Genomic DNA, 72,089 nt, shown 5'->3' with positions numbered 1-72,089 from the left:
ATTAAACATTTAAGAAGGGGGGAGTAAGCATGAAACGACAGCTTCCTCTCAGTTCAGAAAGTTACCTGTCCATCTTGTCTTGTTTCTCTTTGCATCTGTATTTGTTCTCCATAGATACATGCTGGTGCCCACCCCCCCCCCCCCCCCCCCGCCTGCAAATTCTTTCCTGTTGCAGTTTCTGGGCTAACCCTGACATATGTGGAAGTAGATCAGCATCCTCAATCTCTCATCCTCCCCTTCCTGGTCTGGTCTGTTGTGGCTAAGACCTAATGCCCACCGAGAGTCAGAATCCAATGTGCCAGCCCAGGTTGCTGGCTTACCCCACTGCTTTTTAAGATGGCTTCACCAACCATGAGATCTGGGACTAATCTCCCCACAGGCTAATTCTGAGATCTTTCTCGCCCTCCAAGTCAAAACTCCCCCTTTTTCCTTTTGTTGCTTTAATTACAAGGCTTAAGTTATACTCCAGCCCTTCTTTCTAATTTCTAGTTAACTTCTTTAAGCTGAGTAGCTTCCAGCCAAGTACTGCCTCGTGCTCTAGGACTCTATGTTCTTCCTTGGCAGACATGCGCCCTTCTGGTGCACTGTCTAATCCAGCAGCCCAGATTGCATCATGGGGAGTATGGACTCATGGACAGCAACTTCTTAAGTTTCAAGGGCTGATTCCACCATCATCCCTTGCTATAGTGTTTCATCCCACCAGCATCAAAGGTGCTAGATCTATGCCTTGAGAATTTTAGGACACTTCAGATACCCATAATCAGCTAACTGCTTCCTCTAGTCACTATTCCTGTACTGTTATGCACTTGTGTTTTGAATTGACCCCATCCATGGCTTTACTCTAAAACTGAATAATTGACCTACTTTTAAGATATGTGCGGCAAATGGCTATGTACGAAATACACAATTTTGAGGTGGAAGTAGCCCACACCACAGTTCAGCAAAACATTCCCTTTACCGAGCATCCACGCACAGTCCTAGGATGCACACCTGATAGAAGAGACAATCATATAGCCAAAAAATATACAAAATCTGTATTTCCCAGGCCATAGCTGCTTAAAGTATAAATAAGAGCATCTTACCAAACTGTTTCTCTGGCTTCATCACTATCTGCTCTATAGGAATCTAATCCACACTCAGATACACCCCCTGTGGTTCAGGGTGTCCCTTTTAATTTTCTTATTTATTACAATAGCATGTACTGTTTTCCTCCTCCTCTGATACAGCTCACTGTGATGCTACGCCAGTCAATAATGATTCAAAAAGAATGAGCCCTGTTATCGATGTCTGCTGGCACCCGCTGATGCTGATGCCAACATAAGTTTTAGATGTTTGTTCCGAGAAGCCAATGACAGAGGTTAAAAGCATCTGTGTTGATGTTAAAGATGCCACAGCTTGCTATGTGTTTGCTCTAGCAGTTCTTTTATGGCTGCCCATTGATCCTTTATTTTTCTTTTGGAAACACCGTCTCTCTTCTGCACAGAAATGCTGTCCCTCCAGAACTAAACATGAGTTCTGAAAGGTTACATTACTCTTAAAAGCATGCGCATCTCCCCATGTCCCCAGCCCCATCTACGTGATTGGCTTGGTGCTGGGTACCTAACTCAAATTAACCTTATTCTTGGATTTTATAACATGATATTAGATTAAGCAAATGTCAGCTTTTCCCAAGAAACAGGTGATGAGTCCCTGAAGATTTCAACAGCAGAGTGCTTGCCATGTGGAAGACAAATTTGCAGTAGAGGGGAATGTTGTCATAGAAAAAGAGGAAGACAGAAGAACTCTAGAGAGATTTCTGGCCTCATTGAGACTTCCTTGGGAAGTATTGTACCCAATGACTAGCTTTACTTCTGTCTTTCTTACAGTTACAGGATAACCCTGAGCTTCTTGCTATGTAGACACACTAATATCTGAACTACGGGCTTTATCCCCTGAATTTATTATTAGCAGTATTATTGAAGAATTGATATCAGTCCTGTTAAATACTGGGCTCTCGTTTTCCAGCTTCTTTTTTTTCCCTAAATGTTCTCACTCAGGTATTTTATTTTACTTTATTTATATGTTTTTTAGGTTTTTATTCTAATTCCAGTTAATTACCATACGATGTTATATTAGTTTCAGGTATACATTATAGTGATTCAACACTTTCATTCATACATCACCTGGTGCTCATCACAACAAGTACACTCCTTAATCCCCCTTTCTATTTAACCCATCCCCTCAACTCACTCCCCTCTGGTAACTATCAGTTTATTCTCTGAAATTAAGAGTCTGTTTCTTGGTTTCTCTCTCTCTCTCTCTCTCTCTCTCTCTCTCTCTCTCTCCTTTCCCTTTGCTTGTTTGTTTTGTTTCTTAAATTCCATATGTGAATGAAGTCATATGGTATTTGTCTTTTTCTCACTCACTTATTTCACTTAGCATAATACTCTCGAGCTCCAGCCACATCATTGCAAATGGCAAGATTTCATTCTTTTTCGTGGCTGAATAATATTCCATCACACACACACACACATACACACACACACGCCACTTCTTTTTTATCCATTCATCAGTTGATAGACATTTGGGCTGCTTCCATATCTTGGCTACTATAAATAATGCTGCTATAAACATAGGAGTGCATATATCCGTTTAAATTAGAATCCTTGTATTCTTTGAGTTAGTACCCAGTGGTGTGATTTCTGGATCATAAGGTAGTTGTCTTTTTAACTTTTTGAGGAACCTTAACTTACACAGTAGCTGCACCAGTTTGCATTCCCACCAAGAGTGCACAAGCATTCCCTTCTCTCCATATCCTTGCCAACCTCTGTTGTTTCTTATGTTGATTTTAGCCATTCTGATAGGTATGAGGTGATATGTCATTGAAGTTTAGTTTGCATTTCTCTGATGATCAGTGATGATGAGTGTCTTTTCATGTGTCTGCTGGCCATGGATGTCTTCTTTGGAAAAATGTCTGTTCATGTCTTCTGCCTATGTTTTGATTGGATTATTTGTTTTTTGGTGTTGAGTTTTATAAGTTCTATATATATTTTAGATACTAACCCTTTATCAGATATGTCATTTGCAAGTATCTTCTCCTATTCTGTAGGTTGCCTTTTAATTTATTGTTTCCTTCACTGTGTTAAAGCTTTTTATTTTGATGTATCTGAAGTTTACTTTTTTGTGTGTCCCTTGCCTAAGGAGACATATCTAGAAAGAAGTTTCTATGGCTGATGTCAAAGAAGTTACTGCCTGTGTTCTCCTCTAGGAGTTATATGCTTTCAGGTCTCACATTTAGGTCTTTAATTCATTTGAATTTATATTTGTGTATGGTATAAGAAAGTGACCCAGGTTTTATTTTCTTTTGCATGTTGCTGTCCAGTTTTCCCAACACTATTTGTTGGAAGACCTTTTCCCATTGGATATTCTTTCCTGCTTTGTCAAAGATTAATTGACTGTATAGTTGTGGATTCATTTCTGCATTTTCTATTCTGTTCTATTGATCTGTGTTTCTATTTTTGTGCCAGTACCATACTGTTTGGAACACTACTGTTTTGTAATATAACTGTAAGTCCAGAATTGTGATGCCTCCAGCTTTACTTTTTCGTTTCAAGATTGCTTTGGTTATTTGGGGCCTTTTATACATCCATACAAATTTAGGATTGTTTATCAATTTTGTTGATTTTTTTTTTCAAGGAGCAGCTCCTGGTTTCATTGACCTATTGTTTTTAGTTTCTATATCATTTATTTCTGCTCTAATCTTTATTTTTCCTTCCTTCTTTTAGGTTTGTTTATTGTTCTCTAACCTCTCCTTCAGGCGCAAGGTGAGATTTTTTTATTTTCACTCAGGTATTTTAATCCTTTCACTCTAGGTTTCAGTTATAAATCTATACGAGCTATGACATATTCAGAATCATGTACTCTGTTTTCTATCATCCAAAACAGGTCCAATGACTCAGACAAAATTTCTGTGCCGTCATTCTCTCTTATCTCCCAGGAGTCTTTTCAACTTCTATTAAAAATTCCTAGAATCCCTGTCCTGTCAATAAAAGCTAGATTACCTGGTATGTAATATAGAACTACATGGAGAAGAGCAGAATCAGGTAGGGCATCCTAGAAGAGGTGGTAGTGAAGAAGAGTCATGAAGAATGGATTTAATTCTATGCTTACAGATAAAATCTGTGATTTCCTACTTGAAAAAAAATGTTAAGAATGTATGCACTCTTTCAGTGCACCCCAAAATCGCTTCCTAGAAGCACAAAAAAATATATTTCAAACCTGGCTAGCTAGACAAAATTCAATAAAACTTGCATCGTTTCATTCACTTTGAGGTTTGTCCTAGTTTTGCAATAAATAAGTTAAGCATTGCCAGGGAAAATAATAACAAAATAAAAACTCTCAATTGTCTGATTTCTGCTAAACCTGTGGGTTTTATCAGCATTATAGATTTCCTGTAACATTCTCCTCATATACTGTTTCCCTGCGTCTTTATTTCATTTACTAGAGCAGAAAGTGGAATATAGATCTGCCTGTAGCTCCAGGAATGGATGGACAAGTGAAAATAATCTGTCATTGTGTCTTTCTGTGAATGAAACATTGACACCAAACAGGCAAAACCCTGGAAAGAAATATGAAAATTGGGTCAGAGTACAACATGCATTGCAAAAGATACATCGAGTGCCTTTTCAGGAAACTAAGCAAGAAATGGAAATAAGGGGAATTATATTTTTCCAGCCGAGTGCAGACAATTGTCATTAGTCATCTCTTCAAAGTCTTTGCCTTCTTACTTGATGTCACCCAATATTCTAAATGTTTTGTATTGTTTTTTTCCTAAGGGAAGTCTTAAAAACATGTTAGTGAAATAAAACGGATAGATATTGATGCATATGTCACTTCCATGGTGAAAACAAAACAAAACTAGAAACAAAACCCTAATAGGATTCCCTTGCTCATGTAGGGACCAGTTTCTGCCTCCTCAGATTGGTGTGAACAGCGAGTGCTCTCAGGGCAGGACCCTGGCTTCCTTCTCAGTCTTTCCCTGCTTTCAACCCCAGTGCACCTTTTAGATTCCCAAGATTTTGTACACTCTGTTTCTTATCCCCATAATGCTTTTCCCCACTTTCCCTCCTACGAAATTCTGGAACATCCGCCAAGCCACTCTTGTGTTGCTGCTTCTCTGCCCTCCTACCGTCTCTCCCCAGCAGGTAGAGTGTAACACCCGTTCTGTCCATGTTCTCGCTGCAGGTTGATCACACACCTGCTGCAGAATTTATCAAATTGCCTGTGGGCATCTCTCAAACATTAGCCTTTAGGCTCTTTCAAGGCAGAAGGGAGGTCCTCAGTTTGATCAATTCAAAGTATTTCTAACCCCTATTTCAACATGTGGAATATCGTCAAATCCTCCAGTTTGTTGGAATCAACTTGTATGTATGTATGTATGTATGTATGTGCAAAAAGGTGGTTTAATTAAAGCAAGGGGACAGAACCCATGGGCAGAAAGAGTTGCTTGTTCTTGTTAGTTTAAACTGGCTTAAACTGTACCCTACACAAAAAGGGATAACATCTCCTTCAATGGATTTGGGGGAGAGGGAGAGACCGTGTCTGTCTTTTTAGCACCTCCTGTTCTGATTTTCTTCTTCCATTGAATTCTCTCTTTTCTTCCTTTCTCCTTCTGTGCATGCTGTCCAGTTGCAACACTACACCCTACAGACACCGTCCTTAAAAATACACTTTTTCTAGAGTTGCCTGGGTGGTTCAGTCAGTTAAGTGTCTGCTGTTGGCTCAGGTCATGATCTTGGGTTTCTGGAATTGAGCCCGAGTCAGGCTCCCTGCTCAGCAGGAAGCCTGCTTCTTCCTCTGCCACTCTCCCTGCTTGTATACTTTCTCTCTCTGTGTCAAATAAACAAATAAAATCATATATATATACACACACACACACACACATATATATATGTATATACACACATATATATTCTAATTCTTAAGAGTCTCTGGACCATTCCTACTATCTGCACACAAATTCCTCATCCCTTCCTGTTTGGTCCAGGCTCCTGCCTGAATGTTGGGTGTCCTTTCTTCCTTGATTTCATTATTTCTCCTCCCTAGTTTAAGCACACTGCACTTCAGCAAAGTTTATTCATATGGCTCTTTGGCTTCCTCCCGGCTATACCCTTAAAACTATCATGCTACTATCACAATTGCCATCCAGGTATTTTAGCAAACAAACGTTTCTGTCTAGTTATTCTAAAATCAGCTTCCATGTAGGTATCTTACTCCAACAACACATGTAATGAGTATTTGGTTATTAGACCCTGTGCTAGACTCAAGGAATGCAATAGTGAATAAAACACGGTACAGCTCTAAATGATTTGATAGCCTAGAAGAGTCCTGTTCATTTTTGATAGCTGAAGTATTTACACACAGCAGGAACATAGTTAAAGGCCCTATAGGATTAGGAAAAGAAATGGACTCTTCTTTTTAGGTGGTTAAAATTAATATGGATTTTATCTGGCATCATGTGAGATATGATCAAAGGCAGAATAGTGTGGTTAATGAACTTTACAAGTCCCTTCCTAACCTCTAATTCACCAATTCCTTTATTTACCTCTCTTCCTAGACACAAATTCAACCTCATGAATATACAGTAGCATTGAAATTAGGGATATTTTCATTGATACAATGGAACTGTGGAAAAGATAATATTCTTGAAACACACTTTACATATCTTATTAAACAATTAACTGAAATCATTTTAAAAGTTACTTTCTCTTAAGGGATTAAGAAGCATAGATAAAACTGCCTTATAAAAAGGATGTGAAAGATGGCCATATAAAAGCTTAAGCTGATACTTATATTATTTAATAAGAGTGTAAATCATTCCTTGAAAGGCTTTATGTTTTTGAAAAGAGACTTTACTGAAAATGAATTAAGTATTAAATGAACTAAATTGATTTAAGAAATTTAATGATTTCTAGTGTAGTTATATTTTTGAGAAAAGATATGGAGCTTTCCATTCTATGTATTTCATTAACAGTTTCATTATCACTGCCATCATACTAATTGGCTTTTTAGTACCTAGCACCCTTTGTAATAGTTTGGGATTCTTTTTGAAAACTGCAGGTATGCCTTTGTCCTTGCCGTATTGTTCATCCAAGGGATATGGCATCAAAGTTTCCTGACTCTCCTTTATCCAAAATGTTATCACAGGACACAAGTACTAAAAAATTAATAAGGCTAATGAAGCTTAAATCTCAGGTCCCCTTAATTAAAGGTACCCCTGGAGGGGCCCTAATATTGGGTTCATATAGTCACATATTTTTTGTAAAGTTTGCAAAGTAGGATATTCTAACCTACTTATACCTACAGATAAGTATTCTAATCCAAGTACCATTTCTCTCCATTCCAACCTTTCTGGAATAACCAGAAAATTTTTGTGTTTGACTAAAAGGAATTTGAATCAGAGATATAGTTAGTTTGGGGGTTTTAGTATATATGTAATTCAGAGCCACTGAATTACATGTAACTATATTATATGTAACTATATCATATAGATATTTGGAACTACTTCTGCTTAAAGTTAGGATATTACTAGCTTTATGGTATAAAAATGGATTCCAGAAATATTATCTCTGTCCGCTGTGCCAACTTACCTTGTTTGTGTCATGAAGAATTAGAATGATACCACAGTACAAATATAACCTATGATAGTCAGTGCCAGAAGTACATGGGAGTGGAGAAGAAAAGATGGATTTAAACGTGTGGAGCATCTGTGAAGTTGAGAGGTAATTGCTGTTTTTTTTGGTTTTGTTTTTCTCTGTGTCTATGTGTGTGTAGGTTGTGTTAGGTAATTCTTCATAGATGATGTGTAATCTGCCTTAGGCAAACTGAGTGTGTATGATGTACTCACTTCTGTGTTTGGTTTAGGCATGCATCCAGTGGGCAACAAGGGCAGGTGGCATCAAATTGATTGACTTTTCATTCCAGATTACAGTGACTGGTCACTGAAAATTTGTTTTAGGAATAACCTTTTAATTGGAATGAGTCCCTCTCAGTCTTAAAATGAGATCATCTCAGAAGAGACGATCAAGGACTTACTAGCACCATAAATAAATTTTAAGTTTGGATCATCAGTTTTGCTGTCTGACTTGGAGTGAGAAGTTGAGATCTGGGAACATATATTTGAAGTATAATAAAGAAATTCAGAAGAAAATGCCCTGGATTACAGACTCAGTAACATGGAGCACAGGGGCCTTCCGGCAGCTGCCAAATCACATGTTGCCTGATAGAGAGGCAAATACCTTTTCACACTTAAGGTTATCTCTAGAAAGATATGATTTTCCAGAACCTTCTAGTGAGTCATAATATAAAGTCTATGAATAGGAGACATTCCAATAAGAAAAATATGTGACCAGTAAATCTCATTTTGTTTACTGCATTGCTTTATGTTCTGTTGACAGTGCAGTATTTTGCTTGGTGCATGTCCTTCTAGGAAGAGAAAAAATCGAGTTCAATCATTAGACTATAAATTCAACATTAATAGAAAAATGAATTATTCATCCATATTTATAGCCTGTGTATAAGTATCTGGCCTTTGCCATCATAGCTGTTTTTCTTATGTGAATTAATAATAGATAAAAGCCTACTTACTTTCAAATGCCAGAACCCTTTTGCTTGGTTTTTTAGTTAAACCTAATTTAAAAAAAAAAAAAGGAATTAATAAGGTTGGTGTATCGTATATCACTTCTGATATCCTCAGGCTATAAGATCACAAAAATTTTATCTTTAGTGGCATTTGGCTGCAACATTATTAACTTCTGTAAGGGAGATAACAATTAACTTCAGTGCAGTATCTTCCTCCTGACTAAAGGTGGTCACTGAACATAGGATTTATAGGAATATACATATATAGGGATATAAATACTCTGAAAGTTACTGGTAAAAATGAAAATCAACAATTTTAGGATTATTTTTAATACTTTATAGTTGAGAGTTTTGTGTAGTGAAATAACTCATGATTGATTCATCCTTAAGAATTCAATTCATAGTTACTTTTAAAGAATAAAATAGTTGCATAATTCTTCATCCAGTTAATTGCATCTACCTCCTTATCTACCTAATGGACAAGGTATAATGGTGTAAAGAATTTGTGCTTTGGATCTACGTTAGACCCTCTTTAAATCTTGGCTCTCTCACTATTTAAATATATTGTTATGATCAAGCAATGTTGTCTCTAAAACAATTTTTATCAACTGAAAAATGTGGATTTTAGTAGATAACCTGGGAAGGATTTATGCAGATTATGTTTAACAATTAGATGTGCTGACTATTTAATTCTCAACTCAGGTTCCCTCTTTTTGCAAGAGCGTATTCTGTTCTTCCCATTTCTACTTTTGCCAAATGGGGATACCTAGCCTCCTCTCAATCCCCTTCTAAAATTGCTCTTACTTTGTGAGAGCAATTTATATTTATAAATATATAAATTTATATTTATATTATAGTTTATATTAAAGGAACTTCATAAAAAATCTGTTATGGTCATCACAGCATGTACTGATCAGTTGTGAGAACACTTTTCATCAAATTACCCATATGCCTTCTATGAGGACCCGTAAGAGAAATTCATTTTTGGTTTTTCTTCTAAAAAATACATTCATCCTAAGGGTTGTTATCTTATGTGCACTATGAGTTACAGGATTAATAGTGATTTATTAGTTTAGAGCAAAATTAATGTCCATCTTTAGCAAATGTGTGTAAATTTATGGGATATATCATGAGTACTAATTTCATTTTCAAATCTATTACATTTCTGAGACTTACAGTCTCATCTCTTACTTAAGTATATTTTTTAAAGATTTTTGTTTATCTTAGAGAGAGTGAGCACTCACACACAAACAGGGGAGGGGCAGAGAGAGAGAATCCCAAGCAGACCCCATGCTCACATGAGCCCAGTGCAAGGGCTCTGCCCCAGGACCCTAAGATCATGACTTCAACCAAAACCAAGAATCAGATGGTTAACCAGCTGAGCCACCCAGGCATCCCAAATATTTTTATTTTGCGTTATTTACTTAATCTTAGCCTTTCTAAATCCTCTTCATAAGAAATTAAAATATAAAAATAATTTAATAAATATGACCTTGTCTAGTTCAGAGTTGCTGTCAAGATTATGAAACAATGTATCTCATGGCCCTGTGTTTTATTACTTGTCAAGAGTTAAACAAATGCTTAGTAATATATACTCCGGTAGTCTTTTGTATTTTTGTGTGCATCCTGACTCATTCTTGAACTTTTTACATGTGCTTTTGCTCAGATTTTTCACTAAGACTTGTCTGATGTAGATTCAGTGACATTTTATCATCTCTCGGAAATTTATATTTGTGCATATTTATAAATAAGATGGAACAATTCAAAATGGCAAACGTTTAGACAATGTGACTGAATTGTAGGCAACTGACTGGCCAACCAGACTAATTCAAAGTATGCCGTGCTAAAACGACAAAAACAAAGAGCATACTTTAAATGTTGTTATGAAGAAAGTGCATTCCCCCAGCTTCTAGAATCTCCATCTTTTTTTTATCTTACATCTAGCTTAATGCACACATGTTATGTTGCCTCCTGACCCCGATGGGCTTTTTACCATGGTAATCTATATTTTATCACTAGCCCTGGAATAATGCAAAATATAAAGAAAATCACTTTAAAGGAAGGGGAGTCATATTTTTTTTCTTTCCTTATGGGAACAAATCTGTTTTCCTTCTGGCCTCTTCTCCCTTTATGGTCTCTATGAAGACAGCAAGGTACATGCCATCTTGGGACAAAGAGGTTATGATATATAGTGTAGAGAAGTAGGAAGACAGCTCTGTTGACGTGGGTAAGGGGAGCAAAAAGGAGTAGCACAGCAAGGGGAATAGAGTCACATCCGGGGTTCCTTTCAGGGTACAGAATGGAAATTTCAAGGGTGGGGAGCAATGAGTCTCTAAGAGAAGCTCATATATGAAATGAGATCGTAGCACATAATGATGAAGTAAAGTGGCTAGGAAAATTAACTGGAGACAACTTTCAAAGAATTCATCAATGAAGCCATCTGGCCCCTTCTTTGCTAGCTACTTGAAATAGAACTTTAGGTCATGGTTGAGTAAACTTTTTGGTAAAGAGCCAAAGAGTAAATAGTTTAAGCTTTGCAGATTGAGGATATTCTATAGATAGACATTTTTATAGGTATGCATATTGAAGATATTCTATATAAACATATCTGACTATTAAAATATAGCCATTTAAAAATCTAAAGGCATTTCTGTTTGATGGGCTATAAAAAAATATCCCTACCAGTATTTGGCCCACTGGCTCTTATTTATCAAACTCTGCCTTATATCACTTGTTTTATATCTTCCTTCTTTTCTAAAACAAGCTATTAAAGCTAAAATTTTCTTCAAAGCATTGCTTCAGCTGAATCTTACAAATAGTTATATTTTCATTGTCATTCAAAAAACTACCTTTTCAATTTCTCCTTTTACCGTAGTTTTCTTGAAGTTTTTCAATTTCCAAACGTTTAGAAAAGGGTTGTTCTGGATATAACATTGTCCCTGATTTTAAGTCCACTATGGCCACAGTTAAACTCTCCCACGTTTCAGTATTTTATAACTTATTGAGATTGTTTTGATGGCTTAGCATATGTCCCATCTTATTGGATGTATACTGTGCCCTTCTAAAAAATGTACATTTGGCAAATTGTTAGATGTAGTTTTCTATGAATGTCAATTTGGTCAAGATGGTTAAAGATATTCTATGTCTTTACTAATATTTTGTCTGGATATTCTATCAGTTACTGAACAAGTAGTATTAATATCACAAAATATGCTTATGCATTTATCTGTTTTTCTCTTTATATCTGTCAGATTTTACTTTATGTGTTTTGAGCCTCTACTTTTAGAGGCAGACATGTTTTTTGAAATATTTTTCTGCAGAATTAATCCATTTGTTATTTTGAAATTCCTCTCAATCTCTGGTAATAGATTTTGTCTTCATCATCTGATACTATCCTTACTATTTATTTGGTATTCTTTTAGCATCCTTTGAATTCAACCTCTGTGAGTCTTTATAGTTAGTGTATCACTTCTAAACAGCATATATTTAGGTCTTGCTGAGATTTTTTTTTCCTTTTCCCACTCATATATGCATATTATACTACTTGGTCAATTTACATTTATATAATTATATATGAGTAGATTTATGTAATTGTAAATATGATATGTTTATCCCACTTTACTAATTGTTTTCTATTTATAATTTCTGTTCCTTGTTCCTCTGTTACTCCTTCTGAACTTCCTTTATGTTAACTGAATTTTTTTAAAGATTTTATTTATTTATTCACGAGAACAGAGAAAGAGGCAGAGATAGATAGAGAGAAAAACAGGCTCCCTGCTGGGAGCCTGATGTGGGACTTGATCTCAGCACTCCAGGATCATGCCCTGGGCCAAAGGCAGATGCTCAACCACTGAGTCACCCAGGCATCTCTGAATTTTTTTTTTATAATTCTCTTTTAAATTATCTTTAGATTCTTTGCTATACCTCTTGGTATTAATTTTTAGAGGTTCCTTTCTATAATGTCTCCCAAATTAGAGTAATTTGAGTTAGGATAATTAGAGTTCACATGCCTCTTCATGTAAAATGTGAGAACCTTGAAATTACCCACCTTGTGCTGTGGTTTCCATGTGTATTACATCTACATATGTTACTAATCACACAGTATGTTACAATGTTGTTTTAACTAATCATTTATATTTTAAATAAATAGATAGAAAAACTATTTCTGATACTATTCCTTCCTAAAGAGCAAATTTCTATGTGGTAACATCTCCATATGGTCTGAATAAACTTTTTTTTTAAAGATTTTATTTATTTATTCATGAGAGACAGAGAGAGAGAGAGAGAGAGGCAGAGACACAGGCAGAGGGAGAAGCAGGCTCCACGCAGGGAGCCCGATGGGGGACTTGATCCCAGGGCTCCAGGATCATACCCCTGGCTGAAGGCAGCGCTAAACCGCTGAGCCACCCAGGGATTCCTGAAAAAACTCTTTTTTAAAGATTTTTTTAAATTTATTTGAAAGAGACAGAGAGAGAGAGAGCTCTTGAGCAGGGGAAGGGGCAGAGAGAGAAAGGGAGAGAGAATCTCAAGCAGACTCCTCATTAAGGACAGAGCCTGAAATGGGGCTTGATCTCATTACCCTGAGATCATGACCTGAACAGAAATCAGGAGTCAGATGCTTAACTGACTGAGCCACCCAGATACCTTCTTAATATTTCTTATAATGTAGGTCTGCTGGTGACATATTCTATTAGTTTTAATTTATCTAAAAATATCTTTTTTTAATCTAATATCTTTATTTTACCTTCATTCTTTTTTTTTTATTTTACCTTCATTCTTGAAAGGTATTTCATAGGATATAAAATTCTGTCTTCTGAACACTATTGTTTCTAGCAAGAAATTAGAAATCCTATTTACTGTACCTCCCAATATAGAAAATCTGCTCTCTAAATTTTGTGGTTATATTTGCTTTTCTGTGGTTTGTCTTTGATTTTCTTAGGTGTCACTTTCTTTGTTTTTATACTACTTATGGATTAATGACTATATTCAGGTGGTTGAACAGGTCAGCCCAGTACTGGCTGTACAATCATCTGGGGTGTTTTAAAAATATCTGATATTTGGGAATAATTGATTATGGCCCACTCTTGTATTGAATCTGAATCTATCTTCAAATCTTCTCAATACAGAGTTCCAGGAAGCAGTTATCATTCTCTCAGACTTAAAACTTTAGATGAAAATATTTGTCATGTATGCTGCAAACCATGGCCTTTCAGAGTTGCTTTCTATAAAGAAAACCAGTGGCTTCATAATGTGCTCCATAACACATTTGCTCAGAGTCACTCGGTTAATGGGCAGCAGAGATGATTATAGCTTTGATCAGGGATCCTCTGATTTGAAAGCCTGACCATTCCCTCTTAACTTCAGTGACTCCTATAGAGAAAAGTAACAGTTGTTAATCTAAAGTCTGAAGACAGATTTGAACTCAGCCCTAGAGAAGAAAATTTAGAAACCACAATATATGGTCTTAGATAATCTCTAACAATTGGTTTTAAAATATTTGAGATCTAGTTCCTTTGTTTAACATCACATGAAAATACTTCACTCTTTTGATCACTGGAGCTAATTTTCAAAACATTTTAAAGATTTATTTTCAGCTTTAACCTCAATCCTTTGTTTCATACTTGAATATTTTCTATTCGTCTCCAAAATGATATTTTTCTCCTAAGGACATTTATTGCTTCTAACACAATGCAGAGTTCAGGAGAGGGAGAAAGAAATCTCTATACTGTGTTTTATTACACCCAAGTGCTTCCCCAAGCTGCAAAATTATCCACTTACCAGAGCACAGGGATGGCTGATGACAAAAAGTTCAAGACCATGAACATGGGTATGTTTCATATGGGAGATAAATCCCTATGCTAGAGGTTGAACCTTTTTAAATCATTAAAATCAATAACTCACTCTACTTGTAGTGAATCTGGGCTTAACAAGCACATTTCTAAATGTCGGTATTTCTTCTCTGCTAATAATTGGGAAGAGTAAAAAAGCATGACTTTCTTACCAAACACCTATCACAAAATAATTACCACTCTTACTTAAATATTTAAAAATTGTGTGTATATTTGTGTGTGTGCGCACATGTGTGTATAAATGGGTTTGACCAAAATATTCTATTCAGTGCTTCCATGAAAAATCACTATAGAGGCCCTACAGTAATTTGGCAAGAAAAATATAAAATAACTGGAATTTTTTAAAAAACATAAATATATGATATATACTTAATGAACATTTTAAACAGTTTTGCCCCAGTATTTCAGCCAAATTAAAATGAATTGTCCAATTGTATTATCAAAGACTTAAAAGACTAAAGGAAATTTCTTCTACAAAAGGATATTACTTATTTTTTGGCATAATCTATTTGTCTCCAAAATGGTTTCCAATTTGCAATACCATATGGTATTGTGTTTTTTATGTGATTTTGTACATGAAATTGAAATTTTAAAAACTCATTTCAGTTTTAATAATTTTATCTTTAATTCTAGACTTGCTGCTCATCAAATATATGTTAATAAAATATACTTATTACTTGGGACACAGTGGTCTATCTCCCTGATGATTTATCTGAATAAGTTTTCTGAATCCGTAAGTATTAATTATCCAAGCAAAGAGCTGATATCTCTGGGTAAATATGTCCATCAATTTCACATATTTATACTTTCTTACAAAAATATTCACTGTAGACATTGGTTAGCCTAAGAAAAATAAAATAGTTGAATTTTCCTATTTGTGTATGCCACAAGGTCAGTTTCATCTACCAACATCTCTTCAGAAATTTAATACTGCTTAGTTCAGAAGAAAAAATCTAAAACAACTTTTAATTGCTGTTGCCTTAAGGCAACCACCAAGTTAATCTTGGAGAGTGAAAAGAAATTCCAATTTAATTTATTACGAAGTCTATATACATTTGTTAGAAAAGTACAGGCTAGACCAGTGTTTCTGACTGTTTACTTGGAAATGCATTTAGAAATTGCCTAATAGGTAGAAATATATTAACTTCGACCAAATGAGTTTTATCAACTCAGTATTAACAAGTATAGTCAAAAATGGATGTTGGATTCATCTAATCTGCAAAACCACTGTGAAGGGCAGTGCTACCCATGAAAACATCAAGGAATTATGTGGGTAAGATGGTGAGGTACTCTATTCTCTTCTGCTTTTCTAACTAATGGGATTTGCTATTTTAGTGCAGAAGAAAACCTCTGGGCCTTTTGGTATTTGACTGAACTTTAAATACTGAATCTATCCTGGCATTGCTGAGCCAGTCTGTTCAATCTGCATTCTCAAAGCCATGTCTACATTGGAACAATGAAAAAGTAGAATCCGTGATTAAGAAATGCAGAAGGTTTGCTACTGCCCTTATCCATCACTCTTAGCAATGTTAAATTTAAACTTCTGGATTTGTAATGTACCTAATTACACAGAGACTATCTTTTAGTTTGTGATATTTATAAAAAGCTCTTCTAAACAGATCAATTATTTTAACCCAATTACCAAAGTAAGTGATTAAATTACTTCAGATACAGAGCTACTTCCAAATTTTCAAAACCATATACTTACGCACCTAAGTGTTGGCAATCATTAATCAACTTGTCTCAAATATTTATTTCTCCTGCTTTGACTGAGGTTCAAACACAGTTGAGTATAGGATTACTTTCAGGAAATACAGTAATACTGATATTCCTATGTAGCTGTTATTATTATAGCCAAATTTTTAATAAAATGATTAAATCGGTTTAAAACATTTCCACAGTAACTAATAAATCATCATTAGAGGTGATGGTATCTAATGCAAAAAAAAAAAAGTTATAGCTAAATCAGTGCATTTGTACTCTACTCATTTCAGTATAGATTACTTCTTGAAAAGAATATGCTAATATGTAGCAAAACCAAAGGTTTTCATGGCTTTTGCTATGGTAATTCCACATTTGGAAATTTGTCCTAAGGGAATAATTCAACAGAAGAAAGAAGGTATATGCCTAAAGAATATTCAGTGCAGCATTTTCTATAATAGAATAAATGCTGAACAATAGGGAAAGGCTTGTTAAATGATGGTACATTCATATAATGGGATATTACACAGCTATGAAAAATGATGATTATGAAGATAAAGGGGAGACAAGTATTTGTAATACAATTTCAAGTGGCAAAAAAAAACCCCATAGATTGTAATTTATACTCGACTTCAACTGTGTAAAATAAGCTATTTGCAAATAACACACGAAAGTAATACACAAAGAATGAAAAATACCTGCTATATTAGGATAGAAAGAGTCATGGGTAATTGCTTTTCATTTTTTTCCATTGCATTTTATTAGTAGTAACAATGGTGAGCATGACAATGAAAATAAAAACACCTATAATATATCCAAGGTGAAAAACCACATCACAGTCAGAAAAGCTGAACACTTTTAAAAGGTTTTGGAAATAGACTATTTTTTAAAGCAGTTATAGGTCACAGCAAAATTGAACAGAAAGTAGAGAGTTCTCATATACCCTCTGCCCAAACACATGCACAGCCTCCCCTATTGTCACCACCCCCCACCAACATGGTACATTGGTTATAATCTGTGACCTTGCTTTGACATCATTTTCACCCAAAGTCCATAGTATATGTTAGAGTTTAATCTTGTACATTTTATGAGGGTTTTTTTTATTGCCTCATGGGGAATTCTGTATAATTTATAGGTTTTGGCAAATATTTAATGAAATGTTTCCACCATTATAATACTATACAGAATAGGTTCACTGTCCCCAAATCCTTACTGCTCTGCTTCTTCAGCCCTCTGTGCTCCCGAGCTCTGGCAGCCTTTAATATTTTTTTCTTTCTTTTCTTTTCCATTTTTAGGTTTACCAGTTTATTAAAAAGATTAAAACTCATGAATAGGCAAATGGAAGAGATGCTTAGGACAACTAAAAAAAAAAAAAAGCCATAGGGATGCCTGGGTGGCTCAGCGGTTGAGTGACTGCCTTTGGCCCAGGGCATGATCCCAAGGTCCCAGGATCGAGTCCCACATGGGGCTCCCTGCATGGAGCCTGCTTCTCCCTCTGCCTATGTTTCTGCTGCTCTCTCTGTATCTCTCATGAATAAATAAATGAAATCTTTTAAAAATTTTTTAAAAATTAAAAAACATAATTTTTAAAAAATGTCTCCATGGTTTTGTGTTTTTTTTTCCAGAATCTCATATAGTTTAAATCATATTGTACATACCTATTCCAGATTGGCTTTTTTCAGTCAGTAATATACATTTAAGATTCCTCCATCCTTTTTCAAGGCTTGAGACCTCATTTCTTTTCAGCACTGAGTAATATTCCACTTCCTGGATGTAGCAGTTTATCCATTTACCTACTGAAGAGCATCTTGGTTGCTTCTAAATTTCAGCAGTTTTGAATAAAGCTGCTGTAAACAACCATGTCCAAGTTTTTGCATGGGCATAAGTTTTCAACTCCTCTAAATACCAAGGAATGTGATTACTGAATCACATAGTAAGAGTGAGTTTCTTTTTCACACACACACACACACAAAAAGTATGTTTCTTTTTGCAAGAAACCACCCAAATGTCTTCTAAAATGGCTGTATCGAGGTGCATGGGTGGCTCAGTCAGTTAAGTGTCTGCTTTTAGCTCAGGTCATGATCCCAGGGTCCTAGGATCGAGCCCCATGTCAGGCTACCTGCTCAGTGGGGAGCCTGCGTCTCCCTTTCCCTCTGACCGCCCCCCCACTTATGCTCTCTCTCTCTCTCTCTCACTCTCTCATAAGTAAACAAGATATTTAATAGTTAATTAATGTAATGGCTGTGTAATTTTGCATTACAACTAGCAATTAAGAGTTCCTGCTGCTCCATATCATATCAACATTTGATGTTGTTAGTGTTCTGGACTTTGGCCATTCTAAGAGGTGTGTAGTATCTCATTATTTTCATTGGTATTTCCCTGAAGGCGTACTATATGGAATATTTGTTTATATACTTTTTTACCATCTGTATATCTTCTTTGGGGAAGTGATTGTTAATGTCTTCAGCTCATATTTTTAATTGTGTTGTTCATATTCTTGTTGATTTTAAGAGTTTTTGTGTATTTGGGATAGCAGTCCTTTATCAGGTGCCCCTTTTGTAAATATTTTCTCTTATTCTCTAGCACTTCTCTTGATAGTCTCTCACCAGAAATGTTTAACTTTAATGAAGTTCAGTTTATCAATTTTTTCTTTCATGGGTCATGCCTTTGTTGTATCTAAAAATTTACTGCTAAGCACAAGGTCACCTACATTTTTTCCTATTTTATTTTATAGGTGTTTTAAGTCTACTACACATTCTGAATTAACTTTTGTAAAGAATGTAAGGTCTGTTTCTGGATTCATTATTTGCAATTAGGTGTCCAGTTTTCCCAGCACCATTTGTTGTTGAAAAGACTATCTTTGCTCCGTTGCTTTTTCTCCTTTATCAGAGATCAGTTTACTATATTTGTATGAGTTTCTTTTTTTAAGATTTCATTTATTTATTCATGAGAGATGGTGAGAGGCAGAGGAATAGGCAGAGGGATAAGCAGGCTTCCTCCAAAGAGCCTGATGCAGGACTCAATCCCAGGACCCCAGGACCCTGGGACCACAACCTCAGCCAAAGTCAGAGATGCTCAGCCACTGAGCAACCTAGGTGCCCCATGTGTGTTCACTTCTGAGCTCTCTCTCTCTCTTTTTTTTTTTTCCATTGATCTGTTCTTTCACTAATACCACATTCTTTTGATTACTGTACCTTTTTGGTATATCTTAAAAGTGGGTAATGTCAGTCTTCCAACTTTCTTCTTCCCCTTCAATATTGTGTTGGCTATTCTGGGTTTTTTGCCTCTCCATATAAACTTTAGAATCAGTTTATCAGTGTCCACAAAATAACTTGCAAGGATTTGATTGGGATTGCACTGAATCTGTAGGTTAATTTAGGAAAAACTGACATCTTGACAATATTGAGTCTTCCTATTCATAAACATTAAATATCCATTTTTTTAGTTTTTTTTTCTTTTTTTTTTAGTTTTTGATTTATTTCATCAGTGCTTTATAGTTTTTCTCATATAGATATTGGGCATATTTATTAGATTTATACTTAAATTGTTTAATTTTTTGGAGTGCTAATGTCAGTGGTAATGTCAATTGTAGTGGTTTGTAATTTCAAATTCCATTTGTTCATTGCTAATATATAGCTAAAGCAAATGACTTTCATATGTTAACCTTATAAAAATCTTGCTATCATTGCTTATTATTCCAGGAGGATTTTGTCCTTTTGCTGATTTTTTTGGAATTTTCTGTATTGACAATGATGACATCCTTCCTGATCTTTTACCTTTTATTTCCTCCTCTTGTCTTATTGGATTTTCTAGGACTTCCAGTACAATGTTGAAGAGCAGTGTTGAGAGAGGACATCCTTGTTTTGTTCCTGATTTGATTGTGAAATATTCAAGTTTCTCATGAGTAAGTACAGTGTTAGTTACAGGTTTTTTTGAAGATATTCTTTATCAAGTTGAGGAAGCCCCCTGTATTCCTGGTTTACTGAGAGTTTTAAATCATGACTTGGTGTTGGAACTTTATGCAGATAAAATTTCTTTATCTGCATCTATTGATATGATGATGTGATTTTTCTTCTTGATTGATGGATCACATAAATTGATTTCTGAATATTGAAATTGCTCTCAATACCCTGGATAAATCCTACTGAGTAGTGGTGTATAATTCTTTTTATACTTTGATGGATTTGGTTTGCTAATATTTTACTGAGAATTTTTGCATCTATTTCTCATGATAGATTGGTCTGCAGTTTTCTTTTCTTATAATGTATTTGTTTGGTTTCAAAACATTATTAGGGTAATGCTGGCCTCCTGGAATGAGTTAGGAAATATTCCTTCTGCTTTTGTCTTATGAAAGAGTTTATAGAAAATTGGCCTAATTTCTTTCTTAAATGTTTATTAGAATTCACCAGTGAACCCATTTGGGCCTGATGCTTTCTGTTTTATAAGGATAATAATTATTGATTCAATTTCTTTTATAGACATAGGCCTATTCAGATTGTGTATTTCTTCTTATGTGAATTCTGGTAGATTGTGTCTTTCAAGGAACTGGTTGATTTAATCTAGATTACCGAATATGTAGGCCTAGAGTTATTTATAGTTTTCCCATTTTTAAAATGGGTTGTTCATTTTCTTATTGTGGAGTTTAAGAGCTCTTTGTATATTTTGGATAACAGTCCTATACTTTAAAGATTTTGAGCCAGACGGGAACATGCCTTTGCTAAAACTTTGCTCTGCAGATTAACCTCTGAAAGAATACATTCACTGTGATTATCTGGTAATATAGTCACATGCAGAAAAGGGACAGTTAGAAGACCTGGGTTACATTATCAGTTCTAATCTAAATTAGTTGGTGAGTGTCATAAGTCATTTAACATCTAAATCAATCGCACACATATGTAAGTTTAATAATTGATAATAATAAGCACTCTACCCCACAGATTTTATACAAGTTATAGTCTAGTAGAGAAGTTAATGGGATTCGTTTTTCAGCAAATATGTGAGCACTGCTTTCCAAGTATTTCCCAGTTTGCCATGTTGAGATGACACATTCAGATGGTAGCAATGGTTGCATGCCTATCAAGGATAACATTCTGACAGATGTTAGAAGCTTGACTTTTCTCAATCTTAGATTAACTTTGGACTAGTTAACATATCCGAATCTCAGTTTCTGACTTTGAAAAATAATGCTAGGCAAGTGGGAAGCACAATATTGGTTTTTAGTCAATGATAGATACTACTACCAATAATAATAATAATACAAGAATAGTCATTCCAGGCAGCAATAACAGCTGTTTCTTTCATTTTTATTTTAAGATTTTATGTGTTTATTTGAGAGAGTGAGAGAGAGGGACCAACAAGAGAGTACATGAGTGGTGGGGAGGAGCGGAGGAGAGGGAGAAACAGACTCCCTGCTAAGCAGAGAGCCTTACGTGGGATTTGATCCCAGGACCCTGGGATCACGACCTGAGCCAAAAGCAGACACTTTAACTGAGTCACCTAGGCACCCCAATAACGGGTGCTAATAATATGTTTAATATGTATAATGCACTGTAATAAGCAATTTGCATCCATTACCTCTCTAACTAAGTCTTGCCAAAAAACCCCACAATGTTAAGAGGGCTATATTTATTATTCCTATTATACAGAGAAGCAAAATGAGTCTTTGAGAACACACTGTTAAATAAAAAATTTGATTAAACTAGTTTTATCTCCCAAATATAATTGATAGCATTTCAAAGTGGTTTCTTCAAAACGTCTGCATTTTCACATAAATACCATTTTTCAGTGTTAATTAAGACTCTAAACATTACCATTAATTATTTAATGTCCTTAATGCTAGATATTTAAGGTTTCTGAAAGTTTTCGACTGTGGAAGTAATGTTGCAATGGCCATCTCTAAGCATAAAGTTTTATTTTTTACTCTACTAAACATTACCATTAATTATTTAATGTCCTTAATGCTAGATATTTAAGGTTTCTGAAAGTTTTCAACTGTGGAAGTAATGTTGCAATGGCCATCTCTAAGCATAAAGTTTTATTTTTTACTCTACTTCAGATGATGCCCTTAGGATAATTTGAGAAAAGGTATATTTTTCATTTTTTAAGATTCTTGATTAAAATGGGCAGTTTGTTGTCCCAAAAGTTTGTGCCAAAATACAACATTTAATATACATATACATATGAGAATAATACATATAAATGTGTATAAATATAGATACATAATTTTAAATCAGTTCAATATATTTGTAATATTTATTTTTTGAAAAGAGATTTGAAGAAGCAAGCCAATCTGGTATATATGAATGAGAATTTCAGAAATCACTGCTAACATCACCCTACAGAAAATAAGCTTTCAATTCTACCAGGATAAAAATCACTGAAGCAAATAAAATTTCTCCATTCATAGATTACGGCAGTAAATTGGTCCAAAAGGGTAAACAAAAAACATCAAAGCTAATGGAAGAGACAGATGCTAGATAAGAAGATGAGTGTGCTGAACTGAAGACTAGCGTTTGTTAGGCTTTAAGGAACAGATGACTGGAAAATATAAGATCCTTCTGCAGGGTTGTCAGAGTGAAACGACTTATAAATGATCAATTTTCTCTTTTGTAAAGTTAGAAACAATGGATTACTTTAACTGACAGCCAAAGAAAAGAAAGGTTACTGAGAAGAAAGAGAGCAGATTGCTAATGGAAAATGACTCTCAAAAAAACTCGTGAATTTTTAGGGAAAAGTTGAAACTTCAAGAAAATTAGAACAAAGGAATAGTTAATTCAGAGAATAAAGATTAAGAACCAGAAAAGGTCTTGGCAGCCCATAAAGCAATGCCTCCCTTTTATCCATTCAATTCTAAATATTTTCTGATTACCTAATAGATGCTGGGCAGTGAGTTAGACCACACCAAATAAAATTACTTTAGACAGTGTCTCTGGCTATGGAGTTTGAGAGTCTATTTTAAGAGTAAACAAATGGAGATAATTATAACTTCTTCAGTAACAATTAAAATGTACATAGCCAAACAAAGAGATGCCTTCTTTACCATCAATTAACAAAGTTGAGAAAGTTCCCTCTATTTTATAATAGCCTATGTTGTCAAAAGTGAGAATAGAGGCACTCTATCCACTATTAATGACATTGTTAATTGATGCTATGAGGTACCAGTGAAGGGAAATTTAACCCAGAAAAGGATTGTGAAGAGTTAAGAGATTTTTACCTTCCTTGCAAGCTAAAAATTTAGCCTGCAACACTTATATGAAGGTTGGCGGAGGATGTGAGACTCCTGTAGCCGCAGTATCATTTTCTTGTATTTTCTTGTGCCAGTGCCCCAAGCCCACGCATCCACAGAGGAAAGTGAAGAGGTCCAGGTGACATACCCACATGTGATCGACTGCAACAGAAGAGAGGAACTTGACCCTTAATGACACCAGACAGTAAGCTGCTTTCCCATTGTTCTGGAGGGAGATAACACCTCTATTTTCCAAGACTGTTCAGTACATAAACATCTATGAAAATTATTTGGAGCAAAGGTAGTGAGTGATTGTGCTTACAAAATGTAGATAATTGTCTCCCAATATACCCTACACATCAAAAATGTTAAAAAAAATAACTGATATTATCTAAAGGATAGGATTGCTAAAATAAGATTTAAATGGATAAAAAATTTTACTCCATATGGAGATAGCAGTTTCAAGTTTATAAATAATTACCAGCCTCAAGGATGTCAGGGAGAGGTTTGAGACCATCAGGATAGTTCCCCAGGTCCTTTCTTGTCACATTATGAATACTCTAAGAATAGTGTATAGTCCTGTCACTTGCAAAGGGGACTGTTTCGATATTTCCTACTCATTCAGTTGTTCAATTTCATTGTCATTACATAGCATATATGACATATTCCAAGAACTATTCCCTATAAATATGTTTGTTTACCACGAACAATTCTACACAGATTGGATAGAACCTGCTAAAAGAATTCCATAATAAACTCTCCTCTACTAGCAAATATCATCAATGGATCTGCTAGCAGATATGTCATTAATGTATTTATTAAGAGGAAGGTGAGGTGGGTGCTATAATTATTAACTTCTTGACAACTCAGTTCCCTTAGACATAAAAAAAGAAAAATAATACCTACATCATGTTTATTTTGAGAATTAAACATGTTAATGCTTGTAAAACATTTTGAATAGTATACATCTCATACTATCTTATATAGAGTAAAAACCTATGTTGGTTAGCACTATTATGATAAACAAAATCTCTTTTAGGGAAATGTTTAAAAAGTTTGATGTATTCATCTGATAAAATCTAATCTTTTTAATTTTATTAAATATTTAGTGCAATAGGAAAATGCTCATAACATATGGTCAAGTAAAACTACCTTGATTCAAAACTATATTCCCATAATATACTATTTTGCAAAATATGTATGTGCATCTACATAAAATAATAGAAGAAAATAATAGAAGAAAAATCCCCAAATAATATTCACTGAGGTTGAGATTATTTCTTCTTTATACATTATAATATTTTCCATATATTCTACATAAGAATTCATCTTTTAGAAAAGATTTGACCGATAAGACTTTAATCATAGGAAAATTGGACACTCCTAAATAAAGTGGGGCTTTATATTTAAAATTTTTTTTCATATTTTATTTATTTGAGAGATAGAGAGCAAGAGCAGAGGAAGGGGCAGAGGGATAAACAGACGCCCTCCTGAGGGTGGAGCCCAACATGAATGCACAAGGCTCAGTCTCAGGCCCCTCAGATCATGACCTGAACCAAAATCAAGAGGCAGATGCTTACCAGCTGAGCCACCCAGGTGCCAAAGTAAGGCTTTTTAAATACCTTCTTATGAATTCCATTTGTATAAGCATGTGAACCTTTGTTAGTAGCATGATGAACTCTAGACTGATTCAACTTCTGTGCAAAATCCTTTTGTATTAGCTTTTAAAAATTGTAGGAAGAACCTGTTTAAGATAAAAAATATTTGCGTTAATCTTATTATGAACTTCCGCTTTTTAAATTTGTTTGTTCCCAGAAAACCAGTGCTTTGTTTATCCCTCTATTTATAATGCTTCCAATATCTGAGACCCTAACTAATGTTTCCTACATGACAGAGAGGCTTTCTTTATTCATTCAATAGGGGGAGATATTTAGTTGTAGATTGTCTTTGCTCTTCGGAAGGAATTTTGAATGCTCTAATAGAACTTTGAAGCTAGAATTGCGTAAAAACAACAAAAAACACCTTTGATACTTCACATTAATGATTGCATTAATTTTATGAAAACCAGTTTGACTATAAAACCGGTCAGTTACTAATTTATAAACTACATCAATTGATTATTTGACTATCTTTTCCTAACAGATGCAAGTGAATTATTGACTTACTGGGAACTGAAGGACACCTAAAGAGTCATCTAAGCAACATAGAATTCAGGGCAGTCCACCTCCCTACCTTGTGATTAAATTTAGCTGATCTGGCCAGGCTGTTTTCTTTCTCTTTCATTGTATGATGCATTTCCTTTGTGAATTTCAGTGCAGGAATTAAGGGGGACAGTGATGAGATCTGAGTAGATAAATTTCTGGGCCTCTTCCAAACAGGCTCTGAAACTCCCCCTTCCTCATTTTACAGATGTGGAAACGAAGATCCAGGGTTAGCTAGGTGGTTGCTTAAAACAAAACTGCTAGAGGGGATCCCTGGGTGGCGCAGCGGTTTGGCGCCTACCTTTGGCCCAGGGCGCGATCCTGGAGACCCGGGATCGAATCCCACATCAGGCTCCCGGTGCATGGAGCCTGCTTCTCCCTCTGCCTGTGTCTCTGCCTCTCTCTCTCTCTGTGACTATCATAAATTAAAAATATATATATAAAAAAACTGTTAGAGATGGAACTGAATCAAAGACTTTTGACATCCAATTCCATATTATTCCTCGTAAGCTGCACCAACTCTTTTTAAACACTATCTGTCAAAAAAACTACTTGAGTTAATTATAGTAGATATGCACACAGGGCTTTTGCTGTGGTGGGGGGCGGGGGGGTCATCTGGAATGAGATGGTCAGGTGTAAATATTATAAACAAATAGATTGATGGGTAATCTAACGCAGAAGTCCATCTGTGAAATGAGTCAGCCTGGTGTGTGGGACCAGGAATGGGAGATAGTACAATGCTGAAAGCTCAAATGGACTAGAATTTCATCCACAGCACACTGTACACTGAGTCTGCAAGAAGAAACAAATTCCAAGGCTGGGTCAATGGTGAAAAAGAAGGAGTTGACTTGACCAGCTTGACGTCAGATTTTAGTTGAGTCTGGCAATGCAGGGTAAGCAGAAATACCTAAACTGTAAGACTGGGAAGAGCAGAAGATGTCTGCGTATTATTAACAAGGAAGAAAATAAAAAGATTAATTTGTTAACCAAACATACACTTTTGCATTTGAAGGTTTTTTCCCCCCATGGATTCTGTTAATGAGTGAAGAATATTCAAATATATTCTTATAATTTTTCTCTACTTTATCAATAATACTGATTATGGGACTTCATCAGAAGATGTTGATAGGCTATTCACTTAGCCTGAGTAGCAAAATGCATGAAATGGCATTGCCTAAGGGCTTTATACAGAGAAAAAATTGAAAACATAGCCAGCTGCCAGATGGAAGATATGTTTGCAGAGCTCCGAAAACTGCTGCAGAGCAAACACTGCTGAACAATAGCAACTGGGGCCTGCCTTGGCACTTGTTATCTATTTGCAGTCATTCATAAAATTTTAATGTTTGGACATTAAACAGAGCACAGAAGAGATATTGCTCTGGTCTGCTAAGTGTTAGTGCTGGATTAAGACCTAAAGTCAGAATTATGAAAAACACCACACCACAAGCAGCTATAATGATTGAGGGGAATGTGACTGCTGCTGTTTGTTCATCTAGGATGATGGCACTTACTGATAAAAATACAAATTACTTCCTATAACTTATTTATGATCAGCATGGAATCATACAACAGCACCCTGCTATCCTGTTCTGCAATGATATATATAATCATTGGCCAGGTTTATGGAAGAAGTCTCAGAAATGATCTTTCCTCGGGGTATCAATATGTACGAATGAAGGACCGTTATTTGAGCTTAATTTGCCTAATTACAGCGGATTACTCTATGTTAGCAAGGGTAATTTCTCAAGTCAGTCTCTGCAGATGCTTTGTGTGATATGGGAGAGATAAAAAGAATGTCTCCAAAAGAAGACGTGTAGAAGAGAGCGCAGAGCTTGGAGTCGGTCAAAGGAAAGGCATTTACCTCTCCAGACCTCATTATTTTGTTTCATCTATAAAAGCTGATAATACCTAGTTTACATGGTGTTGGAATAATTTAACAAAACACCATAAAGGACTGCTCTGATCACAGTCTGGTTTATAACAAGGGAATAATCACAACAAAGAATATTTGACTGTTGCTACCAGATTCCTCTTTTGACCTAAAATTTTAAACACTGAGGAGGGAGTGAAGGTCTCTCCACCAGAAATTCCCTAAGAGGAGGTTGGCCTCTCTTTATCACTCGCCACCCTGGACCCCACATCCCCCCACATCCCTCAATATTAGTTATGACTCCTTTAACCCCATTCCAGGAATGGTCTATGCTCACCTGCAGGCTAAATCCCAACCAGTATGAAAACTAACCAAAATATATTAATAGTTTTCTTCTTAGCAAGTGAAATTCAAAAATAGTTCACAGCTGCCATCCATGCCTGATGAATGAGTTTCTGGAGGTGTTCAAAACCCCAGGTGCCTGTGAGAGCATCATGCTGAAACTTCTTGACCTACACTAATGCTGTGCAATATCTCTGCTTGACTAACTACAGACTAAACTTTCTCTGCTGGGCTGGGAATACTAAGTCTCTGGCCTCAGCTTGTGGTCATTACTCATACTTCTTACCAGTGTCGCCTCTGTTGCTCTCAAATCTATAATGTCACACAAAATATCTGCCGCATTTAAAATAGAATTTTTTGGAACAGATGTCTGCCTGGCTTGGATTTGAGTTTGGCCTGTGTCCCTGGGGTTTATGATCCTGGATTTACACCACCATTTACTTCTTCCTCATCTTGTGCTTGCATCCTCTCTTGGTTGCCCTCTGAAATCCATATAAACTACTTCCAGTTCACATTCATTTAGTTATTGACTTTCTATTCTTGGAAGAGTTCCTAATATCAACAACGCAGCCCAGACCTAAAGTTTAAGACACTCTTGGTTGCTTTATAAAGGCTCATTTAGTTTAAAATTCATGCAATGGGGGAAGTTTAATTTGTGGCTTTTTGGTCTTATGAAGTTGTTAAACCAAGTTTGCTTAGATTAACAAACTGGTTTTCTACTGAAACTCATTTCTTCACCTCCATTCTATGTTCCATATTCAACAAATGAAACATTTTAAATAAAAAAAGAACAAGTTTTAAGAAGTTATTAGAATTCACTCTGGATTCTGTAAGGGGGAGTATTATACTCTACAATATAATGGCTTAGCAAGAATGAGAGAACATATTCTCAGCCAATGGAGAATGAATGTTTGACTGTCCTGTGTCCAGAAAAATAAAAGACCCATAAGTGGAATATTATGCTGTATTGTAGAAAATTATAGAAAAGTCTAAACTGCTCATTAGAAAAATTTTATTTTCAAGGTTGTTTATATCTATTCATGCTATTTCTACTTCCTAACAAAACATGTTGGGCCATACACTATTGCATAAATTTAATTATTAGAAGCATCCAATTTATACATAATTAGGCAGTTTACACTTTCAGAGTTTAAGACATTTGAAAATGTTTTTTAAATATAACAAGCAGGGATGCCTGGATGGCTCAGTGGTTGAGTGTCTGCCTTCGGCTCAGAATGTGATCCCAGAGTTCCAGGATCGAGTCCCACATCAGGCTCCCTGCATGGAGGCTGCTTCTGCCTCTGCCCATGTCTCTGCCTCTTTCTGTGTGTATCTCTCATGAATAAAAAAAAAAAAAAAAAATCTTTAAATAAATAAATAAATAAATAAATAAATAAATAAATAAATAAATAAAACAAGCAATAATTTTTAAAATATTTCTATTATAGGGAAATGTATAAAAGATCTAGAAAGAGGTAAATACCTCTATTTACTAAAAAGATCATGAATAGATTTCAGTAGTGTGGATCTAAATACAAAATGTTTAATAAACAAAAACTAAAAAACCCACAGAAGTTGGCTAGGAAAAATCACAAAGAATGCTAAAAAACCCACAGAGGTTGGCTAGGAAAAATCATAAAGAATGAATCTCAATTAATTGTAGGATAGATTGATAAATATTATGTAAAATTCATTATGTGTCAGATTTTAGGAGTCCCAACCTACTCAAGTCCTGAACATTAGTCACCCGTTTTGGGTGGGAGGAGCCATCTCTGGAAAGGAGAGTTCCTTGTCTACAGAATGAATGAAGTGTTCACTCATGTCCTGGCATCATCCCCTATGCCTGATTATACTCGTCTTTCTTCTCCTTGTCCATGTTTGTAGCTTAAATCATGCTGACAGAAAACAACAAAGAGACACAACCTATTTTCCATGATGAAAACAAGGAGGGAAAAGATAGTCATATCTTTTTTTGTTTTTCTTCATTATTCTTTGCTGTCAGATACTTCCCATGGTGTCCCCTCCCCATTATTTCCTTTTGTCTTCTTCATTTTCCTCTCCATCCCCCTTCTCTTCCTTTTCTTGATCCTTTCTTTTCTGTGATCTTCATCATTACCCCTTTTCTCTTTTTCCATGTCTTTTCTTCTTTTCCTGAAAGACTTCAAATTACATATCAATCATTAAACAAGGTTGAAGTCGGTACTCAGCTTCTGAGGACTTACAAATCAAGATATCAAAAGCTCACCACTAGAAATATTTTAAAGCCTTTATGAATAAACAGTGCAGCACCCTAACAAAGATCACCAGAGAAGCCTGTTAACCCAACAAAACTGAGTTTATTAAACTTACCAAAGCAGAGGACATCATTATTTGATAATTTTAAATATGTCTCAAAAGGGAAAAGTTTTGGAAAGTCTTGAATTTTGGAGTCTGGGGTAAAGTGGCTTAAGGCAGGTCTTTTAAGATAGTAAACGAACTGGGGAAAACATTTATGATGTATCCTTTAGTATTGCTGTACCATCGGGCCAAGAATCTTAAAGCAAGCCTTGATAACCTGTTGCTCTGATTAGCAAACTGTGTCTAGGTGATGAACTTTTGTCCACATCATTCACCTAGATAGTTTGGTTTATAAAAATTTCTTCAAGCAAAAAAAAAAAAAAAAAGAATTATTTACTGCGTGTCAGGTTTATCTCCTTGGTTAAAAATTTCTTGAGAAAAGAATTGAATCATATTGACATGAGTGGTCTCAGTTCTTAGTCCCTTAGAATTTAATTATGGTTAAATTCCGTGGGAGCAGTGGTCTTAGTTTTTACAGAAGGAATGGTCTCAGTTCAACATAGAGAAAAGTATTAAATAAAGTCTCTCACAATATACTCTGGAAAGAAGGTAAAATACATGCTGGACAATTCTCCATCAGGGAAAGTACTGTACCCTGTGGGTATTTGGAAATATGTCCAGGAAGTATTATTTGCATTTAGAGGCTAGTGTTAAGGGATGCTAAATGAATAACGATATGTAAAGCATCTCATACAACAGAATTATCATCGCTGAAATACCAATAGAGCCCCTCTTAGAAAACAATGACTGGCTGATAGTAACTTTAGGTAGAGTTCCTCTTGTTTAAAAGCCACACTAGAAGTATACAGATTAGCAACTCGTCACTTTATAATAGTCCACTCCATTAACATGTCAGAAAATTCTCTTGTTTTCAACATTCCAAAAAAACCCATGAAGAACTAAGAAGTAGATTAAATAAAGTTGGAAGGGATATCTACTATCCTAGGTAACACAATCAAGATTCAATTTTTTTCTCAAAAAGAATAAAAGAAATGGGAAATTCAACAGTAACAAAATTTAGTATTCATCCATCAAAGTAAAATCAAGTTGGCTTCCAGAAGACCATACGTAGCAGTAGTTTAAGCAAGGAAGTTAAAGATTCAGCAGATCACAAAATTAATACGAACCTACAAATTTAGTGAAAGTTGGATTAAATTATTGGAAGAACACTAGAGTGCCAATTTCAAAGCACAGTAGGAGAAGCATATTAGATTGTATACATCGCATTTTATGAGAGACATTAGCAAAACAAAATGGAGCCAGGAGAAAATAACCAAGATGATGAAGAGTAGAGAGACCTTGGCATATCCATACTGTATGAGAAATTAAGTAATAGGGGCTTACAGCCTGGAGATAGGAGTCTCGATATTCAACATGTGGTTTGCTGACCAACAGTATTGGCTCACCTGAGAACTCAATAGAAATGCAGAAACTCAGATCTCATCCCAGATTCATTAAGTGAGAATCTGCATTTTAACAAGGTGCCAGGTAATTCTTACATGTACATTCATGTCTTATAAGTGGTTGGAGGAGTGTTTCTTGATCTTACCTGAAAGTAATAATCATCTGATGTGTGTGATAGAAATGCTGATTCCCTAGAGCCAAACTCAGACTTTTGGGTTCAGAATTTCCTGGGGAAAAGACTAGGTGATCTGTAGGTTTAGCGAGTGCCATGTGATCTTAATCAGGCAAATTTGGGAAACTGTTCCAATTCCCAGAACTAGATGTAGAAAGACTGTTAAGATCAGCTAGATTTTGACTATAATTTCCAAAACTTTGTTCTATCAGAAGAATATGCTGCTTTGGGAGGTAATGAGCCCTGGTCACAGAGCTATTATAAGTAGAGGCTCACCATCTCTCAGAAATGACAAGGAAGGGAAGTTTGTTCTCTGTAGGAGGTAGAACTAGATGATTCTATGTTTCCTTCCAAATATAAAATGTAGAGTCTTCTAAATCCAGCTGTGATTTCTCAAACCAATTTGTAGAGATACTTGATAATAAAAGCCAGAGGCAAATCCAAGAATAAAAAATTTTGACCCCCGTTTCAGTGGGCCCATTCCCACTGCTGCCTTTCATTAGAATTTGCTGGTAATTCATCTAAACTGTGATCCCAGTGGCACCAGGAACTGAAAATAGATCCACAGGTTCCAGGAAGTAATTAACGGTTTTTCTACTGAGCTCAGCTTGAATTAACTTCGAGGAGTCTTGCAGCTGCCTAGATTTTTCACACCAAGTCATGTCATGGTGCATAATTTGATGCTGTAATTTATTCACAGTTAATTCTTATTAAATGAAGCCCAGTGGCAGTTTTACCTTAATAAGGAAAGAAAGTACTCCTTGTTTTATTGCCAGAAAACTGTTCACTGAGGTGAAAAATCAAGACTCACCTATGATCTGTTAATATACAGGTAATTGTTATGTGGTGCTCTCCAATTGAGCAGCTACACGAGTTCTCAAATGGAACTGCGATGAAGTTCCACCTCTATTTCTCTTTTATGACTCTGGTTATTTGAAGATTACATTCAATTAGAGTTTTGCCCTTCTGTTTCAAACTCTAGCACCAAGTTACACCACTCACTCAGGATTTTGCAGCAGTTATTGTAAGAAAATCAGACAGCCATCATTTCATCCAGGCATGCTCGCTCTCTCTCTCTTATGTATTAAAGTGTTGTGGAGGAAAAAAAAAAATAGTTGCTCTGAGCAAGAAGGGAGAGCGGAGCAAAGGGGAGAGAGAGGCTCTGACAGGTGTGAAAATTGGCTTTGTCAGTCTAAGGTGTGGACCTTAAATGCATAATCCGTACCCCATGCCAGTATGCATCACTTGTGTGAGTTAAGATTGGTGTTAGGGGTGTTGCCATGACTGGATAGAAGTAGAAAGAGGGGAAAGGAAATGTATGAGATTTTGTGATGTTCAAATAAAGTCATTTGCTGGTAACTTTGTTTTGTTTCTTTTTTTTTTAAAGAAACAATATTTTCCTCAAGTTTGAATCTAAAAAATAACACTTGATCCTGCTCAGTGAGTGGCGTTATCGCCCATCAACCATTTCATGCTAGAAATAATAATGCTGCCCAGTCATGCAGTCATGCTCAGTTCTCCCTCCCAGCCCCACATTCAATTTGTTCACCAAGTCCTGTTCATTTTACCTGTTAAAATGCTCTTGAAAATAACACATGTTCACCAAACTCATAAGTTAATAATTCATCCATTTATTTACCATGTATTGGTAACATGGTAACAATTATGTATTGGACAGTCTCACAGAAAAGATTTAAAGAGTGCACTAACCAAGGTCCCTACTAATAAGCTAGCCCCTAAATGATAGAATGAGCCTCTATCTTCTCTCCCTCACATAAATCTTTTTCTCCGACCAGTACATTTGTATGAAGGTATCTCTATGGCAGGTCTGACTCCACTAAAATCTAAATGACTCCCAATTGGGTGTCATCATTAAAGTCACCTGAATTCTTTGGAAAGAAAGAAAAACAGAGAAGGAAGGAAGGAAGGAAGGAAGGAAGGAAGGAAGGAAGGAAGGAAGGACAGAAGACAGGAGGGAAGGGGGGAAGGAGAAAAAGGAAGGGAGGGTGGGGGACAAGGACATCTCCTTTGTTGGTTATCACTGGAGCCAAGTCAGCAAAAGTTGACTTTTTACTAGGCTGCCTGGAATTCTTATCTAGGGGAATTTAGAAAACACTAGACTAAAGGCTTCAGCCAAAATACATAGCTTGATGCTCAAAATTCTCTATAATCTGCTCAGACCCGCCATATACATAATACTTCACATTCTCTAAGGTACTCTAGCCTCCAGTCCATTGATTCACAATCATGTTTTCAAACCAAAATAACTGTGAAGCTTTGTAAATAACTCACACAAGTAGGTCTCATTCCTATAACTCTGGTACACAGGATCCTCCAGACCTAGAGTGTGGCCCATAAACAGCATGACAAGGGATTCTGATTCACAGCCAATTTTGATACCTGTTGCCCTAACCAGCCTTTTCACAAACAGCCACTCCTTTTTCTCTCACCACCATCCTGTCTCCCTCTGGCTGGGATCATCTACGTTTTTTCCCTTTGCGAACCCAAGAAGCCAATTTTCAGAACTCCCTTTAATTGTCACCTCCTGTCTAAAGACTTATTTGCCCCACCTCCACCAATGAGTTTCCCTTTTTTGAGTTTTCATACTTTGCTCACTGTGCTAGCCTCTTAGTACATTGTCTCATATCTGTTTGGATAAAATCACCTCTTTTGTTGAATTGAGTCTTCTTACCTGAAACAGTGATATTTTTGTCCCTATATGCCTTATATCCTAGGAACACATCTAAAAAAAAGTTGGAAAATAGGATGGAAGAAAGGGGAGGTTATTGAGAAAGTGCACAATAGGAGGCATTTGGGTGCTATTACTCTTATTCTTCAATTTCTTCACCAGAGGAGTGATTATACTGATGTGTTCATTTTATGGTAATTCATTGAACCATACACTTTTGTGTTTATCTGTTTATATATGTTTTACCTCAGTATTTAGCTTAAAAGAGAGAAAAAGAGATGGAATGAAAGTGTCCACGATAGTGAAGATAAACCCAAAGTCCAAACTCAGAAAGGAGACTACCTGGCTACTTGTTTCTCTTCCACATTATCTTTGCCCTGAGCCATTTTCTTTAAAGAAGTCTCTGCCATGTATGCCTACTGGTTGTGTCTTTTATCAAATGGGAATCATGGAATTTATGGTATAGTTCTTGACAATCTGGTGTATCTTTTAAAATAGGGAGAATCAGATTACCATTAAATGATTTGAAAATCAAAAATTCTGATTCTAATCAAATTCTGAGTCAAAAATTCTGATTCCCAGCCTTTTATGCCTTGACAATTTAGTAGTTGTGAACCTCAAACACATTACTCTTTGTTTTTTTAAGATTTTATTTATTTGAGAGAGAGAGCATGAGCAGGGTGAGGGGCAGAGGGAGAAGGAGAAGCAGCTCCCTGCTGAGCATGGAGACCAATGTGGGACTCAATCCCAGGACCCCAAGATCATGACCTGAGCCAAAGGCAGCCACTTAACTATAAGCCACCCAGGTGCTTCATTATTCTCTGTTTTTGAGACACAGCTTCCCATTTAATAAAATTGATTTTTCATTTTTCGTTGTAGTACATTTTATTAAATGTACTAGATGCTAGACTCTACTACTATATATGCTAGAATTGGGGCTCAACACTAGAAACTAGACAAGTTTACTGCCCTTAAAATACTGACTGACTATTGGGGAGATGTATGATTATAATACAGGGTAAGAAGTACCATAAAAGCCCTTTGTGGAATGTGCATGTGTATCAGGAAAGATGAATACCTCCTGTCCAATCTACCACATATCAGTGTCCTGTTGTGAGCCTCTAATGATGCGTACATTTTCATCCCACTTGGATGGGAGAAGAGGAAGAGGGACAGATTATAGAATGAAAAGCAGACTATTAAAGTTAAAGCCTTGGGTGAGATTGACAGTTCCACTTCTAAAGTTGACTCTTGGGACACCTGGGTGGCTCAGGGATTGAGCTTCTGCCTTTGGCTTAGGGCATGATGCTGGAGTCCCAGGATCAAGTTCCACAAGGGCTCCCTGCATGAAGCCTATTTCTCCTCCCTCTGCCTGCGTCTTTGTCTCTCTCTCTCTCTGTGCCTCTCATGAATAAATAAATAAAAATCTTTAAAAAAATTAAAGTTGACTCTTGGCTAATTCTTGACTGGTGGTTGCCTATTATAGTTACTTCAACTAATACTTACTGAATCCCAATCATGTGCAGGGTATTTGGTTAAAGCCTAAAAATAAAGCAGAAAAAAAAAGATAGAGTTCATCTCTCTGCCTTTGGAAGTTCACAGGAGGAACAACCAGAAAATAAAAATGACGCCATAAGTAGTATAACAAGGAAGTAGAGTTTATGTTCGTACATTCATGTCTGAGAGAAGCTGACCTAAATTTGGGAAGTTGGGTAAACCTTTCCAGGAATGAAGGGTAAAGAATTAACCAAGAAAGGAGAAGAGTGTGAAGTTATGGGTTTAGTGATTCATCCGGTGGGAACAACTCAGACAAGGATCCAAAGGAAAGAAAATGACAAGTTCAGGCAACTGAGAGAAGTGCAGAACGTCCATGAGGAAATAAATGGTAACTTCTGAGGCTGCAGAGGCAGGTGCAAACCAATTCGTATAGGCCCTCCCAAATTTGGGAAACCAGGTTCCAGAGTTTTGACTTACATTCTGGAGGTCAACAGAGGTATCAGAACCCCTTGTAAGCATTTGAAGTAGCAGAGTGATCTTATATGAGTTATACCTAAGAAAAAAAAATCCCTTAAATTTCAGTTTGAGAAATTCCCTGTGGTGAGGGCCAGATTGGGGTAGGAAAGTAAACCAGCTTCTACTCCCACTTAGTATGTGGTGTGCTGGACCATAAGTGAAGGTGCAGGATAAGCATGGTACACTTTCAAGAAGTTTATATTTTACTTAGAATTGGGGCTAAAGTTTGTATTCCATATTTTTAGGATGTTCCACGACATACCTGCCACATATACAGAGTCAGCAGCTCCTTACTGCTGTCAGGGGCCAGCCTCATGTTTTCATCATGAAAACTCACAGAGTAGAACATTTTATTTGCAACAGATTAGGAAACTTGGAACTTTTGTCTAGTCCCTGTGGCTTCCCAAAGAAACAAAGTAACTCAGATGACAGCGCTTCTCTGCCACAGTTTGTGACTCAGTACTAAGCAGCAGTCATCAATATAAAAGCCATGAGATGTACTTAGATGTTTATTTAAAGTATGGGCTTTATTATTGGGGAGATGCAAATTAGTCTAAATTTCAGTATCTGTTGTGTGAAAAAAGAAACTGAACAATTACCACATGAAACTCTCTTTCAGCAACATTTAAAAGCCAATCATGCAAATTTTGAAGGCAAATCATCAGAAGTTTTGGAGCTAAAAAGAGAAATGTCTTGACTAGGAGCAAAACAATAAAAAGAACAATCAAACAAGCAAATGAAAAATTGTCTGACACTGTCTTCCAGATCACTTTCAAAAATCATCTTGGAAAGAAATCTCATATTTAGAAGTACATTTAGAAAAGTGCTATGCTGCAAATATGGCCAAATCTGTTTGAATCAAAAAGGGGTAACCAAATACTTCCCATAGAGATCTCACCAACCAACCTATTTTAATATATCCTAGACGTAAGAACAACTCATTAGGAGACCGATGTTAACCTGCTATTCTTTTTAACAACTGCTTGCAAACAATATTATAATTTGGCAAATACTTGTAATTATTATTATAAAGACATGTCCCATAATTGGAGTACGTTTTCTAGTAAAAATGAGTTTTAAATTATGTGTAGAGATTTCCTGGGTGAATATATTATTTGTGACTTTTCTGTGAACTGGGAGTTGTCCCAGGATACTTGATGTCATCAACATGGTCTGGAAACTAGCCTTGTAGTCGTCCACTTCTTATCATAAGCATCTTAAAGACATCTAGACATTAAGTGAATAAAACACAAAACCCCCACAGATCTAAATAATTTAACAATTGTAACATAAGCCTAACTAATTCTGTGTCTTTCTCATGCACCTGTTCCCTTAGGAACCATACCAACAATTAGTGCTTCGATAGCAGCAAGCAACACAGAGCAGACACTGCACTGGAGGGGTAAGCTACACCCAGCATGGGGAGTCCGTTATTACAGGAAGACTTAATTCTGAAGGGAGCTGATGAGGGAAGGCTTAAAAGTGACAATAATTTATGTGCATGCCTTAAAAGGTATTAAGTGATTTGGATTCTAAAAGTGTCCAGATCCCAATTCCAGTTCATGGGTGGGAAGTTCTCCCCACCTCCCAAACAATTCTCTGGACACCCATGGGGTGTCCTACAATTCTACTCAATTCTGATCCCATCTACCCAGAGGTCATGTCAGATTCCACAGTTTAAGGGGTCACTCCTATAAGACTCACCTACCTCTCTACTTCAGATGACAGTTGCCAGTCCAAATTGTTACCTATACTTCAGACCAACTGGCTAAAAATCAGAGGTTCCCAAGACCTCTTCCTTTGGCTCAATTGATTGGGCAGAATGGCTGACAGAGCTCAGAATATCTGTTTACTGGAAGCAGGAAATCTGTTTACTGGAAGCTGGAAACTTCCATGCTATCTCTGAGGGAGCCCCTGTACCCACACCTCCACCTGTCCACCAACCTGGAAGCTCTCTAAAACCCTGTCATTTGGGGGTTCTATGAAGGATTCATTATAAAGGCATGATTGAGTAAATCATTACTCAATCACTTCTCTCTCTTCCCTGGAGGAGACTGGGAATGGATGTGGGGTCAGGTACCTGAAGGGTCAGATTCTCTAATCTTGTAGTTGGTTCCCCTGACAACGAGCATCCTTATGCAGAAGTCACAGAAGGGCTTTCCAAAACTCATTTTTTAACATACTAAAAGACACTTTTATTACTCTTATCACAGGAAATCCCAATGGCTATATGAGCCAGGACTTAGGACAGAACACATATTATGAGAAATATATGTGGTCATCTGGGTGTTTTGTTTTGTTTTGTTTAGGTGCTGTGCTTTAACCTATATAATGTTTAGAAATATTTAAGGAGTCTTAAAGTAAGAAAAGTGAAGAAGCTCAGCTTTGACAGGTCTCAGAGGACTTGCACATGTTATGGAGTTAGGTAGGCACCTATTTTGGAACACTAGGGATGTGGTATTTCTATCAGTTTCTTTTATTTTCAGTATAAGCCTATTTTCCTCTTTTAAGCTGCTGTGCCAGGGGACTCTCAAGCAATTGAACTTTGCAGGCCCCAGTGACTTTTTGGCCATCTGCCACATAGCCCCTTTCTTAACTATAAAGCTATACCACAAAATTGAAACTAGAAGAACATGGTACCTCAGGGTTTGGGCAATTCCATTTCAAGAAATAATTTATGTAATTAACAACCCAGAAAGAAACAAGACTGTGAGATATTGTACATATATATATATATATATTTTAAAAACACACACACAAAAAAACCTTATTTCTAGATTTCTGTTACAAGCTAGGAAAGCCTGAGTATCAGTGCCTCAACAGAGAAAAGTTGTAAGTTAACTTCCCTGGTGACAATTTTTTTAATCCTCCATTTCCTAAAGCAGAAGTCTTTCCTGCTCCTATGTAATACCTGATTATCATATACTGAGTGTAGTTTTTGACAAATTCATTTGACTAATATTTATTTCTGGAGCTCTGAATATTCTCTCATTACCTTATTACTATTTTTTTAACGAGCCATTTAGTTCATTTAGCACTCAGCGAAGGTAAAGTTTCCTCTCCTAGTTTAAGCCAAAAATTCTCAAAAATAGTTGGATGAGGAGTTATTTTTTAAAAATATCTGTAAGTAAGGATGCCAGGGCCAACAGTAACAATCTATAAATGCTATTTTTAGTGAATATGTCCGTTTATGCCACAAGACTATAAATTACTTGAAGACGTATATATATATATATATATATATATATATATATATATATATATTTTATTTTCCTAGCAGAAGTCTCACACAGAGTGGCTATGCCAATAAATCTTGATGAATGAATAAATGAAATGGAAAAATTAATAAAGAAAATATCTAAAATATTACTGATTTAATGGTATATTTAAGAAAGTTCTTAGATATACAAATTAGTTATTATAAGGCACTTTACAACGAATACCAAGGACACTGTTTTGTCCCAGTGATTACATCAAATTTTGTCTTCTATGAAATCATCCCAAAAAGTAAATTGTGAATGTTATTTCTAAATGACTCAGAAAATGAAAACCCCAAAGATATTACTGGGGAAGGGTGGGGGTGGGAAGAAAGACATTTCATGGAAATAAGGAATAAACAAACGAAGCCCCTAATTATGACTCAAGAAAATATATTGGTAGTACAGTGTTGAAACAAATTTTCAATTCTGTCGTGACTTCTTTTTTTTTTCTGTCTTGATTTCTGATGTTAAGGACTTTTATATTTCTGTATACATAGTTCCTTGTATATATAAGGCATTTCTTTCTCTGTCAGGCACATTTTGGAGTTCTTTGAGAAATTTTCAAATGCAGTCAAATTGTCACAGTTTTGCTGTAAAAAAAAAAAAATTAATGAGAGCGAGAAACTCTGCTCTCAGATTGCCCTGAGCTTCCATTTCTGATATCGTTCTGCATCACAACTTCCTTCTTCCTTGTCGAGATCTCTTCTGCTGGAACCTGGGCTCTTTGTGCCCAGAAACCATGTGTAGTTGTTGTATTACCAGCAACCAGCTCAGTGCCTCACTCATAAGGGGTAAAGTTAGTAGATTCCTAAGGGGTAAAGTTAGTAGATTCCTATGTAATGAGTAAGTGAAAGAATGAATGAGCAAAGACCTGCCTCTGGAATATCTGTAGAAACCAATTTCAGGTTTATGCACTGGCAGATGAAGAAGACGGTCAGAATTAGTCAGAAATAAAAACTATATTTTCTACAGCCAGAATTTAAAAAAATTTGTCATGTTTCACATGGACCTGAGCTTTACTGCCTCACTTCCCCTGCTGTTTGGATTTCAACATGGTGAAGGAAAATCGAACATTTACAGGATGCATTATTAGGAGACCAGATCTGTGCAATAATAAAACCACAAAATGAAAAATGAAAATTTAGGCTCCCTTATCTGGAATTATGATACAAGTAAACATTGGGTGGATTCTACGGTTTTTTTAAATAGGAAAAAAAATGACCAAAACAAGCTTTATCTTATAATGTTATTACTGCCCTTTTCAGTTAATGAATAGTCTTTAAAAATTAAAATTGGCAAGCATATATTTGGTGTATATATAGTTTCTACATACATGTGCTAGATTCTTATAACATCATACATTCAATAAAAAATTATTAGTAGATAGATATTATTTGAACTTCATAAAACCTTTAGAGGCAGCTACATTTTAGATATTGTTGTATTTACTGGTCGGGAAAATGAGTGTTAAAGAAGTGAAATTACTTGCTTACCCAACAGAGCCAAGATTCAAGCATGGATCTAGACTGTAGTCACGTGAAATGTGCCAGCCTGCATGGCCTTCGGTTCCCAGAGACCTTATGAAAGGTATGTGGGAGGGAAACAGCATTCCAGTCTGGCTTTCACCTGGACCACTTTCCCGTGTGCTTGCTTGGCCTGCCTGTGACCATGGCTTCCCAGTCGTGTGCATCATTAGGGCCCCAGTTCTTCCATTCTTCACCTACCCATTTACCTGCTCTTGTCACCCCCTCCCCCAGCCTCAAACCCGGTTCTGAACTGATATTAATCCTCTTGCTTCCAACTCAGAAAAGTCATCAGACTTTCTCTGGAGATGGTGGCATCCCAGACTGTCATTAGGACCAGGTTTAGCATATTCAAGATCAGTCTGGGGTCTAAGATGCATGCTAAGTGCCATATAATCCTGGCACTGACCCTAGCTGTCAGCCCTCTCAGCTTCGGCACCAAAGAGGGAAACAAGGATCCCAGTGGCATCTGTGCTTAGACCTCCTGAGAGTCCCAGGAGTGGGTGCAACCTACTCAACTTTCCTCTGCAGAAACAGAAGCATGGACTTCCGGATGTGGGTCAATATCCATTTGAGAAACAACCCATGTAGGTGCTATTCTCCTATAACCTGGCAACCACGACAGTCCCATCGGCTACAATACTAAAAAGCAGGGAGTTGCAGTGTTTCTCAAGGGGGTAGAACCATCGCATAATACAACAGCTGGATTTGACCCAGGGCTGGTCCCCCAGGGTTTCACCCCTGCTACTTAATCAGCACCTTAAGTTGTCTTACTTCCCTCCCTGCCAACCTCCCAACCTCCTCCCAATACTCTGGACATCAGCCCAGAAAGGCTCTTTCTATCCTTGTACTAAGAACCAGAGGCACCTGCTTCGAGGTCAGACTGCAGGAGCTTCAGGCGGCAGTGCACTTACAAGTCATAAAACTTTTTTTTTTTAATTTTTTAATTGTCTCGCTTCGTCTTTAAAGAACCGGTAGTGAATTTTCAATTCACAAATTAAAATTCTCGAGATTTCACAGATGAGGAAAATGAGCTTCAAGGAAATTGGAAGAAATGTAAAACTAGTTTAAGTCAGAGCCCACATGTAAATGTAGGCAGTCTGATTTCAGCTCTGGGGTAGCGGCAGGGGGCAGTAGGAGGTGGTGGGTAGGAGAAAGACTTCACCTCCACCTGTGATGCTCTGATAGCTGCTGCCCAAGGCAGTGCCATACACCGAGGAGGTCTTTCTTGGCACAGGAATTAAATTTCAGGGATGCTCAGTTAGCAGTGACCTACTGGTAATGGCAAAAAGCACCAAGATAGCATTTGGACCAATTTTAATCCCAGTTGCTTCAGTCCCGGTGAACTGGTAATGGAACCACCCAGTGAGCAAGCATAGATCAGAGGACTTCAGATCTTAGCTGTCCTGACTCTGACTTGCTGGGGACCCTGGCCCTGACTACCTAACTGTCCAGCTAACTCTGAAGATCTCCAGCATGTCTTCCAGGGCTTCGTGCTCTGCCTCTGCTTACCTTGCACACAGCGCCTGTCCCTTTAGCACATTACCAGTATGCACTGTCTGCAGCTCCACAAAATGGGCTGTTTTGCTCTTATGTCCAGGTCCTTGCTCACACCTTCATTTCTGTCTGGATCATACTTTTCCAGTCTCTTTTCTCTTTTGTCATCTTCCACAAATAAACTTAGCCATTATTATATTTGGGAAACCTCTCTGAATCCCCCTAATTACATGTTACTTACCCCTAATGTGTCTTTCTCTGATCACACACTGTACTGTACCCTCTTTGTGATGATGTCACTCAAATATAAACTCCTGAAGGGTAGAAGCCACATCTAGCTGCTAGAAATATGTCTGGTACATAATATGCCCTCCAAAAATATTTATTAATTTAGTGTTGAATTCTTTCTATTAAAGAGAATTTTATTTCCAAAATTATCTATTATCTATAAGTATTGGGATAGTAGCAGATAGAAATGTAAGGATAGAACCATAATAAATGGCAAGTTAATTTGGGTTAGATTGGGAGGGGCCTTCATGCTGGATATTCTTGATGCGTTTTCCTCCTGAATCCACCCTGTTCTGGGTTCCAGGAGTCTGAACTTTGGGGTCCACATGTACCATGTTCTCTAAGCATCTGACTTCCTTTTGAATTCTACTAGTGGATGTCCCAGAGGGAGATTATAAGGCATATATTGGGACATTTGTTTTCTTAGCTCCCCACTTTGCAGCTGAATCCCAGTCATTTAACTACCAAAGTGCTCATCCTCTATGGGGGTGACCCTCTCCTGAGGCTGCTGCTCTTTCCCAGTTCAGGGACAGAAGCTAAGCTAAGTTTTGCCATCAATTTTGAATTTCTCTTTAGCCTTCCCCCACACACATTCGTTCCTTAAATTTGTAAGTGGTTGCGCGCACCCTCTTCCTACAAGGCACCTAAGCTATACATCTTTACATTGTGTGAGATTGGGACTTAATTCGGTATGAAATGAGAACCAAAAGGTTTTAGAATATAAAGATATCCATACAACTTGAATATTAGCAGGAAAAAAATGACCTATCACACTGTAGTTTCCTTAGGAGCAGAGCCCTTGCCTTATTCGGTGCCATAACCAGCACCTTCAAGACTATATGATATACCTGGCCACCACACATACTTATCAAACAACATAAGTAACCTTGAAAACAATTGATTAAATCTGCATAGCCTAAAGCTTGAATTTTAATCAAGTACAGACAAAGAGAATGCATTAAAAAAAAAAAAAAGAGCCCCTAGTTATTGGAAAGAAAGAGCAACAAAGCAGGTAGATTCCAGAGAAATCCTATAAGCTAACAGCAGGCAATCTAAATGAGTAATTCCCCGAGAGAGCAGGACCTGCAAAGCACCTCTTCCCATGTAGGTGATGTCGTACTGGCTCTGACACAACCATCTTACTGTGACCATAGATAATTCCTCTCAGTGATTAACTGCACTAGGACAGTGCTGCAGTGAGCACTTATTGCTTTACAATCCATAAGGACAGACCGGGAATCGAAGGCATCATTGCCAGCAAGGCACCATTTACCTCGTCCTGCAAACATCACTCTGATATCAAAAGGTGGTTGACTTTGATAAACTTTCCAAGTATAGGGCCTCTGAAGATATTTTTAGAATCAGGAAGCCTGTAAGATAAGTACAAGATGCCAAACAGAACTGAGGAAATAAGGGGAAAAAGGGAGGAGAAATTAAACAAAGAAAAACTCTGCTAGATTTCCGGAACAAATTCTTCTACTTCCCCCTTGTGGCCGAATTTCCCAAGAAAGTGGGATTTCTTTTTCCCTCCAAGCAACATTTCTTATTATTTGGGTCAGATTATAAAAATAAAACTTGTTTATTACAAATGATACAGAAAGTGCATTGGAGCGGATAGATAGAACGCCTTATGGGGAGGCATAAATTCTGCAAGCAGGATTTTATAAATGAATTAATGTTTCCATGAAGGCTTAACCAAGAACAAAGAGATCCATCCAGGAGCTTGACTGGTACAGAAAGGTAAGCTCCATCTGTGGAGAAACTCATCTAATTCTCGTGATCACCCTGTGTGGTAAATAGCGTTATCCCCAAATTAGTAATCTAAGAGTGCTATAAAAACTATTATATATTTGCTGCCTACTGTGTTCTAGCATGTGCTAGCCTTCTGCACAAACTCATTTAATCTTTAAAACATCCCTGTGGGATTAGGTGAGAAAACCAACTTTATTTAATTTCCCAAGGTACTATAGCTTATAGACGACAGAGGTGGACCTTTAACCTGTCCTTTGAACTACAAATTCTCCAGTATTTCCACCATTCCATGTTGCTCATCATTTTCCCTCTGAATTCCTCTTTTTATCTTTCTACCCAGTTATTTCTTCTTCTTAAAAAGACTTATTTATTTATTTATTTGAGATGGGGGCAGAGAGAGAGAGGGAGAGAGAGAATCTTCAAGCAGTCTCTGTGCTGAGCACAGAGCCAGAGATGGGGCTCAATCTCAGGACCCTGAAATCATGACCTGAGTGGAAATCAAGAGTTAGATGTGTAACCGACTGAGCCACGCAGACGCACCACCACTAGTTTCTTTAAATTGGTCTTGTACTTCCTGTAGGGACACCCATGACTTCTAGGAGATTCTTCTACCTTTGTACTATTCTGTAAATTTTCTACCTACTTACCAAAGACAGGGTAAAGGTTCTCCTCCTGACTCTGTGCCTTAATTACATACTCATATTAATAATTAGTGGGATAACCAGAATTATAAAATGTGCTTTGTTCTCTTCAACCTACCCTACTCCTGGAGTAGGGAACACTTTCAAAATAGTTCAGCATTATTTTCTTTAAAATTGTAGTAAACACATTTGGATTCAAGAGACAATATGGAGTGGAAAATATCAAATTTTCTGAGTTGGAAGTGGAAGACTAGAGGGGAGCAGAACTTGTGAACCACTGTATTTGGGGACATATTTGAAAAAACTGCAAAATCACTTATGGCTATTCAAAATGCTGTATAACAGAGAGGAGACAAAAGAATGTATTATTTGCTAGTCTATCTCTTTTATCCATTCCAGAGAATCTTAATTCTAATTTTTCAGGACTGCTGGATGTGTTTAATTCTGTCAAGTTACCTCATAATATTTAAGTAACTAGAAAACATATGTTAATTGGCATTTTAAAAATGTGTTATAAAGGTTATTGGAGGAGTTGTTTTAGGGTAAGTGAGCAGAAGTAGATGCAGAAAACATGGGGCAAGTAGTTATCAAATTCTCAATATTTAATATTCTATTTCTTCAATGCAATAGATCATCCATTAATAAGTAAGGACCCAGTTGCTTCTTGGGTTTAATTCCTGGCTTTATAGCTCGCAGAAGTGTGACCCTGAACAAATTACTGACCCCACATTTTTTTAGATTTTATTTATTTATTCATAGACATGCACACACACACAGAGAGAGAGAGAGAGAGAGAGAGAGAGAGAGAAAGGCAGAGACACAGGCAGAGGGAGAAGCAGGCTCCACGCAGGGAGCCCAACATGGGACTTGATCTGAGGTCTCCAGGATCAGGCCCTGGGACGAAGGCGGCACCAAACCGCTACACCACCGGGGCTGCCCTGATCCCACATTTGTAGTGATGACAAAAATTTGTTGTGAGGCTCAAATGAATACTGCTTTAAAGTACTTGGTATAAAGGACATTTGGCCAATGCTTGCTCTTTGTATTAGAGCTTGAAAATTACTTCATCTAAAATTTACCTTCAAGAGAATATCTACTAATGACTGGCTGACCATGTTTATACTGTGACTAGGATCAACACCAGGAACACTCTGGACAGGATTATTTCTTTGGTGATTTTTCTGCTAATAAGACTCCTTTTCATACTTTAAAACCTTGAAAATATATCTTGTATTTATATAACAGTTACATGTTTTCAAATGCAATTGTGTGCATTTTTTCATTTGGTCTGGCAACCAACACTTTAGCTTCATGACTACCGTGCTGTTTCTGTGGCCAGTCCCAACACTGGACTCAAGTGGTCTTTTGGTTTTGGGCTTTTCTTTTTTAAGATTCATTTATTTATTTGAGAGGGAGAGAGAGAGAAAATGCACATGTGGTGGGGAAGGATAGAAGGAGAAGGAGAGAGAAACTCAAGCAGATTCCTCATTGAGCATGCGTCCCAACACTGGGCTCCCTCCCACCACCAGGAGATCATGACCTGAGCCTAAACCAAGATTCAGACACTTAACTGACTGCCCCAACCAGGTGCCCCTAGACTCTTAAGGTTTTTTTTTTTCTTAATAAATTAATTTTTATTGGTGTTCAATTTACCAACATACAGAATAACACCCAGTGCTCATCCTGTCAAGTGCCCCCCTCAGTGCCCGTCACCCATTCACCCCTACCCCCCGCCCTCCTCCCCTTCCACCACCCCTAGTTCGTTTCCCAGAGTTAGGAGTCTTTATGTTCTGTCTCCCTTTCTGATATTTCCCACACATTTCTTCTCCCTTCCTTTATATTCCCTTTCACTATTATTTATATTCCTCAAATGAATGAGAACATACACTGTTTGTCCTTCTCCGATTGACTTACTTCACTCAGCATAATACCCTCCAGTTCCATCCACATTGAAGCAAATGGTGGGTATTTGTCGTTTCTAATGGCTGAGGAATATTCCATTGTATACATAGACCACATCTTCTTTATCCATTCATCTTTCGATGGACACCGAGGCTACTTCCACAGTTTGGCTATTGTGGACATGGCTGCTAGAAACATCGGGGTGCAGGTGTCCCGGCGTTTCATTGCATCTGAATCTTTGGGGTAAATCCCCAACAGTGCAATTGCTGGGTCGTAGGGCAGGTCTATTTTTAACTCTTTGAGGAACCTCCACACAGTTTTCCAGAGTGGCTGCCCCAGTTCACATCCCCACCAACAGTGTAAGAGGGTTCCCTTTGCTCCACATTCTCTCCAACATTTGTGGTTTCCTGCCTTGTTAATTTTCCCCATTCTCCCTGGTGTGAGGTGGTATCTCATTGTGGTTTTGATTTGTATTTCCCTGATGGCAAGTGATGCAGAGCATTTTCTCATGTGCATGTTGGCCATGTCCATGTCTTCCTCTGTGAGATTTCTCTTCATGTCTTTTGCCCATTTCATGATTGGATTGTTTGTTTCTTTGGTGTTGAGCTTAATAAGTTCTTTATACTTGGAAACTAGCCCTTTATCTGATACGTCATTTGCAAATATCTTCTCCCATTCTGTAGGTTGTCTTTTAGTTTTGTTGACTGTGTCCTTTGCTGTGCAAAAGCTCCTTATCTTGATGAAGTCCCAATAGTTCATTTTTGCTTTTGTTTCTTTTGCCTTCGTGGATGTATCTTGCAAGAAGTTACTGTGGCCAAGTTCAAAAAGGGTGTTGCCTGTGTTCTCTTCTATGATTTTGATGGACTCTTGTCTCACATTTAGATCTTTCATCCATTTTGAGTTTATCTTTGTGTATGGTGAAAGAGAGTGGTCCAGTTTCATTCTTCTGCATGTGGTTGTCCAATTTTCCCAGCACCATTTATTGAAGAGACTGTCTTTCTTCCAGTGGATAGTCTTTCCTCCTTTATCGAATATTAGTTGACCATAAAGTTCAGGGTCCACTTCTGGGTTCTCTGTTCTGTTCCACTGATCTATGTGTCTGTTTTTGTGCCAGTACCACACTGTCTTGATGACCACAGCTTTGTAGTACAACCTGAAATCTGGCATTGTGATGCCCCCAGCTATGGTTTTCTTTTTTAAAATTCCCCTGGCTATTCGGGGTCTTTTCTGATTCCACACAAATCTTAAAATAATTTGTTCTAACTCTCTGAAGAAAGTCCCTGGTATTTTGATAGGGATTGCATTAAACGTGTAAATTGCCCTGGGTAACATTGACATTTTCACAATATTAATTCTGCCAATCCATGAGCATGGAATATTTTTCCATCTCTTTGTGTCTTCCTCAATTTCCTTCAGAAGTGTTCTATAGTTTTTAGGGTATAGATCCTTTACCTCTTTGGTTAGGTTTATTCCTAGGTATCTTATGCTTTTGGGTGCAATTGTAAATGGGATTGACTCCTTAATTTCTCTTTCTTCAGTCTCATTGTTAGTGTATAGAAATGCCATTGATTTCTGGGCATTGATTTTGTATCCTGCCACACTACCAAATTGCTGTATGAGTTCTAGCAATCTTGGGGTGGAGGTTTTTGGGTTTTCTATGTAGAGTATCATGTCATCGGCGAAGAGGGAGAGTTTGACTTCTTCTTTGCCAATTCGAATGCCTTTAATGTCTTTTTGTTGTCTGATTGCTGAGGCGAGGACTTCCAGTACTATGTTGAATAGCAGTGGTGAGAGTGGACATCCCTGTCTTGTTCCTGATCTTAGGGGAAAGGCTCCCAGTGCTTCCCCATTGAGAATTATATTTGCTGTGGGCATTTCGTAGATGGCTTTTATAGACTCTTAAGTTTTAAGTCTTCCCAGGAAGGCCAGTATGAGAGCACCCACATTTACCCAATGCATAAGGTTAGAAGCTAGGCTGGAATTTAGAAAATCACTGAAAGCTCATATGAGCTGCCCTCTGCCTCTGAACAACCATAGAAAATATCTGCTGTATTATATGTATAACCCCTAAGAGGTTGTGAATTAAGTATTCAACACTGATACTCATATCATGTCATTCATTTCATATATAAATTAAAAACCTATATGTATAGCATTTGTCTGACTATAAAAGCAAAGAAACTATAGAGACATAGGAAAAAGAAAATAAAACAATCCTTTTGTTAGTGAGAGACCCTGTTAACGTTTTAATAACGTTAAAATTTAATTCCACTATTTTTCTATGAGTTTTCATGATTTTACTTTCTTTTCTATAGGATTGAAAACACATGTAGAATTTTTAATCAATCAATAAGTAAAAATATTTATCTCGTGTTACAAAGCCTTCTCAGTGGATATGCAAGATGCAAATATAAATATAAATTGATCTTCAAATGACAATTAATATTGAGGACCCACCTACACACCACCATTAGCACCATGAGGACCAAAGCATAGTTATGTTAGTCTCCTCTTCTGTCCGCATAGTATTTTTGTCATGTGTTCTGAACCATAACAAATCTGTCTTCCTGCACCTACACTCTGAGTTCTTTGAGGACAGGATCTGTGGGTGGTGGTGTCTATCTTGGGGAGAGAGATCAATGTAATAGTGAAGAGAGAGAGAACCTGGGATAATACTGCTTGGGCTGGTTTGTCAACTCCGCTATTTGATACCTTAGGGAGTTAGCTTCCTCACTGAAAAAACAGGACACCATTCTTGGTTTGTTCCAAGAATAAGAGCAGGTGATCCACATATGAAAAACTTAGTGCTTAGTAAATTCTTGATAGATCTTATGTTGTACATCCAGAACCAAACATTGAATGCAGCCTGGAAAAAGTACCCCCAAAATTGAACTAAATATTTTTAGCCTGAACAATAATTATGAAGTTGAGATTGAACAGATCTGATCCAGGCTGTCACTGACTTATTGTGGGAGTTTGGGTGTAATCCTCTCTGAGTTTTGGCCTTCCCACTTGGAATATGGGAATAATGAGTGGCATAAAACCAAACTGTAATAAGGGTTATACAAAGACATGATGCTCAAGCACCATGAGTCAATTTTCCTGAGAATCAATTCCCAGAATTGATGATGCTAATGACTCAGAGATGATAAATGCTTTTCAAGTTTTTGGGGGTACATTTTACCTCTCTCCTTCCCAGAAAGGCTGTGCCAGTTTTCAATTCAGTAACACAGTACCTGAATTAATGTTTCCCTTACCAGAAAGGTTATCGTTATTTCTAAAATGATTCGCCAGTTTCATGCTTTCTTTAATTCTTGTTTTTTCTTTTATAGATGTTTTGTTGTTGTTTTTACTGCTGAGGGTTGAGCTTCTCTATGTTTACAATGATTTGTACTATATGTCTGTGTATTTCCTCTACATTTCTTGTATCCATTTTTCTGTAAGACCACTTCACATTTCCTTGCCAATGGGTAAGGGTTACATATTAGGGATATTGACATGATGATAGATTTTCTTTTTTTTTTTTTTTTTTTGATGATAGATTTTCTAATCATTTCATGATGATAGATTTTCTAATCATTTCTCTGTTGGAGATCCTAACCAAAGAATGATTATAAAACAGAAGAGGGGCACGTGGGAGGCTCAGTCAATTGAGTATCTGACTCTTGATTTCTGCTCAGGTCACGATCTTACGGTCATGAGATTGAGCCCCACACTGAGCCCCACACTGAGCTCCACACTGTGGATCTGTCTTGAATGCAAATGGTGATGTTGAAATGGACGCATTGTGTTAGTAGGCTTGGGGCTGAGACTATTTGAGATTCTTTCTCCTCCTCTCTTCCTGCCCTCCCCTGCCCCCAACTCTTTCTCTTTCTCTCTCTAAAATAAATAAATAAATCTTTAAAAAAATACAGAACAAAAGAAAACACTAAGCCATAAAGGTCTTAACAAATAGTAGCTTTTTTGGTAACATTTTAAAATAACCTCTGAAATCCCAACTATAAACCAGATTCAGACTTAGAAAACTCATTTGTATTAGTCTCCTTATGTCCTATAGAGTTTGTAGCCTCCTATTTATGAGCATTATCACATTAACAAAACCTGAAACTTCTGGGGCACCTATGTCAAATTCTGCAAAGAGAGCTTTAAAATTGTAAAATTTTAAAGTTGTCCCATGACTAAAAAAGAGCCTGCTTTTGCAGTTAGAAGCTTGAGTGAGTTCTCACTGATTAAAGTTTAGAACCTCTTAAAAAACTTAATGAACCAAAACAATTGTTCTAATATTAAACACCCTCTCAGTAAATCTTAAAGAGGTCTAGTATTGAACCAGAATAACCTCTTTTTTTGAAACTCAGAAACCACTCACCTTAATACATAATAAAAGATTTTGAAACATTTTGGCAAAATAGTATTCATTTTCCTTTTCCTCAGGGTTACCCAAAATACCAAAACCCTTAGCTTATAAAGAGAATACATGGCCTTTATTTTTAAAAACAAACCACTTAGTAATTGAACTACTACTCCTGGAAGGCTTCTTTCTGTTAATGGATTTTTTTTTTTTTTTTGTAGCCTTTAGTTCAGTGCTATTAGTGAGAGTTAGATACACCTTCCTTTCTGTCACCAGAACACTTATGTTTATGTGTTTATTATCCCAGAGTCCTCTTTGAGTGGGAAGAAATATTTGTCTCTATATCTGCAGATCCACACAGGGCTCGGTCCTTTATAGTTGTAAAGTAATATTCTACTGAACTGGGTAATGGTGAAGACATATACAAGATCCAAGGCATGAATTTGCTCTCCTCTTGCTGATTATGGGCAGAAAAGAACAATTTCAAAAAATTTAGCCAACATTTTACAAATTGAGATTCTATAGAATAATGTTACCAGAGATTTTTAGAGATCACTGCATAATGGGTGAAAAAAGTTAAATATTTGGGAACCATTTCCTCCTCTTGGATATGCATAATACACCAATGCACCCACAAAGCCTCTGAAGAGCTACTGCAGCATAAGGAAAAGGATTATTTCTTTTTTTTTTTTTTTTGGAAAAGGATTATTTCATACACACCTCTTTCAGCTTCTAAAATAAAGAGACATAAGTTGTCTGACTTATTTTAAAAGTTGCCTCATGAAAGAGGGATGGAGAGCTAGAAGGTAAGAGTCAATAGAGAGAAGTATAGAATAACAAGCAAGTTGAACTCATTAAGTTAATTAAAATTAACAAGACAAGCAACTCCAAAATCAAGAAGAAGATTTAATTCTGCAATGGGGTATGATAAGTAATACACTCAACTTAGAGAAAATAAAATCAATAATATGGCAGATAAACTTGAGAAATTCTAAGAATAAAGGGTAAAAAGAGAGATCAATACAAGACAATACAATAAACATTTTGAGCAGAATTACAGATCCAACCTATGAATCAAATGTGTTCCTTGTGAAAACACAGTAAGATCAATAGCAAGAGCAAAACCAAGACACAATTTAAGAACTTCTGGAGAAAAAGTGAATAAAAATACCTAGAAACTACACATGAAATAGCCTACTCAGTTATGTGGAAAATGCATAAACACATTAAAAGTCATACCCAGATTCATCCTGGACTCTGGAATTTTAAACTCTACTTTAGAGTTGCACATACACAAAAACAAAGGGAACAATATAATGAATTTCCATATATTCATCACTCAGCTTCAGCAGTTACAGATACTATGTTAGTTTTTCTTTTATTGTATCCTCTTTTTTAACTTTCAGGAGGAAACTTGTGTCCTTTTACCTACAAATAGTATACAACTTTAATAAAAATAAATTTTTCATATAATCACCATAATATTAGCACATCTAACAATGTTAATAGTGAACTTAATTTCCCTTTGGCCAGATCATAAAAATAGAGAGAAGTCAGACAGCCATCTAACTGTTTGCAGTTAAGGTATTTCTACTTTGAAAAACCAAACAAACCAAAGAAAACAGAAACCACCTTACATAAACATTCTTAATTTCAAATACTGGCTCCTCCATTTGTTGATGCATGACCTAAGGGAAGATTCATAGCTACTGTAATTATCAGTTTCCTGGTCTGCAAAATGTGAATACTGCTACTATCTGTATCATTGGCTTATTACCATAAAGACGAAATAAGATAGCACATGGTAAATTTCAGTATATATTAGCTAAGGTTATCGTAAGTGTATATATGTATACATATGTATAATATATACACAGAGAGACAGAGAAAGATAGAAAAGTAGAAAAAAGTGATAAAATAACTTACCAAGGATATAGAGGCAGGAAATATACAGAAATATACAGAAAAAAATGTAAACATAGTTTTTTGGTCATATAGCTAATTCCCTTTCCAAAACCATTAAAAAATAACTCCTTCTGCCATCTGAAGACATTTAAAGACTGACAGTATTTGATATTTCTAATTCTGAACTTTTTAAAGGTACTATTATTTTATAAGTTTTCCAAATATAACACTCAAGTAAATTTTATTACAGACCAAATTTCCAAAGTCCTACTTCTTTCTTACTTTCTTCATCTAAATGTTGAAAATTTTGTCTTGCTGGTTTCTCTCTCTAATTGCTTTAAGAGATAAAATAAACTCATTACAAATAGATTTTCTGGAAATCAAGACTGGTCAATGAAGCTGTTCAACAATGTTTTTCATGGTCAGTATCTACTGTCATACTTCATTTTTCTACAAAATGATCACTACGTTGGCTCCGGCTCACCTTGGCCTACCCAAATCAAATTTCAGAAAAGATTAAACTGAAATGATCTCTTCTGAACATCTCCTTTCATCACCTAAGTAGCTTGGCATTTCTTAATAGTTCAGGTACAAGTTTTAATGTATCCTCGTAAAAGAGATATCGTCGCGTTAACTATACTCTCAGAAATACTCGCCTTGGCCTTTTAGCAATCCTAAGTTTATCTGGTGAAACAGCTGGCTGGGGGTAGCAAAACCATTTGGTAAGAAAATAATCAGATCCACTGAAGTATTTAGCAGCAAGTATTTATTCCTATAAACCACATTCAAGCATTCTTGAGGGCTCTCAATAATTTAAAGCACCTTAAAATGTGCACACTTATCTGAACCAGCTTGATCCCCTTTATGAGTCTTTTTTCAATATCCAAAGGAGTCCACTTGGGATCCTATCTGGCAGTATAGAATCAGAGGTCCCAACCAAATGTAACATATCAGCATTTAGATAAATGGAGCCCTTGCTCCTAGTAATATTTTTGCATATAAATTATTAAATCCTCCTCTAACCTCCTCTAAGCCACAGGGAATTTTTCAAATGTTAAATATATATATGTAGATATGTAGATATAGATATAGATATATAGATCTCCTTTTGGATTCTATTTGCCCAGTTATACTGTCTAAGGTTTCTCTTCCAATCCTTACAATATAATCTTTCTGTATCCCCTGTATCCGTCTATTCTCTTTTAAGTTTCTGCGTGTGCATCTTGGGTCTATCTGATCTGTGTATGTGTGTGGGACAGATAGATAGATCTGTCCTGACTCCTCCTCCTCCATCTAATATTAAGCCTCATGAAAAAGCAGGAAATCTGTTTTGTTATTGCTTTCCGGCTCCATGCCTAAGACAGTGCTTGATAGTTAGAGGGTACCTAATAAATCATAGATGAATAAGCAAGTAAGGTCCTCTGACTCTAAATCTCTGTGCCTAAAATTAGATGTTGTAATAGATCACTAATAGAGATCCTGCCTATTTTGATAACAATTAATTTCCAAAATAAGTTGTTCCAGTAGAAATAAAGCTATTGTTAAAAGATAAACTGAGGCATCTTAAAAATTTTTAAGAGTTCATTTGAGAATTTATCAGTTCTGATCAGACAGTGCTAAACTGAAGTGGTTAGGGGCTTGCTGCCCCGCCCCACCCCTGCCAGGAGCCTTGGGGAAACACCTACACAAAATAAGTGCAGAAGGAAAGACAGGAAAGTATTTGATTGGCTATCAAATCAAATTTGATAGGCTATAACTTTTTTTTTTTAAAGATTTTATTTATTTTTTCATGAAAGACACAGAGAGAGAGAGAAAGAGAGAGAGAGGCAGAGACACAGGCAGAGGGAGAAGCAGGCTCCATGCAGGGAGCCTGACGTGGAACTTGACCCCGGGTCTATAGGATCACTCCCTGGGCGGTCGGAAAGCAGACTCTCAACCACTGAGCCACCCAGGGACACGACTGGCTATAACTTAAAGCCTACTTGGCTGTTGGTGATTGGTTGGCCTTGGCGGGTTGCTTTCATAACCATGAGGCATTTACATGCTTAGATTTTGATTTGCTTACATAGGCAGCCACGGCATTAGAGCCACATCAGTCTCATGGCTTCCTTGTTTAATGTAATGCTACATTATTAAAAATAAGTTATAAAAAAACCTCTATGAGGAAAAGAGGAATATGAGGTATGTAGTTTCAAAGTAACAATAAAAATGCTGAGGGGCGCCTGGGTGGCAGCAGGAAGGGTAAATCAGACTCTTGGTTTCGGCTCAGGTTGTGATCTCAGGGTTGTGAGATGGAGGCCAGCATTGGGCTCTGCACTCAATGTGGGTCTGCCTGAGATTCTCTCTCCCTTTCCCTCCACTCTTCCCATTTGTGCTCTCTTTGTTTCCCTCAAATAAATAAATCTTTCAAAATAATTTTTTTTTTCTGACAGGAATTTTAGCAATCGTGTGTGTGTGTGTGTGTGTGTGTGTGTATGTATTTATAGAGAAAGAGTGTGCAGTGGTGAAGGGGGATGGCAAAGGGAAAGAGAATATTAAGCAGGTTCCATGCCCAACAGGGAGCCCATCGTGGAACTGGATCTCAATACTCTAAGATCATGACCTGAGCCAAATTGACAAGTCAGGCACTTAACCAACCAAGCGACCTGGGCACCCCTTAGTAATTGTGTTTTGAAATCTGAAAATATTGCTCTAAAACTTAAGCATCTCTGATTAAATTTTCTGAGGGTTTACTGGGGTCATGATATACAGAGACTTTCAGGCAGTACAAAGAGTTTAGGGTTTCTGCCTGTGATGGCCAGCAGTTGAAGAGTTTTATATAGAGACAAAACCGTACTGTGTTGCATTTAAAAAATCAAGTCCACTATAGCTTCTCCCTGATAGAGGAAGGAAGAGTATCCATGAACCCAGATCAGATCCGAAGTTTCCTGAAGCAGTGAATGTGAGGGATGATGGTGGGCTTGTTCTGCTTCTGTACTCAGCAAGCATTCTTCAGACTTTTACTTGCCTGCTGACCTAGTAAACACATTCTAGAGATGCCAGTAGGAGAGTGCTACTTTATGTAGTTTAACTCTTCTTTTTTAAATTAATATATTAACATTCTGTTTTTATACATCAGCTTGATGAACTTAATTACTGTGATTCTACTTGTGTTGAAAAAAAAAAAAAAAAACAACTTACAAATGTCTAAGACTGCAAAGCTGTTGATCATAGCCTGGACCTTGACAAATGCACTAGGATAATGGCACCTAGTACAGCCTGATGAAGGACATTTAAGTCATCTTTTTCTGGTGACACCGTGAACCCCACCCTGGCTAGGCTTCAATTTGAATTTCGAATGTGCTGTTGATCCCTCAACATCTGAGCTTAGAGTTGTCACTGCACCTCAGGGACCGCTTTATTTCACAGCTGCAGAGAGACTCCCCCTTTCTCTATTTTATTTATCTGTTATTACTACAATGTCACTTTCGCAAAGAGCAGTCATAGACCTAACTGTAAGGAAATAGTCTTTATTGTCCCTGCAGACCACAAATTCCTTTCATAGCTGAGCAGACATGAAGGAGGCAAGCAGTCTGGAAGGAGGATGAGGCAATGAGGAAGATACATATGGAAACAAATAGATCTTACGCTTTTCTTTGGGTTTTTTTTTTTTCTTAATCCTCCTCTGTCACTTTGATTCCTGACACCGACAGTACTCTTAATAGCAAGCAGTAACAGCTACCAATTCGTGGAGCACTTACAAATATTGTTGTTAATAATATTTTTATTATAAACAATAATTATTTTATTGAGCTGTTAGAGTCTTCATTGTACCGTACATGCTCTTTGTCCTAGCCTAAGCTTGGAGAATAGACACAATATGCCTCTTGTGAAATTGAAGACATCTATGTTCTAATCTTATTTTGTTTCATGCGGCAAAGGCATATCAAGAGGGAGACATTTATTAGTTTATATATTAGCTTATGTTTATGCGGCTTTGTTGCATGTTTTTTTGTGTGTTATCATTCCTTACTCCCAGATTATTTGCCCACATGTACATCCTTGAGTTAGCTTTGCTTTTGCTTGGCATCATTGCCATGAAATCTTGAGGGCCTGCTTCCAAAATGTGCCCATTTAACTGTATGTTGATCATGAAAGCTCTATTTTAGTACTGATCTCGAAAGCAGGAAGGAAGATAAAATTACCTTTTAAAACTCTAGGTCACAGGGAGTGCGCTAATGCCATTCACAGTGCTGGTGCAGGGCAAGTTAGGAGCTCAATAGAGTCCTCACCAAAATGAGCGGACAGTAGCTGTGTTACCCAAGACTGTAGAAGGGGGACAGGGAGTGAAATAAGGATTTTTTTTCCCCCACTTAGGTTTTGAATCAATCAAAAGACTAAGGCCAGAAGTCAGCAGATGGCTATCGACTTACTTACGTTTGCTATTTACAAAGCAGAATTTGAGGATGTGGCTTCTTTTGTGAGCAAGTAAGCTTCCTCATATTTAACTCCCGAATGGGTTTATCCACTCATTTATGGTTAGATTCACTCACCTATATTTAGAGGAGCAGAAATGCAATTAGCTCACTCACAAAAGAAAAAAGATATATGTATGTGTATATATATATATATATATATATATATATATATATATATATATATATATAAAGAGAGAGAGAGAGAGAGAGAGAGAGGAAAAGCGCCAGAGCTCTTAAAGGTCTAGTTTTTCTCCAAAACTCATCAATTAGGTATGTCATTGCCTACTCCATCCCTCCAACTGCCCCCTCAGGGGAAGGATAATGGAGAGTAAATACTTGCCAGCTAATTAAAGTCCCTCCACATAGAAGGAAACATCAGGAGAATGGAATAAATATTCCCCTTTAAAAGTACCAAACAAGTCCATTGCATCATTTTTTTTCCCTCTCCTTTCTTTTTGTGAAGAGAACTCTCTCCTTTACACCTTTTTTACACCTTTTTCCATGTCTCTTTTGCATGTCACTGACCTCCAGTGGCCTACTGTGAACACGCAATCTTTTTTTTCCCTTTGTAAAACATAAAGTACATAAGGTAAGTGACAAACATGTAGAGCATAATAAAAATTGTTAAGCATACACCTGTCTGATCATCATCTAGATTGTTATAAAACTACTGGCCTTCCCAAATAGAGATGTGCTCATTCTTGATTGCAATTCTCACTCTCCGACTGGTAGTCTCTGATTATCCAGGTGATCATCATCCTGATTTGGGGGTTAGTCATAACCTTGATTTTTCTTTAAAGTTTTATCATCCATGAATGCAGCCCTAAAAATGTAGATTGTTTGCCTGTTTTTGAACTAAATATAAATCAATACTGTATGTATTTTTACATTTTTGCTTCTTTCAACCCAAGTGTGAGACTCATCTATGTTGCTGTACATAGCTATAGTTGGCTCGTTTTTCACTTCTTTAAAGAATCCTATTTATGAATATGCCATAATTTACTTATCCACTTGTGATGGCTAATTTTATGTCAACTTGATTGGTCTAAGGGATGCTCAGAGAGCAAGTAAAAGATTATTTCTGGGTATATCTGTAAGGATGCTTTTGGAAGTGATTAGCATTTGAACAGGTAGACTGAGTAAAGATTGCTCTCACCAATGCAGTGAGATTGGATGATTCATCCAATCCATTGAGGGGCAGACTAGAACAAAAAGGCAGATGAAGGGAGAACTTGTTCTTTATTTGAGCTGGGACATCCATCTTCTGCCCTCAACATCAGTGTCCCTGATTCTGGGGCCTCTGGACTTGGACTTGAAACATGCTACCAGCTTTCCTGGTTCTCCAGCTTGCCAATGGCAGATGGTGGGACTTCTTAGGCTTAATTATTGCATAAGCCAATTCCTATAATAAATCTTCTCATACATATACATATAACACATATGCATATCATATCCCTGAAGAACCCTGACTAATACGGCATTTTACTGTGATGAACAGTTGGATATTATGAAGAATGTTGTTCTGGACATTCTTGTGTATGTATTATGATTTGGAAGTTCCCAGTTTCTTGGAGTAGGATATCTAGGAGTAGAATCTCCTGTCAGTAGCCACATGAAAAAACCATCTTGGAAGCAGATCCTCTAGTCCTTTGAAACAAGTCTTTGGATGACTACAGGCCTGATAAATATCTCCACTGAAATCTCATAGATGACCCTAAGCCAGAACTGCCCAGCTAAACAATGCCTGTACTCTTGAGTTTCAGAAACTGGGAAATATTAAATATGCATTGTTCTAAGCTACTAAATTTGGGATAATTTGTTAAGTCGTAATAAATATCTATTTTGCCTGCTTTATTTTTCTCCATTGCACTTGTTACTGTCATATAATTTATTTATTTTGATTATAGCATAATATCATTTGCAGAGCATAAACATATGGAGAAGGAATTCCATTTGTTTTTCTTTTTTTCCCATTTATTTTTCCTATTTATATATCTTCAACATCTATAATTATAGTAATAATAACATTTACAGTAATAATAACATGATATTTATTTACTATGCACAATGCCTATCAGGCATCCACAGAGTGATTTCAAGTAGGCAATCCAAAGCTACTGGAGAAGGTCATGGCTGGAGATAAAGATTTGGGAGCCATGAGCACACAGAATGTTCCTAGAACTGCATAAGGCCATCTAGCTCTATAGATAGAAAACAAAGGACATCCCAAGAAAACAAAGGACATCCCGGATCACATCCTTCTAGAACTCCCAACAGTTAGCAAGAGAGAGGTGACAAGGAAAATTGAGGAAGAGTAGTTAGTGGTGAAGAGGGAAAAAATACCAATTATCAGAAAGTGACAGCAAAGAATAAAAATATAGTAATAATTATAGAAAGCCTGCTATTTGCCAAGTGAGGCACTTTAAATAACTTCCAACTCGTTATCAAAATAAATAACTCTCCAAGGTAAGTTTTATTACTCACAGTTTGTAAGAGAAAATCAAGGTGCTTGTGGGCTAAATTCTTGCCCTAGGTCACATCGCAGAGAAGTAGTTGAGCCAGGAGTTGATTCCAGATCAGTATAGCATCATGTTTCTCCACTAAAACATTCCCAGAATTAGTTTTTTAATACCCATCTATTCTGAAGATATGACACTTGTGTTATCCTTTTTACAATCATATTCAATTTTTTTTCAGTTAATATGATGCAATGACATATAGAAAAGTATGGAGGCAGCTTGAGGTTACCACTTACAAGCAAAATGTGAAATGTTACAACTCAAGGAATATGTATCAGGTTTCCCAGAGGGACACTTCGAAGACAGTGTCTACTTTCTCACTTACCTTTGGCATCTTCTCTGACTTTACCTACATGCTGGAGTACACCTGAGTAAATATCATAAATTTTATTTGGTGAAGGAGAAAGCCTTAGTCATAAGAAATGATTATATTATACTAAAAGTGTAGTCAAGCATGATGTTTCTCGGATGACTAGCAATTGAAATTATTAATCATTTAATTAAAGAATTCACTTCAGAGAACCTACAAACAAAGCTCATGCTAATGCTGTCCTGCAGGTTTCAATTCATTTTCTCTAGAAGAAGAAAAGTAAACTGTTATTTGTCATCATAATAAAAACTCATCATATTCCAAGATGTCAATAACAGTGAGACAGATTTTCGGTATAAACTCCTACAGTATTTTCAACCTAGCAATTTGCAACCAACCATACTTCAAGTGCCTGTGCATGAATGATTTTCAAGTGGGTGACAGAATGGCTAAATATGTTAGAAATACCTCTGTGGTGTTCCCGAATATGACTATCCCTCCAGCCATTTTTTATTTGATCCAGATATCTTGATCCAACTTTCCAAGGAACTCAGATACGCCTCTATTTTGAAAACACTCCATATATGCATAATACATATATAAAACAGGAGAAACTAAGTCTGCTTAAAAATTATATAAATATAATTTATACATAGGGCAGCCCCAGTGGCCTAGCGGTTCAGCGCCGCCTTCAGCCTGGGACGTGATCCTGGAGACCTGGGATGAAGTCCCACGTCGGGCTCCCTGCATGGAGCCTGCTTCTCCCTCTGCCTGTGTCACTGCCTCTCTCTCTCTCTCTATGTGTGTGACTATCATAAATAAATAAAAAATTTTTTAAAAGTTTAAAAAAATACATACTATATTCTGTAATTATATTACAGAATTCATATTATAGAATATATTATATATAATACAATATCATAAACATATAGGATATATTATATATTATGTATTATACAATACATTTAATATAGTGCATATTATAGTATAACATAAATATATAGTATGATATGTGATTATATAATAATTATTATACCTATGATAATATATAAGAATTATTATTGTATTTATATACAATATATATGTTACAGACATTTTTGTATATTATATGTATATAATGCTGAATTCCCAAACTCAATGTTTGACACAAATTATTACTGAAAAAGCTCCTTAACAGGTTTCCAGTCACATTCCCTTCAAATTTACGAAGTGTGTGACTGCCAAAATTTGTTTTCAAAAATGCAAATATAATTATGCCACAGTACCTACTAAGGAACTCTTCAGTAGTTTCATTTTGATGCCAAGCTAAAAATTTCAGTTCCTAAGGTGGCATAAAGCCTTTATTATGCATCCTCTGCCTTGTGTTCAAGCCGCGCCTCTTATTACTTCCTACCTTGCACTGTTGCCTCCAACAATTTCAAGCTACTAGCAGATTTTTTTACTCTCACAACCCTATCTACTCACACGTCCCCCTCTACCTAGAACAACTAATTCTCTCCCCCTAGGTGATGCTTATTTTCTAAGACTTTGCTCAGGCATCACACCATCCTGGAATCCTTCCTGAGCTTTCTAGACCAGGAAAATACCATTTGCAGGAAAATACCATTTGCACTTTATGTTAGTGACGTTGTAACCATTTATGTGGTATATCTCCCATGCTAAAAGTTGATCTCCTGGAGTTCATTACTATATACCCCTCACCTAGTGTTAGAAATTTGGGATGTTGTTTTGGTGCTGGAATACAAATACTCATTCTTCCTTCAGGCATTTTCTGCTATGAGAGTGAATATCCAAAAGTAGCAATAGCATAATGGGTGCTGAAGAATAAGCTTTCTGGACACAAGTTGATTTTTTATTCTTCTAAATCTAGTGATTCACTGGTAAGCTATGCTGATATGAAAGGATTAGGCCTTGAAGAGTGTATAGCACTCCCTTTGCTCCACTTCTCTGAATCTGAAGTGACTATAATTGTGTATGAGGATAGTACCCGCTTTTTCTACGTTAGTCACAGAACACAGATAGATAACCAGGTGACAGCTGGTCCTGCTGTGGTAAGCCTTGCTGGGAACACTACCCAAATAAGTTCAGCAAATAAAAAAAAAAAGAAAAAAAATGTAGTAATTGAGATTCTGTATTTTATATATAACAACCCCACACTCCTGTAAAATGAGTTCCAGTGAATGTCTCAGGCTTTTACCAGGTTAGTAATCCTGTATTTTTTTTTAAGATTTTATTTATTTATCCATGAGAGATACACACACACAGAGAGAGAGAGAGAGAGGCAGAAACGCAGGCAGAGCGATAAGCAGGCTCCATGCAGGGAGCCCGACGTGGGACTCGATCCCAGGTCTCCAGGATCAGGTCCTGGGCTGAAGGCGGCGCTAAACCGCTGAGCCACCCGGGCTGCCCATCCCCTGTCTTTTTTTATCTAGAAAGACGGCTAGACAAAATGACCATGTGTATTTCTTCCAGCCACCTTTGCTATAAGACTTTATACCCCTTCTCTATACTGGTAAGACAACTTTAAAGTTTTATAGCAATCTATAATAATCAAAATTCCACATACATTATATCATATAATCTTCAGTATCATGTAATCTTCAACAAAATTAGGATGTTAAACCTTAATGTCTCTTACAGGTAAGAAACTTGAGGATAATGAATGTAAAATAATTAGCCCTGGTCATAAAGCTAATGAGCAGCAGAACCACACGTCTTCTGAAAGACTTGGTGTATTCATCCTAGTACTGCAACAAAGTATGCTTCTAATGCCCATGCAATGATTCTCAACTGGGGTGAAGAAAGACCAAATATGGCAGAAATACCTCTGTGGTGTTCCCAAAATCTATGACTGTCCTTGCTGCCATGAGCTCTGCCAAGTTATTCTGTTCTAGCTGCCCAAGGAACATACCATTTATTTTGAAAACTATTCATATGCATAGTGCATATATAGTATGAGGGGAAAAAGAATGTAAGTGAAAACAAATAGTCTTTGAGGCTTTTTATTTATGAATGTACTTACGTCAAGAATCATGTGTGTAGCCTAGCTATTTCAACCTAGAATTCAGACAGGTTCCTTCCTGGCCTTAGATCTGAAAGGTTGGGACTAAGATGTTTAGATGAGGGGTGGATATTTCCTTAGGAAAATCTCAGAAGAGGGAAATGTCAATCTCCTAGAGACTGAGATTTCTTTAGGGAATCTCATCCTGAGAAAAGAGAAAGTTCAAACAGAAGAAAGCTTTCCAGTTCTGCAGACCTCAGAAATTGACTTCAGAAGAGGCAGAAAGTAGAATTGTTGATTCTTTTATGTTCTTTATCCTAGCCCACCACGGTGTAGAAAAAGCCAGAAACTCAGAGTGAAACGTCTGCCCATAAATTAAAGATATACTTGAAGTAGAAACCTCCCTTCCCAGCTGTGTTTCAGGGACTTGAGTGTAGAGAACATGATGTAGGATAATAAGGTGTTAACACAATTGATAAGAACTCCCAAGTCATCTTACAAAAAGTTTAAACATTCAAGTGCAAATAGTTGAGAAAGCCAGCAAATGTGTATTGATATATGTCCACTGTTTTGATATATTTCCACTAAAAATAAGTTCAAAAGTTTTTAACTGTCTTTGGAAAGGATCATTACATTTAGTGGACATAAGTTTTGCTAAACACCTAATTCTGTGATATACCAGTTAAATAGGAACAAGAATAAGGAAAGAAGATTTTTAATACCCTCACTTCAGGGCTTTGATACTCAGATCGGTCACCATTCCGACACAGAAATATTTTGAAGCTCTTGAGAAATATGCGAGCCTGTTAAGTAATTGTGAACCGACAGTCTTCTAATTACAAGACTCCATTTCCCCTAGAATCTATTGCTGTCATCAAATATTTATCTGTTTGTTTGCTAGGGTGTGCTTTTTGCCTTTTCTCAACTCACTGATAGATATTTTATAGTTTATAACAATTTAAATCTTATTGGTATAAAACAAGTGGGAAAACACTGTAGACTAGAACTATAACTTACATTAAATCAGCAAACTAGGAATCAAGGGCAGTGGAAGAATCAACCAAATAAACAGTCATGGTTCTTTTTCTATAGGATAAAACATCACCTACCTGTCAGGGAAAAAATAAGGCAGATTCGTGTGAACTTGGAGAGAGAGGAAGTTGCTAAAAGTCTCGGAGAGTCATACAGACACGTTTACTTTAAAATCCAATGTTTTTTGTTTTGTTTTTGTTTAGAGAGAAAGTGTATACATGAGTGGTGGGAAGGGGCAGAGGGAGAGGGAGAGAGGGAATCTCAAGCAGACTCCATGCCCAGCATGAAGCCCAAAGCAGGGCTCGATCTCTCAGGACCCTGAGTTCATGACCTGAGCCAAAATCAAGAGTCAGATTCGTAACTTACTGAGCCAACCAGGTGCCTCATAAAATTTGATGTTTTAATTGAGGGCTATCTTAATGTTTCTAGGCCTCCAAAGTTCTTTGCTAAAATGACACGTGACAGGATTATATACCACAACGTTGATTGATACTATGGGGTATTTTTATTTGTTTCTCCTCTTCTTAATAGAACACAAGGTGTCATTTTCTCTCTTTCAGCACACTTCAAAACAGAAATAAAGATTAAAAGCTCATAGGCTTACTTCTCAGGTTGATACCCGCCTCCCACCTCACTCAGAGAAACCATGTGAGGATAGGACTGAGAGCAGCATGGAAGAAAAGTGGCAACTTAAATAGCCGATGAGAGATTCATATGGAGGGGTCGAGGGAAAGAGGATAGGAAGATGAAGGCAAAACCTCTAGAGCAGAGTTTCTTTCTTTTTGTTTTTCCTTTTTTTTTCTTTTTCTATTTAAATTCAATTAATTAATATGTAGCATATTAGTCTCCAAGGTAGGATTCAGGGATTCATCATCAGTCTTATATGACAGCTGGTGTAGAGCAGAGTTTCTTAAGCAGGGTTCTCCAGAATCCTAGGATTCCACTAGATGATGCTAGGGGTTCCTTGAGAAATTGACTTAGAAAAACAAATTATGCATGGTTTTTGGAACTTTGTGCTCTGTGGAATGCCAGCCCTTAGAGTGGTAGACAGTCATCATGCCACCTTGCTTGTGATTTCATCAGATGTCTTTTAACCCCAAATGGCAGCATGCAGGATTGCGTGCACTTAATTGATTCCATTCTCATTTGCTAACATGAGATAAAGGATGGTGGTGATCACTGATGATCACTGATGAGCATGGTTTTGTATTGAGGAGCCAATGACAGGCTTCTTCCTTCTAAAACCAACCTTCCTTGAAGCTGTGTTGGCTGGATCCTCCAGGTGTAAACTCAAAGACAGAGTTAGAAGAGAAAGAGATGTATTTGGGGAAATTCCTACAAAAGAGAAGGAACAGAAGCAGGCAGGAGAAGCCTCCAGACTGGGATGCTGATCTGACATCTGTGAAAGGGGGAGGAAAGAAAGGAAAGTCAGGTTGGAAGATCTTTAGATGACAGCACTTTGTTGCAAGGGTCAGGCAGCGAACAGGTTGCTGGTATACAAAGATGCCCCATAAAGGAATCTCTCACTGGACATGAATGAGCAGACCCTGTTACCCAGCCACATCTTTCATTCATTATGGGCTGCCTGGGAAGAACATGGCTTTGGTTCAAACACTGCAGTGCAGCATCCTCACAACTCACCAGCAAATTCCCTCTTGAAAGGCAATCTGAGCTGCACACCTGCCACATTTCACCTTGTGCGCCGCATGAATACACTTCTCCATACATGTTCGACTTACAGATCCTCAGGGTTCCAGCTGACCTCTCTTTTTGTGGAGGAACTCAGGAGCAGGAGATTAATGGGACAGAAGTAGAGTAGTTGGTATCCATCCTCCACTGTCCATTCCAAATATCCACCCTCTGCTTGTGTTGGTGACTGAGATGAAAGTGTGATGAATCCACATTCCCAAAGGAACCATATCCTTCCAGGACCAGAGTTGCTTCATTGTCCCCTCCGTGGTCACAGTCAAAGGACTACTGAAAAGCACCCAAGCAGGATTATCCAGATTATCCAGCAGGTATTTTTCCCACCCCCACTGTTTAAATAATTTTCATGCTTAGTGCCTATTTCCATGTGCTTGTCTACTTACAACTCCACTCAACCTCCTTGCTTTGATCTTCTTGTCCTTTTCCTGTCAGGTCCTTGGGCACCTGGCCAGGCCATTTGCTATTGCTCACAGTTCTGTACATCTGTACATCTTCTCACCTAAGGCCATCTCTCCTTTCATACGGAATGGGTGGCTGCTGTGCTCATCGGGAAGATTTTTCCTTACAACTGTATTACCAGGCTGACTACAAATGTGGCTGATGGCAACTACTGCCCATTTTGGGCTTCTACCCACAAATCAAACTGGGCTCTCACTCAAGCTTCTTTCTCCTTCTTCTGTATGGTCACAGCTATGAGCTGAGGGAAGGACAAACTGTTGGGTGACATGAGGGCCTGCTCCTCCTAGTTGAGCTTGAACACAAATGTACCACTTCTGTCTTACTGTGGACCGTTGTTGAGCCTACCTGACTACACTGACCTGGTAGGTCTGATAGGATCCAACTCAGTGTAGTGTTCTGAACACATGGTCACTTGGTTGCTCGTAGTCAAGTGTCCCATCTCTGCAAGACAAACCACATTGCCAGGAGTTGTTTCTCAAAAGGTGTATCATTCTCTGGTGAAAGGGGTGTGTTTTTATTCTAGATTCCCAGGGGCCTGTGTCATGATTCTCCCATAGGGACTTGCCAAAGCCTACAATCCTCTCAGGGACACCTTTGTTACCATAGGTTCTTCTGGATTATAGGACTCAAATAAAAGAGTTTCTCGCACCACAGTGTAGGCCTGCTATAGAGTCCTCTCCTGCTCTAGTCCCATTCAGAGCTAGGAACCTTCCATGACACCTAAAATATGGACCAAAGCATTATTCCTTAGTGTGGAATACGTTGCCTCCAGAAACCAAAGAAGTCTACTGAGCATTGTGTTTATTTTTCAGTAGCAGGGAATGCAAAAAAAGCAGAAATGTGTCTTTTCACAAAAACCAGAACCTGAATCTAAAAATTTATTCAAGTGGCAGGACCTTGAATCATTATAAATTTCATCTGTCCTTTTCTGTAGTGTATAAATCTTACCTAACGCCTCCAGCATGCTAGCCACCTCTTGCTAACCTTACCTGATAGACATGATGGCATCAACAAAATGAATCAATGTGATATTTTGTAGTATGTCCAAACAGTCCACATCTCTTCTGGTTATATTATGACAGAGAGCAGGAAAGTAAATGTAGTGTGGAACAACGCCGTAAATGTACTTTGTTGTCCATTCTGTGTGAATACAAACTATTTGCAAGAGAAAATAATGCATTCGACAAATCAGTGGCTGCATACTATGTGCCTTAGGCCCTTGTAATCTGCTCCAACCAAGGTACCACATCTGCTACAACAGCTACAATCAGGGCTATCACTTGGGTAAGTTTGCAGCAGTACAAAGTCATTCTCCAGAGTACATGTGTTTTCTGCAGGGATGGACTTCAGAATTTAGTGACAATATAATAATGGCTCCCACCCTTATATCCTTAAGAATAGAGCTAATCTCCACCATCCCCCTGGAATACCATATTGTATTAATTAGTTATATTTTGGGAGAGGAGGGGAACACTTTCAGAGGTTTCTGATCACTCTGATTCCACGGGACCATGATCTATGGTAGGGCTTCCATCAACCCCTGAATATGTCAATTCCAATTATATAGTCAAGGACCTGCTAAGTGACCATTTCCATTTACGATGGACTGTTACTGGGCCTACCTGACTTTATTGACCTGGTAAGTGTGATAGAGTCCAACTCAAAATGTAGAGTTCTGGATGCATCATCACTTGGTGTCCCTTTACAGGACCAGTAATATTGGATAGACTCACAGAACCAGTAGTTCTGCTGTAAATATACCTTTGGCAGGACCGTGTTTGTTACCTGCTTCCTGTAGGCTCCCACTCCAACAAGATCCTTGATAATACTTTGAGGCTGCAAGTATCAATGTCAACTTAGACCCTATGTCTAGTAGCCTTCAAAAAGTCTATGTATTATTCTATTCCTGAAACACAGTGATCTGAGTAAATGACTATGCGACTGAGAACACCACAGTCTAAATCTGCCAGGGTGTTGCATGGGCCTCCCTCCTCAGGATCTAATTACCTGTTTAGTCATAAGGTTCTGGGTCTGAAAACTGACTCAAGTTGAGAAATTCAGCAAAAGATCATAATTTCCAATTAAAGTGGTCCATCCACAGTCTCTTGAATATGCATGCTTACCTTCTTTTGATTGCCTATATTAAGCAACACTCTTGTTGGCTGTTAATCTATGTTACCAAGATAGTGTAGTCTATTAATAATCTCCAAGCCTCCTCTGCTGCCTCTCTGACTTGTCAGTCATTACATTAATTGCAGTCTCCTTCCTGCAACTTTGGGACCTCATTATCTGTATTTTTATATTATTTTTTTTAAAAATATTTTATTTATTCATGAGAGACACAGAGAGAGAGAGAGAGAGAGACAAAGACAGAGACAGAGACAGAGGCAGAGGCAGGGGGAGAAGCAGGCTCCATGCAGGGAGCCCGACATGGGACTCGATCCCAGGCTCTAGGATCACACTCTGGGCTGAAGGCAGGTGCTAAACCACTGAGCCACCCAGGGATCCCCTGTATTATTGTATTACTAAGCCAAGCTTGTGCCCATCGACCAGCGATGATGGTGTCCATCTCTCCAGTGCATTCTTGAAGGCCTTAGTAAGTGATGTGTTTCCTAAAGTTTCCCACTAAACCTCTGATGGATCTTCTGTTCCAGCATGTCCACTCCCCAGGGAGTCTTTTACTTATTGCATACACTGTTGACCATGCGTGCCTCCAACAAGTGTGTAACAAGTCTCCTGATATAACAGACAATCAGAGGGAATTTTTTGTCATAGAAAGGGAATTTTTATGAGCCACAACTGTTGCTTTGCTGTTTTCAGAAATATTGCAAGCCACCGATCAAGTAAGTTAGAAGACATTTTTGAAATGTCTTGTTCATTATTTATTATGCCCTTTTGTTTTATATTTTATTAATATTTGTGTTTTTAAGCAAGTCTGATGGTCCAGTATGAAGCATCTTTGCAGACATGAGATGGAAAAGGAAGATTCTAGAGTTAGGCCTATGAACAATTCCCATACAGTTAATGATAAAGAATTACAATCTTCTTGCTGGTTTCATTGCACTAGTGTATCAAGCGAGACAAAGAATAAGTTCTTCTCTTACCAGGGAAGCTATTTTTCCATGGATTTTTACATGGGCTGGTAATCCAAGTTGTTTTGACCTGTTGCATGTTGTTTGTGGCAGACAAGTTAAAGATTTTTTTTATTTTTTAAAACATTTTAAAACTAATCTCTACACTCAACGTGGGGCTTGAACCCACAACCCCGAGATCAAGAGTCTTATGCTCCACTGACTGAATCATCCAAGCACCCCTGTGGCAGGCAAGTTAAAATGCTGCACTGCCTCGAGAAATCTTGGAAAGACACTTAACTACAAATTACATCCAGTTGACAAAGAAAGATGATGATTATCTTAAGCATCTATTGGAATTTCAAAATAGAGTAAAGCTTTTGTCAAGAAAAGGTCGTACTCATTGAAAAGTCTCAAAATCAAGTTACTGAGCAACAAAACATTGCCTAGAAGAAAAAAGTTACACAATTGGTGAAAAAAACTGCCAGTATAGTAAGTAAATTAAGATTCAGCAGGAGAAATTGAAAAGATTTCTCGTGAAAAAATGTCAATACGGGGATGACATGTCACATAATATCAAATGGAATTTTGTATAATAAGCTGAAAAATGAGGTTTTCTATCCAGGTTGATGAAGAAACAGATGTCACCAATAATGTCATGTTATAGCATTTGTAAGATTTGTAAATGATGGAGAAATTTAAGAAAGATTTCACTGTTGCCATACATTGCCTAGAACAGAGGTAAAGCTATATTTAATGTTTTTTTTTTCTTTCTACTTGGAAAAAAATAAAGACGTTTCTTAGAGGAATTACATTGGCATCTGTCCTGATGGTGCCCTATCAATGGCTGGCTCTGTGAGAAGGTTTCTCTCTCTAATTGTTAAAAAATAAAATTCTAACATTGTATCCACACACTGATTTTTTTGCAAGAGGTAAAGATGAAATAAATTACATTCTTGTTGATGCTACAAAAGTAATTAGCTTTATTAAGGAAAGACCAGTTTACTTGAAAATGGTTTAAAAACCTGAACAAAGAGCTTATAAATTTCTTCTAAATGCAGAAATCTGGCGGCTTAGCAGAGAAGAGTTCTCAATACCGTATTGGAACTAAAATATATATTGTAGGAGTACTAGGATTTTCAAAAAAAAAAAAAAAATAGCTGGATTTTGCTGAGTGGTTTGAAGAAGAAGAGTGCTACAGAAACTAGCTACTGAAGAGAGATTTTTCTTCACGTGAACTGGTTGGACAAAATGGAAAGACTCTTGGCCTTAAAAGGAAACTGAATTTTGGGAGGAAAAATTTCATGTTGCAAAAGAAAATCTTTTAAGTTTCCATTGCTGCCAGAGCTTGAGAATAGGGGGAGGGAATCAAGTTATACTGAAAACCACTTAGGAAAACCGCAAAAAAAAAAAGTTTTTCTTTTCTTCTCTCTTGAACACCTATGTATGACTGGGCTCTTTCTCTGTACCTTCTGCCTTGCCTGAGAAATTTGAGTGAAGAAAAGAATCTTCTGAGCTGCACACTGATTTAATACTCAAGATGATATTTATTCACTTGCCTTAGAGAAGTTCTAGGTTTCTGTGAATAGAGTACCCTGCATTCATTGGAAAGCAATGAACACTGACCTGAAATTTTCAAACTTTGACATGTGTGAGCAAGCTTATTCATTTAGCAATCATCAAGAGCGAAGACAGAAACTCTATTTCTGTTGAACATAAAATCTGTGTGTGCTTACCTCAAGCTTCATCCAGAATTAAAAATTTGTGCAGTGAAAATGAAACAGATTCTACATTAAAAGGTAAAGGATTTCTTTATTTCAAGTTTCAGAAATAACCCTTTTATGTATATACAGGTCTATACAAGAATAAGAAACCAACACATGTGTATAATAATTTTGCAACTTCTAGAATTAAAATAGAGCTAGGATTAAAGTTGACACGATCATATGTCACTCACTTAAAGAAATTATTAAAGGCTTGCATGCAATGTGTTTC

Source organism: Vulpes vulpes, chromosome 12 (genome assembly GCF_048418805.1).
Source record: "Vulpes vulpes isolate BD-2025 chromosome 12, VulVul3, whole genome shotgun sequence".
NCBI lineage: Eukaryota > Metazoa > Chordata > Mammalia > Carnivora > Canidae > Vulpes > Vulpes vulpes.
Note: the sequence above shows the minus strand (reverse complement) of the source record.